This window comes from Phaethon lepturus, unplaced genomic scaffold (assembly GCF_000687285.1).
Source record: "Phaethon lepturus isolate BGI_N335 unplaced genomic scaffold, ASM68728v1 scaffold1228, whole genome shotgun sequence".
Taxonomy (NCBI): domain Eukaryota; kingdom Metazoa; phylum Chordata; class Aves; order Phaethontiformes; family Phaethontidae; genus Phaethon; species Phaethon lepturus.
In genome coordinates, this window is record NW_010558057.1 from 19,711 (window position 1) to 80,926 (window position 61,216).

Below are 61,216 nucleotides of genomic sequence, written 5' to 3' on the forward strand. Positions count from 1 at the left end.
AAAGGAGCTTTAGGTTCACCATTTGCCTTGCTGGGGACGTTATATCATGGTCAGATAGGATGGAATGGTAGACCGGTTTGAAAATCCTGAATTAAGTAACTTTAAAATGAGGCAACCAGAGGGTCGGGGCAGAAGATGGACCACGGGGTGGGGATATGAACTCAGGATGGTTGTCACTGTCTCTGACATGTCGGTGATGAACTGCTAAAATCCACAGACTAAAGGCTGCGGAGACCAGACCTGGCTTGATGCGAGGCCAGGTGAGGGGCAGGGCAGCCAGGGATGCAAAGTTTTAAAAATGCTGAAAAAAATCTTTTCTTACCCGAGCTATCAGAGCCCTTAGCACAGCTGTGCCTGCACAGATGCGTTTTCGAGCCGTTTAGCTAAACCCAGAAATCTGAGCAAAGCCAGCTCTGCTGCAGGAACACGCCGCTCGTCGGCTCCGCAGCACTGGAGCTCTGAGAGCCGACCCAGGCAGCAGCTGCTTCTAACGTGCCTTAGGAAAAGTGATGAAGAGGCTGAAAATGGCTGGGCTGCAAAATTTTTTGGCAGCTGGAATTCTGGAGGGCTGTCCTTCCAGGCAGGATTTTCACTTCTGAAACTGCTGGCAATAGGTTATGGCTGCCGGGGCATAGTCCTGGGTTGTGAAGCTGCTCTTCCCTCCTGGTTCATCCCAGCCTTGCTGTAGGGAGCTGGGACCATGGGACTGCATAGTCATCCTCAGGGGAAAGCTCTGAAACTGAGCGGTGGGTGAGGAACATCATCTCAAAAGTTAATGTTTTAGTTGAACGCGAGGAAATGGGGGAAGGCAGAGGAAAAAAAACGCAGTCCACGTATTTAGCTTGGGCAGGTACATCCACGGACAGGATCACCTGGCTCGTACCCGGTCCTTCTTTTCTCTCCCTTGAGCCTCTGATGTGGGGCACTTCTTGGACGCACAGCACTGGGTTAGAAAACGCTGTGCTGTGACTTTGGCTCCTTGCGCTGTGTCAAGTTCTCTTTGGGCCTTAAAACAGCTTTTAAGTGCTGACTGTCCTCAGCAGCAGCTACTGGCATTTTAAAAGCACCTTCTTTCCAGCGATGGGCCTGCAGAAAGCAGCAAGCACCTCCCAAAGAAGCCTCTAACCCCTTGGAGCCACCTTAAATTCCCTGCCGTCTGCCCTACCTGTCCTCCCTGAGTAACACACGTGGGAAAAGCATGATTCCTGCACACCCCCGAGCCCCCAGCCTGCAAAGCACGTTGCTCCTTACCTCGATTAACTGTGCCATGGCAGCTCTCGAGCACGACAAGAAGAAGGAGGAAGACCTCACCCAGGAGGGAGGATGCTGCAAGGGTGGATCCCACGCCATCTTCTCTTCCCAGTGTGTCTCCGACTTCTGCGCTGTAGCCCAGAGCCGGGGAGGTTATGAATATCCAGCTCTCAGCGGCGATCAGCATTTACCAGAAGCGGTCGCATGCTGTCCCGGCCCTTCTTTACTGCCTTCCTTTCTAACCCAGCGGCCACGGAGCTGATGCCGGGGAGTCATTAATTAATTAGGCTGGTGTCGCTTACAGAGTGCTCTGCTGCTCCTCAAGCCGGGCTTCGTGAAGGGGGGGACGCAGGGAGCAAAGTAGTGCTCGGAGCCCTCGCTGCTCCCCCAGAGGAAGATGAGTCACTCATTAAGACCCTGTCTTTTTTTTTTTTTAACAGCTGCCTGACTGATTCCAGCTCGCTTGTTCTTGTTTTTCTCCTGGCCTGTTGAGAGGATTCTCTTCCCCGAATGAAAAAGGGCTGTAAGCCAAGCTGATGCATCATCAGCATCACAGCTACCCTATGCTAGCAGAGTCCAGTGTTACTAGAGATGAGTATTTGACATCTCGGGATTTTAAAAGCATCTTTCGTCCCTGAAGGATGTTGTGGATGTGTTGCTACAGTCTGCAACTTCACCCGGACTTGATCTCTGAAAGGGAGCTGAAGTAACTGGGAAAAGCCTGTGCGTAGCAGGCTGTAGAAGCTAAAGCTGCAGGGCCACCATCCCCAGCTCAGCTCTGCTTGAGGGGCTCGAGAAAATTACCCGAATCAGATGGGTAAGGAAAACATGGTTTGAGGGCGCAGAGGACGCTCAGCTGGACTGTCCCTCCACCAAGGAGCAAACCAAACCTTCAGCCACAGAGTGAAAAAGAGAGTCAGGAGGAGAGTGACTGGATGAACCAGGCTGACTATATCCTCCCACGCGCATAATTTCTTGTAATATTCTTTACTGGGAGAAGCCTGGAAGTTTAGGCAAGAAAACAAGCCATGGGATCTGGGAGGATCCGGTCACTTCTGCTACTGTGTTCTAGAGCTTTTAGGCATAAGCACAATTTCAGGAAAAATAGCTCCATAGCAAATTAATATTTTACAAGCTCAAATAGGTAGGGCAGCTTTAAGGTTTGCATTACTTGATTAGACTGTGAAGATTAGAGGAGGGTGGAATGATGCCAACGTGCGCATTGCGTCGGAGGAAAAGCAGCCGTTGGGTTCTCTGCTGCGTTTGCGCTCGCTGCAGGCTTGCACGGCGACCGTTAGCCGCTGTGTTCCCACGCATGAGATGATGGGGAACTGTGTGGTCAGAAAACCCGTGTAAGAATTGGACGCGGTGGAAAGGGAACGCAGGGTGCTGCCTTTGGAGGGCTCGTCAGCAGACAACAGACGGTGGCAGCATCGAGGCAAGGAATTATGCATCTGCCTCAGAGCTGTGAGCTTGGTCCTCCTTTCCCCGATGAAAATCCAGTCTGGGGCTCTGAGATCTTAAGCAGTGGTTTCTGAGCTGGTTTTAATGTTTTTCAGCTTGATTTCTTAAGGAAATGGGGCTTTTGGACATGATACTTTTCTTGCCCCTCTCCTCCCTTTGCCCTACCTTCCCTCCTCCGCACTTCTAAAACTTTGCTGCTGTTTTAATTCAACTGAAATTGGCCAGGAGATAAAGGTCTGGGAGATATTGGATTCCTGCGCGTTTCATTTAAAAACAGTATGCTGCCGGCTAAAGAATTAAATCGGGTGTAGTCCCTACAGAAGGCAGAAGGACAGCACGTGGACAACCCTTGCTGGGCAGCGCAGGATCCACGCCGGGCAGAGCAAGTTAGACTGTGACTTTCCCGCAGCTGATGGGCAGCAATCTCCTCTGGGTGCTCATGAATGAGACCTGCCGTGGCACCAAACCACCGCTGGAAAGCCTTTGTGTCAAGAGGTATGCAAAAATAGCACAAACCTGATCTTTTTTTGTTTTTTTCCCCAACCTCCAGATTTCTTATTCTATATATGGGTCACTGAAGCAGAGTGCCTCCTTTAGCTTTCAGAGGGAAAATGAAAGTGGATTTCTGCAGACTCCAGACCTTTCAGCACTTCGTAACTTCATTTTAACTTCTTTCCTTGGAAAAATTTGAAAATACGTAGAGTAGGTCAGAGCAGAATCTCCTGCTTGGATTTTAAATTATAAGATTTCATGTTGGCCTTCTATTTCTTTGAGCTTTCAGGGCTCTTTTTTATTTGGGGGTGTTTTTTTTGGTTTTGGGTTGTGTTTTTTTTTTTTATTTTCTTTCATGACAGGGAGGACAAACAAACTTTTTATATGCAAGCATCTACTTCTAATTGGATGATCTGACCCCTCGAGCTGGATATTTTGTAGAGAGAGAAAAAAGCATTGCAAAACTCCTGAATTTAGCAACAGTGAGGAAGTGGGCTTTGCAGAGGGAGGGGAAATAGTTGTCTTTTCCCATATACAGCCCTACCAGCGATGACCCCTCCCTGGATAAGGTTAATCATAGCGCACACTGCACATGTTACGTACTCACTGAGCAGCCGATGACCACCAATCCCTTAGTGAAACCACAGGCACTGTTATACGTGTCAGCTTCCTATTTATAGCTTGTGCCTTTTGTACCCTCTTGGGAAATAAATGAAATGCGGCTCTTGCTAAACATGTCACCTCGCTAACCACTGCGGTGCTGGCCTTGCTGCTACGCGAAAGCACGACACAGCCGTTTGCGAGAACGTCGCGGTCCTGAACCGCACGCGTGTGCTCAGCGTGGCAGCAAGAGCCCCAGGGGTCAAACCACTGAAAGGGGATGTGGCTCTTGCCTGCCTCGTCTTCTCCCCCACCCTGGGGCTTCCTTGCTACCTGCCTGCGTTTGGGACGATGGGCAAGTGGATGAAGAGCTGTGGGGGACTCAAGGTCTGGCCTCCCCGCAGATGCACCGAGCAGGGAAGTCCCTGAATGAGTGGGGAATAAGGGGCTTGAGGCAAGATGGAGGGTCTCCATTCCTCCCCAAGTCTGGGATCATCTCTGTCCGACGGCCCCCATGCCCTCCAGAAACCGCTTCCAGGCTTTCTCCGCTCTCCTCGCACTTCCCCCGGAGCAGCGAGGTCCCACGCCCAGGTGCTTCCCTGCTCTCCTGGGCGTTTGGCGATTTCCAGGGAGAGCAGGCTCCCAGTTCTCCATCGCTCTTCAGCCCAACCACGAGCAAAGAGGAGGCAGCCCCAGGGCAGGGGAGGAGAGCTGGGAGCCAGGGGAGGGAAGAAGCCAGGAGAAGGGAGGAATGGATCTTCTTAAATACCTGTGGCTGCAGTTTAATCCCCAGAGCATGGTGAAACGTTTTTTCCTTCATCTTCACAGCTCGCCTTCAGGTATTTGAAGGTTGCCCTCAGTCCCTGCAGACCGTGGCTAGGAAACCTCCTTAGTAGGAACAGCGTGGCGGCTCCACCACAACTTGCCCGCCCTGTGCGCCGCAGAAACGCCACCAGCTTTCCCGCAGAGCTGCAGGCGAACTCAGGAACACCCCTTCGCCCACCCGCGGCTGCCGTTTCCCTTTAAATTCTCTAAAAGCCATTCAAGCGTTGAGTTGCTCGCTGAAATTTAATGTGGAGACTGGCCAAGCGATGGCAGCCCGCCAGGGGTTTCCATGTCTACCAAGAATGTTCTGCAGTGCACCTTGGGAGAGGAACACTACTTCCTTGATTCCCCCCCTCTTCTTTTTTTTTTTTTATTTCCCCTCCCCTTAAAGTGAGTAAATAAAGCAGCTGAAAAGTTAGGGCGGGCAGCTTTCATCACCAGCTCCTCTCTCCATTCGTATGGCTGCATACCCCGGCTGACTGCTCAACCCTCGGTAAGACGGGCTTTGCGCTCAGGTGGTGGTCAGCTGCCGGGGGATGCTGCTAACCTGCTGTTGAGGTGGTGTCGTGGGACACTGTGGTCCTGTGGCAAGAGATTCGGCTCTGTGCCGAGATGAAGATCAGAGGGTTACAGCTTTGGGAAATGGGGGGATGTCCGGTGTGTGACGCCGCCTCTCTCCAAAGTTTACTGCTTGGGTATTTTATAGGGTTAAGAAAGGATGCGTCCGTGTTTGAGACACAAGAGGGTTTGGGGTAGGCTGTGAATTCAGCAAAATCCCGCCGTCTCTGCCACCGTAGGACAGGAACGTTGCTCATCTCCCAGCTGCATCGAGGCAAACATTCAGAAAATCCCCCCCAGTGCTGACGGGGCGTGTGCCGCGGGAGCGGGATGTCACGGTGCGATTCGCCGCAACGCTGTGGGACAAGGTGCCTTTGTTTATCCGGCACCACGTCTCCGGGCGCTTGGGTTCGTTACGAAGCTGACGTGCCTCGTGGCTGCAGGTGGCTTCCAGCCCAGTGGGACGGGGCCGTGCTCTCCCCGTTCAGCTGCTGAAGGGAGAGATTGGATGTGGCCAACGCGGTGTGGTGGGGCGGTCGCTCAAAGACAGGGAGAGGGCCACCGGGCTGATGCGGCTGCAGAAGGAAAGTCACCTCCTCCTGCTTTCTTCTGTTTGCAGGGACAGCGTTGCAGTGACTCGCCATTGCTCTTACGGCAAAGGGTTGCTGATGGGCTCTCTGGTCCATGCTGCTAGCTCAGTGGGGGCTTTGGGAACCGGGAGGGATAGGAATAGGGGGAAGACGGGGCAACTTCAGAGCTGCTCATGTGCGGGCTGGCCCTTGTCATCTCCCATGCTGCATGTGTTTGAAGAGAGCCTTTCCCAGCCCTCTCAACTCAAATAGCTTTCTCAGGAGGTACCCATAAAACCCACCTGGGTGATGTGGGGGGACTCATCTTGGCCACAAGAAAAGCTTCATGCACTAAGAAAGAAAAATCTCATTGATGTCTGCTCTCCATCATTCTTTAGTGAGTCTCTTGCCTATCTGTAGCTCTGCACCCTGGCTCCTCTTTCATGTCTCCACGTGCCGGATGCCTCTGGCTATTGGGTTGCTCTGATCCACCAACTGGATGCACTGACATAGCTTGCCAAGGAGTGGGAAGAAGGCTCCAGCATTGCAACTGGGGTTGTGCCACCCTGCTTGGAGCATTTGGAAGAGCCCTGGTAAAAGTCACTGTCTTCCTGCAATCAAGCACTGTGGGCTTCTGTGCTGCTCCCCAGCTGGACTGTTCTGCAGCCCAAAAGACTCATACAATTAAGTACTTGCTTATCTCACTGGTGCCACTTCTCTGCTCCAGCTCGGACAAATTTTCATGTTATTTTCAGAGCTGGAAGGGTTGTAATCATTCTGCTCCAATGAAAGAGAAATACGATTTTTTAAATTATTATTACACACTTTTCTGGACACTTACCCATCCAACTAACCACTGAAAGTCTTATGGTTTCAGACGACTTTGCGTAGAGGAAGAAGTTGTTCTGAGCTGAAAGATGATGGCTTGGAGCTAACATAGGAAAGTGGGTTTCTTTTTGACTGTTTTCCTGTTTTCTGGCTTCCTGCAGATATAACAGCTCCTATGGAATTGGGACTGACTGCCAGAGGCAGTTTTCCTCTTTAGCAAGGCCTTTGGTTAGACAAGCTACCACAGAGCAATAAATAGCTTGGAATCGTGAGTCATGTCTCATTCTTGTAACTAAGTGGGCATCACGGTTTTATTTGAAAAAGGCTTCCTTGTTTCTGTGTTTGTTGTTACGGAAAAGTAATCCTCAAGTAGAATCCTAATGGATTTCTTGGATTGTCCAGCTGTCACTGTTGAAGGTAGCTGCTCTAAGGGCTGGTATTTCTGTCTATTTTATTCTGTGGAGTAAGAATTAGAATTGTTTTACTGAGCAGCAAGCACATTAGTCATGTAACACCATGTGGTACGGTGACCCAAGTGAGCATGTGTCTTTGGATATGACGTAGGGCTTGGTGATTGCAGAGGGGCTTGATACCTTCACAAAGTGTCTGTAAACCATCTGGGCTTTCCAAAGTTCTGAGAGCGATGTAGCACCCTGGCCTTTGGATGGCAGCTACGGCCAGATGGAAAGGCATCCTGACTGGCTTCTCTGCCCTCAGGGTAGATGCAGGTACCACAGGTCACATGGAAGGGGACACACCTTGAAATAGTGACCATCCCCACCATGACCATCTAGTTCTCTTGCCTTGGCAGACTAATATTCTATGCTGTGTGGGACAGGGGGAGGATGGGACCAGTTGGTGCAGCTCATGATGCACAGTTTCAGCACCACCTTGTTGCAGTTAGTTTGTCCAACGGGCCAAGGAACTGGTACATCTTGACTAACAGGCACAAGGAGACGTGTTACTCTTGCACACTTTTTGTCCTTGGATCAGGACCAATGTTTTTTCTCTTATGCTGATGGCCAGTGTGCTCCTGTTTGGTTTTGCCCCTTTCCAGCTCTTCCTTACTCTAAAGGGAACCAGATGGTACCCAGTGAAGGCCATCAGCCAACAGCTACTGTCTGTCCAGGGTCTTGTCAATGCCTTTTGGATGACCTTGCACTTCTACCAATTAAAAGAGTTGTAGCAAGTCCTGCAGGTGGTGGACCTTCAGCTAAGAACTGGGTCTGCCATAGACCCGGCACTGAGTGGACAAATAATTAGAGACAGTACCAGGACCAACTGTTATCTTAACAGAGGAGAGCACAGGTGGGGTGGGCTTGCTGAAGGTCATGTAAACAGCTAGGGAAATGGTATTTAGGTCACCTGGCTCCTCAGCTAAGGCTAAAATGTCTAGACTATGCACACTTCGAGGGATTAACTCTTGACACTTCAAGCTGAGAGGCTGTGTGGGATCAATACTGTGTAGTTTGCATCTGAGATCTCTGTCTAGCAGACACTGAGACTGGAGGTTGTAGGAAGAGTCAATCTCTCAACTTTGCACGGGGGTTTCCTACATAAGGAGATGAATGCGGTAAGGAAAGATGTCGAGAACATCTCTCCTTATGCTTGTTCTGTGCCTGTCCTGCTCCTGTCCAGTCTTTGTTGCAATCTGTCCCTGGTCTTGTCTGATTGTCATCTCTGCCTCTCATGGACAGGAATACAGATGCAGACACATGACAGTTTGCAGCACGTTACCCGAATTCTTCTGTGCGTTCTGATATGAGTCTGGAGAATTTATAGAAGTGTTTGATTTCTATACTGACTTACTGCTGGATGGTTGCTCAGATGTAGAAAAAGATGTCTGTACCCACTGCTGATCCCAATTTCTTGTTCCATGTTTTCTAATCGGCCCTGCCCTGCATGCCTCTCTTACCCTTTAGGGAAAAGGCTTGTGTTGCCTCAGTGAAAAGAACCGGGACAAGTCTGATTATCAAGAAGATTGTGAAACTTCTTTTGCATGAAATATGAATAATTGCACACTTAGCTCCTGTTTCCATGCATAGTTTCCCAATGGCATGCGCAAATACCGTGCTCCTGGGCTTGTAAGGTACATGAGTACGTGCTTGGATCAGACATCCACCTCTACGTTAGAGTCCCCTGGGTGAGTGAATTTGAGTACCCCAGCTTGTTGCTCCTGTCTGGGGTGGGTGCTGTGTCGGACCCTTTGCTGGCTAGAGCATAACAGATGCAAGGAGGTCCCAGCAGCTATGACTGCCCTATGCCCTGCCGAAGCCTCCGGTGGTCCTGCGGCATGCCCGTAGCAAGGCAGCAGAAACAGCACGTTGGTGTTAGCGGGGATTATGGGCCTGGTGCCATCTTAGATTTGCATTGCCTGCACCATCTACCGACTCGGTCCTCTTTTACTTGACACTGATGTGCATCTGAAACTCTTGGAATGTCCTGAGGGGTAAAAGAAGCGGCTGATTTTTTTAAATAGGTTTTTTTGGGGAAAAGAAAGCTATATGATACTGGGACATATGCTAGGAGGAACTTTCTTTTGCTGGGGGGGAAAAAAATAGTTTATTTTTCTCACATCTTCAGACAGCCTCTACCCAGGGATAAGCAGGAGCTGAGGTTTCACTGAGGGATGCTGTGGGATGGGAGGCTGCAGGCTGTTTGCTGCTGCTGCTTTGGGGCATGTTTCGGCAGCCCCGTATCAGAGCTGGTACAGTCAAGGATATTCTTGACTGAGTGAGTCATAAAGCAGCTATTTCCAGAATAGTCGGTTCTTGTAACATGGGGTGGTATTGTCCTGGTGATAAAGATGTGCTGGCCAACAGAGCTGAGTCAACATCGCTGGCCCCAGAACTCCAAAATTTTCCTGGGACCTAGTTTCAGCAGAGGAACATGGACTATAAATAGGCTTTGGTTAAAAAAACAAAACAAAACAAAAATCCCCTTGTTTCAGGGAAGCTGTATTTGGAGGAAATTATTAGGATGGTGAGACACTTTACAGTGAGGGTGATGAGACATTGGAACAAGTTGTCCAGAGAAGTTGTAGGTGCCTCATCACTGGATGTGTTCAAAGTCAGGTTGGGCGGGGCCTTGAGCAACCTGATCTAGCAAAAGATGTCCCTGCCCATGACAGGGTGATTGGACTAGATGAAATTTAAAGATCCCTTCCAACCCAAACCATTCTATGATTCTCTGAAAGGAAACATTTTTTCGCAAAGTACAAATTGGGGTGAGAGTTGTGGAGGATCCTGTTCTCACGGCTAAAAACTCTAAGCAGGGGGAGGAAGGTGAACTCTTAGAGTTTTCTTGATCAAACCTAGCTCGGTATTTCTAGAAGGGTAAATGCTTTTGATTGCCATAGGTGGTTGAATGCCAATACGCTGTGCTGCCTGTCTAGTTAAAGGCAGACCTCTTGGAGACAGTATATTTGTTGGTTCCACTGCGCTGTTACTGCGTCTCTTCTCTCCCTTGAGTGGATGTTTCTAGCAATGGTGTTAAGCCCAGCTTTAAACCACATTCTCCAGAATGACACATGCAACCATAGGAAATGAAGGGTTAAAACTAAGGTTAAGCAGGAGAGCAAAATATAAAGCCTGAACCACCTGATATTGCTTTCTGTAGACAAATGAATGCTAGTAGCATCCCCTAAGCTCCCGGCTAGAAATGGCATCACATGCTCTACGTTTTAGATCTATGGCTGCAGATAGCCAGCAACAATTTCATTAACAACGATCTGGTCACATCATGGGAGAATGACTTAGAGTTGATAGGGAAAATTTCTAAAGACTTCCATGGAACACTGCTGTGTTTGCTTAATAAAAACTATTAGTAGAAGAAGCTTAGTTCTGACAAAACTCCAGGCATAGAGCCCTTTTTTCAAAAAGAAAAGCTTGATCTGTCAATGTGTCCCTGATTTGTTGTTTTACAATTTACAAAAAGTCTCTTGGGTCTACTTTTGGTTTTTTTACTTCAAGTTTTGCAACCAACAAGTTCCCAAGATCAAAAAAGGACTTTTTGTCTTCAGGTTGATCAGGACTAAAACTTTCCAATCTGCAAAAAACGTCTTTAGTATGTGTTTTCTCCTATTTATTACCCCCAGATCAAAGCAGGATGGGGAAGCAATTGCAGTATTACACTTACAAGATCAGAAGCATGCCTCATACACAGCCTTCCATGCTCTTGAAACATCTGTGTCCTCATCACTGTCCTGTCTATTGCAGAACCATCCTGGACAGCAGAGCACTATTGACACTTACCCTGTATCAGTCTTTATCTTAAGAAATACTAGCAGCCTATACAATGTAGGTGATGGACCAAGATGTGTCTCACCCTCCACATCCAGCCCAAACCTAACCTGGTCCTAAAGGCTGGAGGTAAAGATGTCCATAGTGTGTTGAAGGCTCCCATCATGGATGCAGCAGAGTCAGAGTGGTCCTAGCTCGAGGTTGGCTTACTGGTTGCTCAAGTAGCAGCAAATCACTGTCATTTTTAGCTCAGTTTTTAAAACAAAACAACGTGAATTTGTAATGTAACCTGTGGCAATCCAGTAGCTGCTGCACAATCAGCCGAGTTGTCCATGCAATGGGGACAGGTTAGCTGATGGTGGGAAATATCCTGGTCTGGAACTCTTACCTCTGTTGAGGACAACATGTAGGAGAGAGAAATGTGAAGCTGTTCAGAGGAAGGAAAAATCCTGGCTGTCTGGCCTGCTGTAGGAGCCATCCTAAGGCACCAGGGTGATTAGGGCTGGGGAGAAATGGAAGAAGAGGAAAAAGAGCAAATGAGTAGGAGCATACTGAGAATTGGGTTGCAGTTCATGACTTGCCTTGTCCACATCCAGAAAGAACGCAGAGGTGCAGACATCAGGACGTGGGGCTTCTGCTGCTGCTCATTGGGGTTAAAGATGAGAAGTAACCTGGAGGTCTCAGACCGAACATGATGTTTGTGTAAATTCTGAGCATTTCAGGAAAACCAGCTGAGTGACTGGAGACAGAATTCTGCTGAGGAAACAGAAACAAAAGTAAGAGAGGTGTCCCAAACCTAACCATTACACCCCTCTGTATCAGCACGGTTTCAACACAGCTTTACCAGACTGGAGTTAAACAGAGTAACTAACTGGGGAAAAACATGAATGCAACGCATGTACAACAAGCCACTTGACCAAAACTGTACAGAAACAAGCCACAAAGCTGATCTTGAGGCCCAGACCCAAATGCACTCAGTGGGTTGAACCAGCAGACCTTAGATGTAAGGTGGGCTCTCCAGTGTCCATCTCCCCCAGCATGGACCAGAGCTCCTGGGCCTTTCATGCAATGCCACGGGGGAGCTCAAGATCCCCAAACCTTCATGCTCAATAGGGAAATGCTCAGCACGGAGATCTCCAGAATCCTCTCCCTTTTCTGGAGGGTAGGCAGCATCATAAGCTCTGTAGGGAGCGATCTCTATCCATGTAGGGTCTGGAGGCTGGAAAGTCCTCCTGGGCTCAAGTAACTATGCAAAGACTTTGAAAAGACTTGAGGTGCCTGCCTGCCATCTAGTCCCTCGTGGGTGAGCGCTTCCTCAGGATGTGGAAAACCTGATTTAATTCCAAATTTCCAAATTTTTTTAATTCCAAGCCAGAAGAAAACTGTCTGTAATTGTGCTGAAGTCCTGATCACCAGCTCTTTAACTTCACAGCTTGCAGAGCAGGTAGGAGGCTGGCAGTGAGCTCATTGCTCACTCATCCTTTCCGTTCCTTGGCTGCATCCTTCCCTGGAATTGTTCCTCACTGTGTACGAGGATTGCTGCACTGAGAGTTGCTGCTCTGCCTGCCTCTGTGGTGTAGACCATTGCGTTGAGGCAGACAGTGAGTTATGGGCACATCCCTCTCTGAAAAGACCCCAGAAGTCCAGGAAAGCGGGAAGGAAGTCAACACAATAGAAGAACCTCTCCAAACAAAAGGCACGTCTTGTCTCCTATTACACCCTGAGCATCCTCGCTAATAGAAATCGACTTCTGATCACTCAGCCAGCAGTAAGTTCCAGCAGTTTGTAAAAGTCCTTGAAATCCTACAGCCGGGGAGGAGGCAAGCTGCTGAGTCGTAACATGTCGGCGCGCCTGGGAAAGAACGGGGCTTTGTTAGAGCTCTTCAGCGTGCTCTGAAGCAGAAGGGGAGGGCATGGGGCTTTTGTTGGGCAACACATCTACTTTTTTCTGATGTGGAGAGCGAGTGCACGGTGATGGCTGCTGCTTTGACAAAACACTTGTGGGGATTTGCCGTAATTGTGGGTGAACTGGAAAAATGCTTTTGCGCTTTAGGAGGTGGGGTGGTGGCTGAGCTCCCATAGATGGGCTGGGGAGGACTCTGGGTTCTTCTGATAGATGGACTTGGGAGTTTTGGGTTTGTTTTTAGCTTTTTTTGGAAGGAGGGGAAATAGTTACTGCCGGCTGAGGTGTAGCAGAGGACAGACTTTGCATGCATCACGTGCAGGCTGTCACACGCTCTCAGCAGCGGGCTCTGAATAGCAGGAAACGTCCCGTTTCCCAGGGTTTCCGTCTGTGAGCTACAGCAAGCGCAGAAGTCGCACAAGGGCAGAGACTGGCAGAACAAGGAGAAAAAGCACAGGAGCTTCGTTTGGCAAACTGCTGTGGGAATGCACTGTAGGTGAAAAGGGATTAGAGCTGCGAACTGCCACGGCACAAAGAAAAGCATACCCTGCCCTTTCCCTTCCAGTTTTCTGTATTTTAAGCTCCCCCAACACACGAGCTGCAAGACCATAGCTCTCAAAATTTCTGGTCCTTTTAAAAAGGCAAATAACAAGCCATTGCTTTAGAATCCCTATTTGCACGGGTTTCGTAACTGTCTCCCTGGGCTCCCTGGGTGTCTCATCTAATGAACAGGCCCAGATCTGTGTTTCGGCAAACGAGGCGGCTGGACGTGGGAGGGAGAGGTGGGAGGGGAGAGCGACAGCTCCGGGAGCACCGAGTATTTCAGGACTCGGAAGCTCGGAGGAGCTGCTGCCGTAGCGTTTACCACAGGGGAATTTTAATTGGCCGCCTTATGCAAGGTACGTCGCTCTACGCGCTGGTTATTTTTGGGTTTCGTGACCGGTGTTCGTTGGTTGGTTGTTTTCCCATTGATCCTGAGGCTCGGTTTTATGCTTAGCCATGTACTTGTAGGAAGGGTGTAAGATTAGCCTTAGCAGGCTGAAGGGTCTGTTGAAGGTAATGTGCGATGAGTAAAAGTCCTAAGGCAGAGTAAAGTTTGAGAGTGTTTTCTACAGGTAGAAATTTTACCTGTGCAAGTGACCAAAGGTGTGGAGTACATTTTCCTGGACTGTAAAATGCACTTGCATGCACCCCTGTGCTTCACCTAGACAACACACTGGCCTTGCGTAAAGAAGGTACGTTGTCTTTAAGGTATTTAATTCCCAGTATGGTCCAGACTGCTGGCATTAAGTCTTCTGCTTGTTCTCATCTTGTGTTCTCCAGAAAGGGATGCTGGAGAAGCATCTGCACGCGCGGTCCCTCTCTTGCAGGCAGCTGCCTGATCCTGTGTGTGTTGGGGCTTGCTCTTGTTTTGAGAGAGGGATTTTCCACCCGTGCCAGGCAAGCAGGCAGCCTCACCTGGCAATACAAGCCTGATGAAGTAAGGCTGGAAATCATGCTTTGCACAGCTTGCCTGGCAGAGTAAAGAAACCAATACCCAACTAATTGGTGTGAGAGAGGCTGATAAGCTCGCCTGGGTTTCTGCAAGGAAGTGGTCAAAAGCTTGCGGGTGTCTTAGGTGTTAAGTGAAAAGTCTGGGTCAAAGGCCCAATTATAGGGGAACAGTAACACACTTAAGACTTTAAAAAAGTAACAAACAACTACGTGTTTAGAGCCAGAAGAGGAGGAGCTGCAGTTCACAGGAGGGACTGTTTTTAAACTTTAGCTTAGTTTAATTTGGACCTGAACCAAAGCTGTGTCTCTTTGTCTGTGGAAATTTCCCATGGCCTGGAAGCTTCCTAGACCTTGCAGCTGCTCCCTGAACTTGGTAGTTTCATTACTGCTACTGTAATGACTTCAATTCCCAATGAGCTGCAAGATAAGCTTTTTGAGAATCTGTAAGGAAACCAGGCAGAACTGTCTGTCAAGACCCTGCCTCCGATTCAGTAATGCATTTTGGAGGCAAACCATATCAGCAAGTTCAAGAGGGATACGATAAATTCTGGGACAACAGGTCCATAGGCAGATACTAGGAATAAGGTTGCGCCTTTTGAGATTTCTACTGCAACAGTTGGTTGTTGGGGGAATACAAGAGGAATGGACCTCAGCAAGTGGCCAAGCTTTTGTTTGTTCTCTAAATAACAGCTTTTATTCTTACTGCCAGACTAGCTAGACCACTGGCCTGACCTGGTTGGGTATTGTTTACATTCCTGTTGAATTGGTAAAGGATTCATGCAAAGTACTTTGGGCTCAGCAAACAGGAATTTTCTTGTGAAACAGTTTTGTCAGAGCTTTGACCAGCTCTTCAGGTCATCAAAAGACCTGGGTTTTGGCACTCAAAGCACCTCAGTGAACTGTGGCGTCTCCAAATGATGATCAGGGGTTAGGAAGCACTGGCGACTCTTTGCAGGTCTGTCCTGCCTTCAGTGGCTTGTAATTTGTTCTCCAAGAGCACCTGAAGGGTTTGATGAAACACTAGGAGCTTCCTACTACACTCAGTCTTTGGTAAAGGCCTTGGGCACTAGAGGAGAGAGGAAGAAAAATTTGGCAGTTCTTCAGCTGGGATTGCTGTTAATGTTCCTGGACATGAGTGAGTTTAAGGGATGGAAAGAGAAAGCAGAGAAAGGCTGGGTGCAGGGATGAAACTAATCCAGGCAATTTTTTTTTTTTCCCCCCTTTCTTTTTTTTCCTCCATTCCTGTTCTTTTGTATGGACTTCAGCCCTGCCCTATTGCTGGCAGGTATTGGGGATGCTGCGAAGTGCTTAGGCTTTGCATGGGTCACTTGGTAGGGCAGATCTGGGAGGTTTTGTAAGCGGCATTTTGTAGTGACAAGTCGTTCGCTTTTGGACATTGCCTCCAGCATAAACAAACATCTGTGAGATGGGAGGAGAGGCATGTAGTGGTATCAAAAGGCAGGTCAGCTAGAGGATGGATCCAGAGCGCCACTTGTGAATATTTGGTGGACCCAGCCATCTCAAAATTTACAATTGTCACAGTTTTATAAAGATCTTCTGTCTTTTAGCGCAAAGGAAGTGAAATCCTCTCTGGTCCTGCTCAAGTTCTGGAGCTCCTGAGTGGAGAGGATGGTTCAGGGGGGATGACATTGAACTCCATCTCATCTGCGAAGCAGTTCTGCTACCAGGTCTCCCATTGTCCTAAGGGACACTTCTCTGATATTTTTTTGTGCCTCCAGGTTGGTTTCCAGGCTGTAATTCAGACCGATACTCGGGCTCTGACTCAAAACTGCTTTGATGTAGATGGCAATACATATTCTAACTGCCAGATGTGTAGCACTCTGTCATTTTTCTTGGTTTTTGAGGCCGTGCTGAAATCCCATTTGCTTTGGAAAAGCAGAGTAGGCATATTGGGAATATGAGGCCAAGGGAGAGGAGCTCCTGCTCCCAAAGCTGCTATCAGAGCTGTGACACAAAAATTGTCCCTAGCTGTTGTCTTCTGGCTTTCCCATATTTCTATTCCAATGGAGAATTATTAAGACCCCTCTTCTCACAATCTCCTTTCCTTTGCTGCCTCCAAACAACCTGTAGTTTTTTCAGGTTTGGTTTGGAGTTTCATCCAGTAACCCTGAGTCTTTTTGTGCTGCATATGAGTTGCTTGGTCAAAATAGTTATGCTTCTACCTGCATGAGCTGCTTGCAACTGATAATGATAATGATGGTGGGAGCTACAAGGCCATGGGGGATTAAAACGCTAAGCAAACTTCATCTCGTTATTTGCAGAGGCTGAATGATATCCTTAACCGTGGGGAGAGTGATCTTCTCTAGCCTCAGTTGTCAACAAGTAAAGGGTCTTATTTGAGCTGTTTAATTCTGTAGGTAGTGGAGAGAGACCAGGTATGCCCGAAGGCCCACTCGCCACACTTACGCTGGATTAAATTAAGCTTCTCACGTGCCTCTTTGTTGGTTACAAAGGGAGCCTGGGGTGCGTAGTTCAGCCTTCAGACACTCAGAAAGGGCAGGTGGATTTTGTCCTTTTGAAGTCAGATAGAGGTTTATGGTTGGTTTTTTTGCTGGGCTCAAGAGTGAATTTCCTAAGGAAGGGACAGGAGCCTCCAGTCTGGGTTTGGGGAAGAAAGAAAAAAGCTGAGCCAGATAAGGTTTGTGTAAAGCTTTTTTTGTTCCCTGTTTTAAAAAAAAAAAAAAAAAAAAAAAAGAGCGAAAAAGACTCCCCCCCCATCACTTCCTGTTTTTCTTGTTTTTCTGTGTTAAAGATGGACAAAACAAAAGTCTGGGGCAGGGGGGAAAGGTTCATCTTGGGCTGAAAAATCAATTACGAAGCTTCAGTGCTTTCTAAAGAGAGTACTGAATGCTTGATAAGCTCCTGGCCACACACTACTATCCTAAATTTGCTGAGATTTTAATGTGGTTGATATTTTGACAACCTTGCATTGTCTCTTTTTTCAGTGCTTGAGGTCCTGTCATGCAGATGACGAACAAATAATTTTATGACTGATCCATAAAATCAGCAGTATCAAGACAGGCTACCTCAGCTCTCATAATGCAGAAGAATGTTTGTGGAGAACAACACAAAAACTGGAAAGGGTTGTACTTATACTTCCTCTGTTTGTGCTTCTTGCCTCCTCAGGGACTTCCTGAGCTGGAGAGTTGATGTCTTTGTTTTTATTAGCTTTTAATTTATTTTTCCTCCACGGACTTGTCCAGCTGCTTTTGAATGCACATATAGTATTCTCATAGCAATGACAGACTCTTGTGGCAGCGAGTTCCGTGGCTTAATTAGACGTGGTGAGGTTGGATGTCCTGCTGTTTGTCCCAAGCTGGCCCCATCACATGATGGTAGAAGTGGTTGTGCTGTGCTCCAGACATTTGCTGTGTGGCCTCATCTGCGTATGAACCTGGACCGACCTAAAGCCTGAGGGTTTTGTGTTCAGGGTGGGAGTCTTGATGGGTTTGTTTATTTTCTCGTGTTTTTAAACTATGTGGTGCACTGTGCCTACCTGCTTTCATTGCTGTGCTGCTCAGCGATTTCCCCTGGTAAAGAAAATGCTGAATGAGATCTTGCCTACTTCCCTCACGTGGCTGGCATCGGCAAGCTCCCTGTATCCCATGCTAAAGCCTAATCCAAGTAACTGCTACCTCTGTTGTTCTCTTTCTCCTTTTCATGCTGCTAAGGGCTGTCTCGGGATTCAGGGTTTCATTGTCTTTCTGCCCTGTTTATTCCCAATTACCCCTTAACTCGCACATTGTGTGTTTCTGTCTGCTTCTGAGGTGGCTCCAGTAAGTTAAATGTTAATTCATCCCGAGTCATGACCATCCGAGGCTTGACACGGGCAGGGTTTGAATGGGAGAATTTGCTCCAGCGTGCTGGTGTTGCTTAAACAAAGCCTGGAATTGTTTTTCCACATGACAGAATGGTCTTTGTGCCAGCCCGAATGCAGACTCAGCTGGAGCGTGACATGCGAGGAATGTCATTTGGAAACACAATTAGGATGCATGAGAATACTTGACCTCTAGAGAAAAGCAGCAAAGGTTGGACAGAAAAAGGAGAGCAATATCTTGACGTTGGCCACCAGAGATTGCCCCTGTGGCTGAAGGGGCTCCTGAGTTTACGGACTCTAAGCTGGTTCTTCTAATTGAACGAGGAGATCCCACCCTGCTCGACATCTATGTGATGATATGTTAAACTGTACTGGGGAACAGACCCAGGTTAAAAACTAACCTGGCAAAGAAGGCTAGAGGCCATGGTCCAAGCTCAAGCAAAACTTTCCTCTCCCCTCACACCCCTTACAACCAACTCTTAATGCTAATCCATTTTTCCCTGCCTAAAAAAACCTATTTTTGATCACATTCATCATGATTATACAGACCTTGAGCTGACCAAGGGGAGGAAACAAATAGTTAGGTCTCTCTTCATTCTGGTTTAAGATCCTGAGATTTGTCTGATATGACACAGACTGTGATGTGATGTGAAGTGCTCACCTGTATTGACTCAGTCTAACATTAAACTTTTAATAAGTTTATCTGCTAATTTCTGAGGGAGAAACTCCCTACTGGCAGGTTTTGTGCAGAGTTGTACATTATTCTGCCCTGTAATGTGCATCCTTTAGAGCTGTGCACTGCTCGGGGAAAGACATAATGCTCCTGCAAAGGGTGAGTGAGTGGTTAGCAGCAAGGGAGGAACTCTGGGCATCCAGAAGACAGCCTGGCAAGAAGAGAGTTTTGAATTTCAAGCGATTTAGGCTGTATCCTGCTGCAAAGTGGAGGGGCATTTACCAGTCCAAGTGTAAGTGCCCATGCTCTATGTTGTATTCTTAGACGGTTTTAGATGCTTTACTTAGAAGCAATGCCATTGCTGGCATGCAGTGGCATTGGCCTAGAGAGTGGAAAGCAGTATCTGAGGAAGATTTTCAAGTTCACCCTGACAGAGAAGTACCTTCAGTACCTCTTGGCTTCAGTTTGGAATGTTTTTATTTACTACTGAACCAGAGCTTGAATGAAAGCAGCTTTATCCCTGCCTTTGCAAAGATGGTGTACTCACTTGACATGGGCTGTAGTAGGATGGTGCTTCTTCAGGTACTTAACTGCCTCCAAAAGGGCAGGGAAGGAAGAACTTGGCCTGGTTGAAGATTGTATGTGGCAGAGTGATGGACTGGCCTCATTTCTGATGCAGTTGATAGCAGAAGATCATGAGCTGCAGGGATGGATGAGATTCGAAGGGCTGTAAATGCACAACACCCTTTAGGATGGCTGATGCAGGGAGACAGAAGAGTTTAAGGAGAGCGGGGGACTACAGCAAACATGGATGTGGCATTTACATCCCAGGTGGTTTAGTACTAAAATGCCCTAAGAACTTCCTAAATCTGGTATTGTTCACAACCGGTTTCTCCCATCTGAGAAGCGTTTTTCTTGACTGATAGTCTTAACTTTGGCACAGAGGGGAATTCACAAGAGGGAGATGGAAAATGAATAGTCCTTCTACGGATGCCCAGTTTGCTCCTTACTGTACGGGAGCTGATAAGATTGTTTGACTAGATGTGTGTTTCCATGAGAAACTTTGTGTCACATCTGAAATCTATGGGGCTTTCCAGACATTTTCCTGGTGGAAGAGCTGCCTCAGAGCTACAGAGTCCAAAGCAGAAAGGGGTTCAATGCAAAGCTGACAATGAGGCTCAGCATTTCACCAAAATGTCTTTGTTTGGTTTCCTATCTGTTCCACCTACACTTCTGGCAATTTCCTGAAAATGGGTACAACAACCTGTTGTGGCTCCTCGAGATGTGCATTTTTGTACAGGAATGTGCATTTAGCAGCTTTGGACAGACCCTGTTGAGGATGAATGCTCCTCCAGATGACACAGGCTGCTCCCACCTATTGGATGCTCAGCAGCTGCTTAGGTTGGTATTAGCTGCTGCAATACCCTTTTTCTTTTCTGCTCCCATTGTCATGCCCTGCAGACAGGCAGGGACCGTGATGAGCCACAGAGATCTGGTGACTCCTACAGAAGTTGTTTCTCAAGGTCTTTTTCCTATTTCTACATGAATACTAGTATGTGTCCCTCTAATTACAGACCTGTGTTGTACAGCTGTCTTGCAGCTTCATTTAGGAAGAAGAAACAAATGTGTCTCATTCTTTGGAAAATGTTCTCCTAGGGAGATATCATCATTCCTCATGGGAGCCTGAAGCAGGCTGGTGGCTGCTTTGTTTTGCCAGTGGAAGTCTCCATCTTCGAAGGCCATAGACTTTCTGATTTTGTGCATACACCCAGGTGCTGCCATCAATGTGCAGCTAGCGGACCTGTCCTTGGAGGTGCGCTTCCCTCGACTCTGGCCATCGGGAGTGCACCATCTTCAAAAGCTTCACTCCCTGGTAGCAGAGCCATCCATGAAGAGCAGAGTAAAACCTCGTGAGCAGGCTTCAGAGTGGCTCTGCACAAGCTTGCCTTGCCCTCCACGGAGCTAACACGGAATTACAAAACCCCTGCGTCCCATGAAAGCTGTGTCCGAGCCGGGGGAAGACAGCGTGTGACAGCCCCGGGTTTCTGCGCACCCAGCAGTTTTTCACACGCGTGCATGCACAAGGTGACCTCCGCGTGCCCTTGGGCAGTCCCGATTGTTTCCTTTGCCCTCCGTGGCTGAGCCAGCGCTGGTTTTGTTCACTAGGTGACCAACTTCGTGTCTTCTTTGCCTGACTGGGCTAGAAAAAGTGTGCTAATGCTGTTCTCACGGAACTGATGGGGAAAGCCTGGAAATGGTGGCTGAAACTCATGCTTGCCTTATTGGGTGATGTGATGTGGCAACATAGGTCTTCTTGTGGTGCCGGAAGGGCTGTTTTGAAAGCTGACTGGTGCTGCTCGCCCGTTCAGCAAATCCCCGACTGTCATGTTCAGGCTGGAAGTAGCCCACAAATTTTCTCAGGAAGGGTGAGAATATGGTTGCTAAAAAGTAAAAAAACCAACACCAAACCCAAGCCAAAACACTGTATTAACTCTGTATCGGGTTATAATGGAAAAGAGTATCCAGATTTTTTTTTTTTTTTTGCAGAGCTAGCCTGGGTGTCTGTGCAGTGTTGCTGTTGCAGGCATTTCTCAACGCACGTACTGCGCCATGGCAATGCTTTGGGGTCACCCCCGTAAGGTCTTAGCTCAGGCCTTCGTGGCTCATAGACCCTCAACAAACCAGGATTGTGGATGGGCAGGTGGCAGAGGGTGGGACCAGCTCGTGGTTGGAAGGGGCAATGCCACATCCAGATCAGTAGGTCCACCTTAGACGTACATAGTTTTTTTTCCAGGTGGCCATTACAGAAGCAACCAAATAACACTTAGGCTGGGGCAGCGATGTTCCTGGGGTGTTGCGCACACACTCTTCAGCCCTGAGGAGGCTCCTCGGCCTCCTGCCTCTGCTCGTGAACTGTCGTGGTCCTGTGGAGCAAAGCTGTGGGTATCTGCACCCTTGGTTTGAGTCGTTCAGTTTACATTAAGCCATCTGTACGTAACGAATGGGTGGCTTCTCTGGCTGTTTTGATAAGAGCTTGGGGAAGACTTTCTGAGTTTGACATCCAGCACCCATTCTTTTTGTTTTGCACAGAATAAAACCTTTTCTTGCAGAATTAAGTAAGGATCAGGTGGAGAACAAGCCTCTCTCATAACAGAGTGACCTGAAATGATGGAATTGTCTTCCCCCTTTCTCCAAAAATAGACAAAATAGTCAGGCTTAAAAAATATAAATAAAACCCATCAGACTGTTACTCGGTGAGCCTAATACGACCTCATTGACTACCTGTTGTTCTTTTGAAATTGAAATGCTGTCACATATCCAGCCTGATTTTACTCACTGATTAAACAAGCTACTTATGCTTAGAAATTTCTAACAAGTTTGAGTGCTCTCCAGGACCTGTGAAAAAAACCTTTATCTTTGTGTCTACAAGCCAGGGGATGAAGTGGTGGCAAAAAGTAAACTTTTAGATCTGTCCTGTCCTCTTGGTGCACTGGAGTGAGAGATGGCTGGCTGCTGTCTTGTTTTGCTTTTTTCCTGGCTCAGTTGCCTTCCCTGGGAGGGGCCAGGAGGGGTTTGGATTCCGGATTTTTGACCTGTTTGCATGCCTAGAGCTTTCCTCTGGGACGAATCGCCAGTGTTCCTGCAAAAAATAGCCTTATGGTCATGCAGACCTTGATGTATGAAAATTTTCAAGCTAATGAGATTATGGAATTTTTTAATGCTTCCCATTTTTCAGACAAATGAAATCTAAGAGGCAGTGGTTACTAAGGAGAAAACATCGTCATCCATCTGTGCAGTCAGTTGTGTCTGGATCCAAACACCCAGGCCAACTAACCATTCAAACTGCAAAGCATCCCCTGTTCTATGACACCATTTCAGCCCAAGCTCCAGGATGACCTGGAAAGGGAGTTCCTAAGCAGAGTTTGGTGACTTTAGCAAGCTCAAACTCTTATTTAGCAAGGAATCCACCCACGTGTGAAGCTTAAAAATGAGACATTCCCACCTAATTTAGTCACCCCACCCAGGTGACCTTTAGTCTATGCTGAGATGCTCGAGATATTTCTTCCCACAAAGTACAAAGTAGGGTTAGGCTTCTGTGTCTGATTTCCCAACATCTCAACACAGGGAGAGTGAATCTCACCTACAGTTTGTAGCAATCTGAGTAGAGGTTCAGGATGTCCTATGCCACCAGCAGATCGCCTGAGTTCAGCTCTTCCTGGAAACAGTGCAAAGACTCTAGTTTACATCTCCACTAGTAAATAAAGTAGGTCTAGCCCCATAGCCAAGTGGGTTTTGCATAGCCTTTGCATAACCTAATTTCTTCGTACCTCCCAAAACAGCATGACTATGTGCAAGCTACCTGTTTCAAATGGACCCTGGACCATGCCGGAGGATTGTCTGGGAGAGGTACTAGTTGTCACACATCAAAACTGTGCCAAAGTCCCTGCCACTGATTTAGCAATGTAAATCTTTGCAGCATAATGCCATATCCTTGTTTGCTTACTATCGCGAACGTAGCCTTCGAGCTTGGATAAACATGGACAGACCACATTCTGTCCCTTGAGTTTGCTGTTTTGCTTCACAAAAGAATCTGAGAGGTTTGTATTTTTATCCCCATTAGTAATATCAGCTGATTCTGCCCATAGTTTCTTCACCACCTGGCCTTTTTCCAGAGCAGTCTCTTATGACGCGCTATTAGCTGGCTGTGTCCGCCGCCTCTGACACATGTCTTTCGGGAGGTAAGGCTGGGGAGGAGGAAGCTGTTGGAGTTCGCTCACATGGGTTTGCTGCCTTTTTTTTTCTAAAAAAAAAAAAAAAGTACTGCTCACTTCCACTTTAGGCAAGCTTTCCTTGTTGACGCAGCAGTTGTGACATATAACCAGCAGTGCAGTGTCCTACTCGGAAAGGAGTAACAGCAGCCCTCTCTTCCTCCGGAGGGCTGGATGTTTGGGCATGGCTGGTGCAGCTCTGCAGCTCCGCACAATAGCTTTTCATGCCAAGAAGTGCAGACTGAGGCACCCGGGCAGAAAACTGGTGAGAGAGACGGGAAGAGATGCTCTGCTTCATCCTTTGCTGCCTTGTACTTCAGAGATTTTCTTCGGGGAGAATGAATCTGGCACTAAGCAGGATTAACTTAAATTCTCAAGAAATTTAGGGCCTTTCCAGTCATGTAGAAGAGGTATTGTGGCCCACCTGACGTGATCTTCAGTTGGGGCATCAGGAAAATGGGCTTGTGGCCTCAGTAGTCTTCTGTTGAGCTACTGGGTTTCCATTTCCTCTTCTAAAATTTTCAAATGCTTGTTGGGGACAGCAATTTGGGGACTGTCAAGAGCAGGAAAGGCTGATAGTTTGAATGAGCACTGAAGCCTTGGTAGATGGGTACTCTTGCAAGGGAGTTTATGTGTGCCTTCTGTGTTGCGTCCAGGACATGTGCACGGCTGAAGCAACTGCATCTCTGCTCCAAGCGGAGGAAACCTTCTCAGCATGCCTGGCACGGATAGATGCCCTTATCCTCAAACCTCTGCTCCAGGCAGGTAGGTCAAAGACGACTACCTTTTTGTCTGTAGCTCTAGCCTTGAGTCACTGACACACCTATGAAGGGATTTACAATTGAAACTCCATGGCTGAGGACTTGCTGGAGGCTGGTTTCTTGGAGTAAGTGGTATGTGAGATGTTTCATTTAAGACAGTGAGCTCTTAAGGATGCCTATGGCCTTTCATTCAAGCCTAGGACTGTGGTTCCTGTTGTTTTTAGAGGTTAATCCAGATTCTAACCAGTATAAGCCTGTACACCCGCTCTGAGGCTTGTTTCCAGCATGGTGCATGGAAATCCAAAATGCATCTTACACATGTGCGACCCCTAAACTGTGCCCATTCTGCCTCCCCGCTCTCGGTCTATGGTCATGCCCATCTTTGAAGGTAAAACTTGTGGGTGCAGGTTCCGAGCTGGCAGTAAATCAGAGCAGCTCCACTGAAACAACAAATCCATATAAATATTCACAAGCCTGTCTGGCCAAAAGTGGTGTGACTGGATTAGGCCTGTAGGGTGGTTCCCTCTCATGTCACCGCCGTTTTGGTCTGGCCTCCAAGGAGACCAGGAACAGCCATTCGAGCCAGGGGCAGAAAATTTTCCTCCAGTGCTCACGTCTGAGCTGGGGCTGAGCCTCACAGGCTGCCCTGACCACATCCCCACAGGAATGGGAAGGACAAAGCCTCAGCATGGAAAGCCCGTGCCATGACTCACAGGGACACAACTCTAAATAATCATCTCCTTCCTCTCTGGCATTGTTTCCCTATAAGAATATATGTGCTGAAATATATGAATATATGAATACTGAAAAATTACACTGGGTATTAAATATAGGCAATGTTTTCCACAAGATTTCTTGGAGTCAGGGCTTTCTGATAGCCTTTTTTCCGCCCCATCTTTTCCTCAAAGAGCCTAGTGACCAGAAAGGAAAGGAGAACTTTAAGCTCTTCCTCCTCCTGAATGATCGATTTCAAGCTCTCTGGAACCTCACAGAAGAAAATTACCGGATACTGAAGCAAAAATGCAGCACCTCTCAGCCATTCTGCACCCAGGACATTTACACTGTCTGGAAAGGAGACCTGTTTCTAAGCCTCTACATCCAGTAAGTACAGAAGTATTTTGGAGTAGTGCAAAGGGCTAAATTTATCAGCTGACTGGTAGGTGGGTGCAATTAATTTGTGCATTTAATTTGATCAGTCCTGTCCACGAGTGTTCAGTCATTAGGCCAGGGAAGTGATTGCATTCAGTGCTGAGGATAAATGCTACAGAATACAGCATATGTGCAGATATTTTTTCTTGCAAATATAGCGGGGTTTTTTAATGCATCTAAAAAATGGGAAGAGGACAGGGGGGTAGAATTTGTGCCTGGGTAATTTATGAGAGCGAAGCATGAGCTGTCATGAGGAACAGAAAAGCGTGCACAAGCAGGGTTAAAGGACTCATAGGGATGAGGAGAAGAAGATGTCGCCAGACACTGTTCATATTACGTGTTTCTCCCACATTTTTATGCTTTTGGCAAGGGATATGATAGCAAGTGATGGATGTAGCATGATGTGAAAAACATACTGCCCTATTGGTTTTTCTATAATTAATTATATCTGCTCCCCATCTGTTTGCAATGCAAAGTAAAATGTTTACCAAAATCACTGTAGCATGTATAACCTTGTGTTGATGTCCTAGAATGAAAAATGGTTTATGGACACCTGAGATGACATAAAGATCAGACGGTGTTCAATCCTTCATTTGTCACATTGGCCACAAGCGTGGCCAAGCCCTTGCCAGATGGGCTTGTACTCTGTGCAGGTTGGCACCCACACAAGAATGGGAGGTGGGTGCACTGGCTCCTGGACATTGGTCTTCATCTAGTCTTGGCTTTGGTGGATTTTATGCACGTAGAGGGAGGAGAAAGGAAGGACTGCTTTTTGTTTTGTTTTTACTTGGACAGCAACATGTTAGAAAGTGACACACTTTGCCTTTATGTGAATGGAGTTTCGAGCAGTGTGCATTGTTCATTTGGGAACCGATTCAAGGAATTAATATGCCTTAAAAAGGCATATAAAGGATGAAAACTTGTGCTGAGGTTTCAGATGACACAAAGCAGAAGTTTATCTTAAGATCTGATTTCCCCTCATTTTGAAATTAAAACCTGTTTTTGTTGGGCGTCATGCAAAAAAAGCTGGTTCCTTCCCACCTCTGCTGACTCACTCTGTGCAGTCCTGATCCTACGACGCCTCATGCTTATTGGAGTGACATAGGAGAAAGCAAAGCCCCTGTTCAGGGGCCAGAAAAGCAACAGTAAACACATGTCCCTGAAAGATGTAATAAATGATAATCAGTCTGGATATTACACATGACTTGTCTGAAAACACTACTGGAAGAAAGCGTGGTATTTGCGGACAAAACATGGCTCGATCTCCCTCTAGTGTGAGATGAGATACATTGGCGTGGGACACCTTGACTCGAATTTACCATCAGTAATACAGACCAGTAATACTACAACCAGGAGAAATTCATACATCTGAAGCTGATATCTTAAGCTCAGCCTTTGCAGATTTTCTTTCCAGGACAGTTGCGCAAGATTACTTCTGCTTACGCCAAATGCCAGGATGATTTAAACTTCCTGTAACGATACTAGTGCAAAAGTCAACCAGGCTTTTAGACCAAGGAGCTGGCAAAGGGGAGAAAAGAGGAGTGAGCCAAGGTGAGAAGTACAGTAACTGCATCGCTCTCTGCCACCCTTGGGAAGGTGGACCTGACATGACATCTTCAAATGAGCTTCTTCCCTCTGTTGCTCAAACCTCGTGGCTAATGTGCATCTCTAACTTGGCTCGTGCTTGTGGTTTTTTTTCTTGCCAACAGGTATTTCGTCACCTTTGCAAACTACGTTGTAGTCCACGGCTTCGAACATGCCACAAAGAGCAAAAGGTCAGTGGGTTGAAAAATGTTTATTGAAGGGGCTGATAGGACCCCGGTGATATTGTGTGGGTTAAAACACTTAATGGGAGCGAGCAGCGCTGAGCTCTGCACCTTGCAGTGATCTCCATTTCACCGTCCAGCTGCCTCTCTGTTCCATCTTCTGAGACTATGGCAGCAGCTGTTGAAAGGTTTCCTCTACAGACCTCTCTCCAGCTTTTTTCTAGCCATGCACAGCTCCTTCTGTAGAAAAGGCAGCCTGTAAATTTGGGGGTTCAGGTAAGGGGTGGGACTTGAAAAAGGATTCTGTGGCAATCTGGCAGGAAATTTCCACTGCTTGTCCCAGATGTCGTCAGAGTCTCATGGAAAAGCGAAAGAAAGCATGAGCACTAGGCCTGAGCAGATTCACCGTCACTTTACCGGTCACCCCTTTGGTGTGCAAACCATCATGAAAGTCATGCTGTATTCTCTATATCTGTCAGTGTGGTTCCTAATTGCCAAGACCAGTGGCCCAGGGGCAGGATGGATGGAGCTCTTATTTGCCTCGTTGCCTTAGTTTTGTGTGTTTGGTGTACAAATATATTTGCACTACCTTATCTCCTGCTCTTTCACATCTTCCTACACCCTTTCTGGGAGTGAGGTAACATATAAAGTTTGGAAGACAGAAGAGTGGCAATTTGCAGAAAAACTAATTAATAAACATTTGTCTTAATTCACCATCTTGTAGTGAAGCCTGGAAGCACCATAAGACAGTGCTGAAACAATTCCTCACAGACTTCACCTCTGAGACCTCCATGTCACTGGCCTTATACACTGTCCTTCACAAACCCATCCGGGATCACGTCGAGCAATATATACTGCTCCTCACCAAGCTGAGTGAAGCTCTCAAAGAGGTAGGAAGCTTTATGTGATGTTACTTGACTGGTTTATGCTAATTTCTTATGCAGAACTTGGTAGCTTTGGGTGGTAGTAACCAGAACCAGTGGAGTGCAGCCCACCTGAAGGTCTCAGTGGCCACTCCAGCGTAGTACAAGCTACTCTTCATATAGAGAAGCTGCAAATGATCCAGTAACTGGCCCAAGGTTGCACACTTCTGCTGGTGGCAGAGATAATGCTAGATTTGGGAGGCTTTCCTTACAAAGGGGTCAGAGGGTTAACTCTCATTAACCCTTTGGATTCAGAGCCGCTGGGGTTTTTCTGCAACTGTATCCCAGAGAGTAGATGTCCTGCACAGCCATGCCTGAAGTGTTGCTCAAGCTCTGCCTTCTTTTATCAGGGCTCTGAAAAGGACACGGTTACCAGTGCCATCAAGGAATACGTGAAGCTGGAGTCTTTCATCAGCCAAGTCCTGGATGAAGCCTGTTTTACCAAGTCCTTGTGGAAATCACTGGGCTACAAATTCACGGTGAGTTATGGATAGAGAAAGTGTCCAGATGGGGAGCTCTTTTGGAGACCTTACACTTCTGCTTACACATGGAGGAAATTTAATATGGATCAAGCATCTGAGGCTTGGTTTGGAAGTCAACAGAGCAGTTGAGCCCTGTCTCCAGTTCTGCTGTCATTGTCAGCTTGTGCCACAAGTCAGACAGTGTCCGGAATTGTTGGCTTGAGTTGTATGTCCTCTCATAAATCCTGATGTTTCCTGATGCTTTTGGTCCACCGTCTTGACCTCTGTGGTTCCCTCTGCAGGACATGCTCTGCGTACCTGAAAGGAGGCTGCTGGAAGATAGCAAAAATCTTCCCATCTCTGCCAGCACAAATAGATCAGACCGGATCTTGCTCTTTGATGATGTCCTTGTGCTAATTCAGGTGAGTCTGTGAACTTGCAGAGGGATTGGAAGGGCAGCGGAGATAAATGACAGTAAAATTCGGGTTTCTTTGATGCTGAAAACACAGCAGGGCTTGGCTGTTGGCAAACATTGCCTCAGATCCATGCATCAGTGGTTTGCGCTGGAGAATAAAAGAAAGCCTTATGAAGAAGGAATAGAGGAGCATCTATATAACTTTTTCCCCAGTAAATGTGTACTATCCAACCACCACAGGCACGCTTCTAGTAACCCAAGCCCATGCCTGCGTATGATTCTGTTGATTTCTGTCCTTCCTTATTCAAATGGGGTCTGATGAGACAAAGATTTTGTAAGCACTTATGCGCAGGACTAAATATGATCTTTCATGGTTGACTCTCCTCGTGGCATGGGAGCAGAAGCTGCAGGTGTTCTTGGGGCTATTTCAGGGATTTGGGGCCTGGGTGTGGGGCAGACAGGGAGTGTCTACAGTCATGGGTAGCTAGATGAATAATATGTGTTCAAAGCTGTTCTGCAGGATGTTAACTAGGTCCAGCTTGGCTTGCTCTGACTGACAGCACCTGTAATCTAGCACGGCTCTCTTCATGTGCACCTCTCTTTGCTTGCTCTTTAGTCATGTGCCAGCCCCTCAGGTGTCCAAACACGACTGCCTTGTGAGCTGATAGATCTTACGGGCTCTTCCAAACATGAGCCTGTATGATAACACTGGGCAGTCCTACGCAGCTTGCAGGGTCTAGGCCTGAGGAAATAGGGTGGTGATTATCTCATCCAACTTTACATTGTAGATTTCTTAGCGCTGTAGTGATCTCGCTGTGAGCAAGTGCCCTCAGGCTCCCTTTATAGTCAGGGGAGAGAAGCATGCACTCTCTGGGTGTGGTTCATCTGACCTATTTCAGATGCCAAAATTAGGATGAGTTGAATCATGTCCTTGACTCAATTGACTAGGACAAGAGAAGAGGGTAACTAGCTCACACGGACATATCTACATTGTAGACATCTCTATTCAGTCAACGGTTCGCACCCACTATGTCTCATCTGCTGCTGTGACTTATGCAGGTTTGTGGAGATATAACTGTGCTGGGACTGAACTGGGCAGCTTGGGCTGTTAGAAGGCAACTGCCGCTGATGGTTCTGGTGCTGGGAAACTGAAACCCCTCCCTTCCCTGTTCTCCTAAATCTGCTAGATACATCAGTGATTTTTTGCCAAATGCCAAAAAATGCATTTCTTGGCAACATGTGAACTGTTCACTAAATCAAGAAGCAGACTGACTTAGAAGTTTTATAATTCTCAAGTTTTACAGTTTGTTTACAGTTGAAGCAAAAAGGATGTAGAGACTTGGCTTGAAAGAGCCTTAAAATAATGAGAACATTCAAAATCAAAAGCTTAATCCTTGATCTTCTGCAGAAGAGACTGTGCCTTCCCTCAGAATAGCCTTAAATAGGTGTTTGAACTCATGGTGGACTCCATAGCACTAGTACCTATCCTTGGTCAACTACATCCTTACAGACAGCACCTCTGTCGCATAGGCGCCTGGACTTTGGACAGGGATGCAAGATGTAATATTAAATGCAGTCTTTACCTAATATTACAACTATTGAAGTTTTTTCTGTTTGGTGTGCTATTGATTAAAGTAGTGACCCCTTCAATGTTGTACTTGTGGGCCGCTATGTGGCTGTGCCATCTGGAGTCCAGATCCTAGATAGATCATAAGCAAAACTAGGGAGTGCTGCATGCCAGGGATGATTTGGGAGTGTTGCCCTGTGAAGAAAATTCTTGTAGAGGTAAGTGCTGTCCAAGAAGGTCTGTTACTGTTAGTTGTAGCCAGGCATTACAGACCACCACTTAAGTGATAAACTAAGAACTTTCTTCCTTCTACAGTTCTTCAGTCTCTGAGGTCTGTCATCACAGCGTGGGGTAGATGTGTGCCCCACAAAAGAGGGGATTTACAGTGCTGCCAATCTTGCTCTGCTGTTCAATGGATTGACAGAGCAGGGGAAAAGTGTGATGTTTACATCAATAACAGGAACATCTTCTCTCTTTTGTTCCAGGGAAACAGCTTTCAGAGTTTTGATCTGAAGCTTGTGTGGGTAGATGAAAGTTGCAGGGAGAAATCAGCTCCAGGACTGTAAGTGAAAAATTTCCACTTGGGGGTAAAAAAAAAACAAACAAATGTTCAGGTTGATTGTGAAACTGAGAAAATGACTTAAAACTTTGTCGCCTCTCTTTTCTGACCAGTGGGGTTGGTTCTGGGGGTTGGTAATTGCAGCACCTCTTAGATGCAATCGCAGCAGCTTGGACTTGCGTTGCTTGCCTTTGCTGACATACTGAAATCAATCAATAATAAAATGGTTTTGGCTGCAGACCTAGAGAACAAAGATGAGCTGACATGTTGAGTAACTGTTGAAAAGGAAAAACTGACTGCAAAAGCACCATTAGCTTCTGAAGAGAAACGGGAAGACCAGGAATGGCTGTTTGACTGAGAAATGTGTTTTTCATAGTGTCTGTAATGCCTTTTGCTTCACAGGTACGGACTCAGCATTATAACCCCAGAAGAAACGTTCTTTCTCTCTGCCAAAGACCCACAGATGAAGGTTAGCAGTGGGCAGGGTGTTTCTGTTCCACCCGCGATACCATGTACCAAGCCTTGAAATAGGGGAACGGCATAGAGGGGGTGGCAGCTCTGCAGTGGGGACAAAACATTGACTCCTGTGTGGAAGCTGAAATCTCATTAAGCATCAGGTTTTTAGCTTCCTGATCAGAAGACAGATGGATGGGCTCTGCACCCACTTCAAATGCGGCTGAGGCTTTTCCTCTGTGTTTTTTGCCATTTTTTAATTAATTAAAGCAAAGTAACAGGCAGTGTGTTCTGTTGTTGGGTTCCCCCCCCCCGCCCCGCTTCTGTGAAAACAATACCTCGTTAGATGGCCAGAGGTATCTTAGACTGTTGATGGTAGGTGAAAAATATCTGGGTCCTACAATTGGTCTTCCCCGGGCAGTAGTGTATGCTGCAGAGCTAGGGACAGTACAGTCCCATCAGCATGGTCCCGTGCCAAGGCCAATTAGTGGTGGTGAGAGTCAGGCTTAAATGTCACGGAAGTGTTGTGCACTGGTGCAGTGTACAACTTGCAGGACCCAAGATAACACCTCCTGTAGATGGGCCATTACTCACCAGCCCAGCCAGCTGAATGGCACAAAACTGATGGGAACCCAATGGCTTGTTGCTGCTTCTCCTGAAGTATCTCCTGTTGGGAGCTATTCTGCTTTCTTCACTCCTCTCCCTCTGCCCCCAGGCTGTTTGGCAGTGGAAGTTGAACCAGGCTATCCGCCAGGCACTGAACGGGAAGCGAGATTTCCCACTGTGGGGCAAGACCGGTGAAGGCACCAAGCCCCCGTCCTGCCGCTTCTTCACCTACATCTTCAGGCTGGAGGGCAAGTTCAAGAGTGCATCCTACGAGGGCGAGTGGCATTGGGGAAAGCCGCATGGCAAGTAAGGAGATTTTGTTGCCCCTTTCCTAAGCAAGAACATGCAAGGATGGCCCTGGGGTCTTTGTGTAGCACTGCCTGGATCCAGTGGACGCACATGTGCCATGGAGTGGCTGTGGACATGGGGTGATCCATCCCACGCTGAGGGCCTGGACCACAGGCTGTGGGATGGTAACCTCCCAGGGTGTGCCAGCCTCTCTGGTTCCTGCCTCGCTTGTTTCCAGAGAGAAATCTGCTATTGAGGACAGATTCAGGGGGAAGTTGCGACACATTTGTTGGCTTTCAGGGCTTGGTCAAAGCCTGAGTCCTGACGTGTGATCTACTGTATTGTAGATGTCTTGCTAGTGACACTGGTTTATGCAGTAAATTGTAGAAGCTGCCCCTAATAATGTGGTAATGATCACATTGAAGGCGTTGCATTGGCTTATGCCTGTAATTAGGGCTGAGACTGAACCTAACATTTATTTTCAAGATCTCAGCCTGAGGCACAAAATCTTACCATCACAATGACAAAAAAAACACCCAATAAAAAACCTTTGCTTGCAAGTGAGGGAAAAGTTTTATCCTGTGCTATCAAAGTACATTTTAATATCCAAACAACTATCAAAGGAATTAAAAAAATGAAAAAAGGTAAGTCAATAAATACAAAAGATGCTCAAATGCATTTCTTGGCAACATGTGAACTGTTCACTAAATCAAACTGAAGTTACAAGTGAGCTCTGCCTAAAGGGCATGGTCTGTAAATTAAAGGTTAAATGGTCCCAACCAAAATCTCTTTGACATAGGATAGAGCACAGTCTCTGTTTTTGTGCAGAAACGTTAAATACGTTTTTTCTCAGACACCGAAGCAGACTGACTTAGAAGTTTTATAATTCTCAAGTTTTACAGTTTGTTTACAGTTGAAGCAAAAAGGATGTAGAGACTTGGCTTGAAAGAGCCTTAAAATAATGAGAACATTCAAAATCAAAAGCTTAATCCTTGATCTTCTGCAGAAGAGATTGTGCCTTCCCTCAGAATAGCCTTAAATAGGTGTTTGAAGTAGAGCTGTGCCTGAAACAGTCTTCTACATCATCTCACCTTCCCCACCACCTGTACTCCTAACAGAGATTGGAAAACCACTGTCTGTAGACACAGAGGAGCAAGCCCCTCTCCTTGCTCTTTGTCTCCTCTTGTCTTAGGGCTGGAGAAATGAGATTAATAAATACCTCTGCTGCTTCAGATTAAGTGACTTGACTAGAGGCATCCCAGTAAATTTGTGGCAGAACTAAGTGACTTCAGGAGCTTTTAATACCTGGGCTTTTAATTGCTTAATTACTAGGCTTTCCTTCCCACTCCTGAAATTACTCTTCTGTGTGACTTGCTACTAATACAAGGTTACAGAGCAGCAAAGCTGGCCTTAATGGCTTGTCCTTCTCTGATGGAGAGGCTGGCATGGCAAAGCACATGAGCAGAAAGCTGCAGCAGTGTGAATCAGGGCTCTTCATCAAACACATCTGCATTCTTCACTGTCCTGTCCCAGCACTCCTGATGACTTGGTGTGGTGGAAGGAGATGTTCCCACCGAGAAGTAGCTTAAGTCACCCTCATGGCTGGAGCAGGCGTTCTCTGCGGTTCGCTCTCCTTTGCTAGCAAAGCAAAAGGACATGTCTTTTAAATCCACTTAAAATTAATCTGACCACTTCCCTGTAAATATCAGAAAAAAAGCCTGTCTCATGTAGGCGATTAAAGCAACAACCTCAGTGAAAGTCAAACAAATGCGTCATGGCTTTGGTACTGCACCATCTTCTGTTGTCTCTGGTTGGGGAATGTGTAGGGAGCCGGCTGTGTCTGGGATGATGCAAGGATTAAAACGGTGAGTGGGTGTGGGTGGAGTGAGAGACTGGGAGGGAAATGCATTCACAACCGGGCATGGCTGTGCAGTAATTTGACAATCGCATTGACCGTTCCAGTCTCATTCTGCATTGTTAACTCGTGTAATCATTTCTACAACCCCCACACAAAACAGATGGAAAGATATGATCCCTTTAGGCCACTGCTTGTCTCTTTTGTTTTCATAGTGCCCGGCACAATGAAGTTCTGGACCATGTTGTCATTACGTTGTCTGCAGGGATGTGCCATGCTGGAACTTCAGCTGGCTTAATCACATGCTGCACCGCAATTACAAAAGGATCATGTGCATGGTCCTAAATGGATGACCCAGCAACTCTACAAAATGCTTGTGAGATTAGGGAACTTGGAAGAGGATTCTTCCCACTCATTCCGGGGCATGAAAACATTATGGTATTAAATCCTTACAGTGCAAACAGAAGTCCCAGAGGTGCCTGGAGTACTTCTATGTCTCTGTCCCCTCAGGAAATGTTTTGATGTTAGCCATTTCTAGGTTGTGCCTTGATACCTTCTGTTGCAACTGTGAATGTTGCTGGTGATCTCCCCTGGGTAATGCTTGCTTTGAATTGCAGAGGGACACTGAAGTGGCGCGATGGACGCAACCATGTTGGAGATTTCAAAGAGGGCTTGGAGCATGGGTAGGTCTTAAAAACCAGGGCATTTCTTGCTTTCAAAATAAACTAAGAAATGGTTCCTCCCAGAGGTACGGGGACACTGGCTTCTTGTAGAGGGACTCTATTCACCGTTACAGCCCAATTCCTCTGGCCTATTTTAAACACCCGGATTAAGCTTGAGTAGGTTGTAACCTAGAGTGAGTGGGTAGAGAGTGTGGGCAGATGAACTGGTTCATAGAATCATAGAATGGTTTGGGTTGGAAGGGACCTTTAAAGGTCATCTAGTCCAACCCCCCTGCAATAAGCAGGGACATCTTCAACCAGAGCAGGTTGCTCAGGTGCAAACATCTCTTCATCTGAATTAATCTGACCCCAGATCTCTAGATTTAGGTGAATTTATTCATGTGAAATGTCTTGAAAAAGTTATTTTTAGATATCTTTAAAAACCTCTCTTAAATGAGGAGTTTTCAGGGGAAAGAAACCACATTACGAAATTCAAACATTATTTTTCTAAAATTTTTTGAAAATAAAACTTTTAGATTTCTCATTTCTACATGGGTTCCAGAATATGTTAAGTTTTTAAAGGGAAAATAAGTCTCAAATACTTTGTGTCAGCCTTAAGAAAATATTTTCTTTGGACCAAAGCAATTATTTTGTTAGTCTTACCCAGCCCCTAAACTGGAGAAGGGGTAGAGAGGGTAAAAAACCAGCACCACTGAAAGTAGCTCTGTAGAAACAATGAGAAATTGTGACTACAGCTTACAAGATGAGCTCTCTTCCTTGGATCAAGTCCATTGATGCCTAGAAGCAGTGTCAGAGGTAGAGCTTACCCCCAACCATGTAAATCAGTTTGGGAGCCTGGAAGGTCCTTAATTTTTGAACTTCATCCAGTACAACTGAGTTGCCTTTTGCCACACTGACCTCTGCCATATGCACCTTGTAGGTTTGGAATATGCCTTGTCCCACGCCGATCTGAAGACCGGTATGATTGCTATAAGTGCCACTGGTATGAGGGCAAGATGAGAGGCTATGGAATCTGTGAGTAAGTAAAACCCAAAGACGGACTCTGGGGAAAAGGAGAACTCCACGTGTTTAAAGGGTGAAATGTTCCCACCTCAGTGGAAGCCTCAGTCATAGTATAAGAACTGGGGTAATTCAGGCACCAGAAGCTTTTGCTTTGGAGACGAACAGTATGGCTTCTTCACAAGCCCTGAGCCTCCTGAGCATTAGAATAGTAGGACTTTCTCTGCAAGCTATGACCGTTGTAACGACCTGACATAGCATCCTCTGTGCCCTACAGGTGAGGGTATAATTCTGCATTCACGCTTCTGGTTGCAGAGCAGAGCACGCGTGGTGTGCCACCAGCCCTGGACAGACTTGGGGGAGCCTACAGCTCTCTGCTTCTCCCCTGGCCGTGCTCTCTGAACTAAATCTTGTATGGAGTAGGTTCCTTAATGACGGACAGTATTGCTGGTCTGGGAGTCATAACTGTTATCCCGAACTGCTAAAGGGGGCTGGTTCCCCCGGTTGGCTTTTCTTGCTTACTGATATTCTGAGTTTAAACCCAGAGCTTAACTTAAGAAATGGAGTCCAAGTTTGTTTTTTTTTTATTCATCAAAATGCTTCTGGAAGCAGTCATTTGCACATCTGCGACTCAGCGCTTCTGGGAATTTGGATGGAGCCCAGCCTGTCAAGCACTGTACTGTGGGCACATAGTGGTGTCCCAGCCTTACCCACCATCTACCTTCTGTTTAGAAGGCCAGAACGGGCAGCGGAGGTCTGCTCCACAGGCTGTAGGTACAAACCAGTTTCATTCGCAGCCTATGGGGTTAAGTGAACAGGGCCAGCTGCTTTGTTTATGTAGCAGTGAGCGCAGCAGCATCCTGCTCTTTGCTTGGGTCACATGTGGCTTGTAGCCAAATGGGTTGGCCAATGTGAAGACTGGTCTGCCCGTTGTTACTGCACATTCTTCCCCCTGCTTTCACTGGGCCAGCCGTGGCAGAACAAAGTACACAGCCCAGCTTTCCAGCTGCTTCCTATGGGATAGGCCATCTTCCTTCCTACAATCTGCTTGTTGTGCTCCTTATTTATGAATCGGAGTACAGGACATGCAGAAGTCTTTAGGGAACTTGGAGCCAGCTGAGCAGTGCTGAGCTAGTGTCTCTGGTGTCAAATGTGAGAACATGTCGATAATTATAGATGGTGGGTCTGCTTAGCATAAGTGCATTCTCTGTTGTAGCAGTGAAGATCTGCTGGCCAGCATGGACAGACCTAAAGGGAACTCTTCTCAGGGGAATGAGCTCAGGAGAAAGGGTGGTGGTGAGTGTAGAAAGGTGAAGGCAGATCTGGCTTCCTGCTTGACCTTATCTGCTCCCACTTTGGATTAACCAGTGGTCACTGCAACCTGGCTGGTGAGAGGTCAAGGGCTGACCAGCCTCTCCCAGGACAATTGCAAGCCTCAGTGTGGTGTCCTTAGATAACATCGAAAGCTAACTGTGGAGTGACTAGCCTGGGTGATGCATACTCCTAATAGTGAACAACTACAGGCTCTAGACCTATTAGTCTAATGTTTGGAATATGTAGCAGGTAGATGAGCCTTGTCTACTCCCTTTCCTGGCTTCCTACTCCAGTAGTAGCTGCCAAACAGACACAGTCTTAAATTCTGTCTGTCTCTCTCCCTGCAGGTATGGGAATGATATGGTATACAAAGGTTACTTTAAAGACAACGTGCGTCAAGGTTTTGGGATACTGGAGAACCTCTCAGCTGAGCATCCATTTAAATACACAGGACAGTGGGAAAATGACAAGAAGAATGGATACGGAGTCTGGGAAGACAAAGATAGGTAAAGGTGGTATAGATCAGACCCAGCTTTAAGTATCTGACAGTTTTGTCCCTGTATTGGCAGGGGTAAAGCTTCATGTTTTGATGGGGGCACTTGGGGATGAAGGGAGGATGTGTTCAACGTCTGCTATAAGGCTTGAACTCCTTGGGAAGCATTATATGAATTGAGTTTGTACAGTACATCTGGCACTTGTGCTGCATAGAGCATTATATCAGGTAAAACTAGCCTGAGTGATACATCAAATTGAGTAAGATTTAATATAATGGGGAATAAACATAATTTGTTTTCTGTTGCATTTCAGAGGGGAGAGGTACATAGGGACATGGCTCGATGACCACAAACACGGACAAGGCATTGTAGTAACCCAGTCGGGTATCTGTTATCAAAGAACATTTCATGCGGATAAAATGGTGGTGAGTATCCATTTTGAGTGGACTCTCTAGATTTGGTGGGATGTGGAATTCTCCATCAAGGGCAAGATTAAGCTTTCACCTCATAATTAATCTTTGAGGGAAAATTAAAAGCAAGATAACTTAAGGATTGATATTTTACCACAATAAAGTTTTTGAAGAACAAGGCCTCGATGAAATCTTGTTTCTTATCACCTTCCTGAGGTGCAGGTAGGAACTTGTGGTGAGACTGTCACTTCTCCTTGCTCATGTGAAGACATGTTATAGGTCTGGGTGTTCAACTGACTATCAGGTCGGAATTATAGACCAGAACTCATATGTGAAGTGCTGTGCAGTTATATATAATACTACATCTATCTTCGAGATCTGTAAGTCTTTACCTTTCCAGTGTTAGCTTACCTATGACAAGCTGGCTGTCCAGTTCATTGGAAGCTTAGATGTTGGTGGGGAAAGCAAAAGGGATTGGCATTGCTAGGACTGGCTTGGAAATAAAAGCATTTCTTCTCATGAAAAATACGCACTTAAAAAAACAAACAACCCCTTCCCCACTCACCAAATTAGGACAAAATGTTTAGCATGGAAACTTTGTTGGAAGGGCTTTCCATAAAAACTCCACCTGCGGGGAACAAAAATAAAGCTGTCTTTTGGTCTGCCAGCTGCCAAAGGCTCCTTTAACTTCACAAGGCTTCCGGGTGGGGAGCAGTCACTCCAGTTTTCCTAGTGGAAAATTGGTATGGCCAAGAAGCTTCCCTTGGAAACCTTTTATTTTTGCCAGAAAAGGCGCTTTCCATCAAGAAAACCATTCCAGTGGAAAATGTGTTACAGCTCTAAAAGTTACCACATTTTCGGGCTGGTATGTGTACTATAAACCTTCGGTCCCAAACCATGGGCTAAGGCCCCAAAAGAAGAATCTTCCCCCATTTGTGTAAATTATTCTGTGTCTTTTCTGCATCTTGGTGCTCCTCCCTAAAATGTGTGCTACTGTAGGCAGCTGTGGGAGTGGGAGGTCATTTTTTGAATGACTAGGAGCAGCTCATTAAAGCCCTGTTGAGTGCACAGCAAGGGACAAAGGTAGTTCTACATAGCAGCTGCCTTCCTCTTTCCTCTTAATCATCTTGCAATGAATGACACAATCGGCTACAGTCACCTAAAGGTCATAGGATTGGGAGGAGCACGAGTTTGACTTGTATGGCAATTCTTGGTGACCGTTCTTAGAACAGGAACCTGCCTTTTGTTCCTTGTTCTAGGAAAATGAATGTAACCACTGTTGTTTAAAGCCTCCTGACTACCCAGAACTTCTCTTCTGTGCAGTGATGCCTAATGGGTTCTCTCCAGAGCACCTCCTTGCTTTTCTCTTGAGCATTGCGATGACCTGTTGGGCTTTCAGAAAGGTTGTCAGAATCTGCAGTCCATAAGTAGTCCAAGCCAGTGGCTGTGTCTAGATGAAGTCGAGTAGGTAGAAAGTTAATGTCATGAATTCACTAATTCTGCTTTCATATGAAGGGTTCTGGGATTCTGCTCTTGGAAGATGACTCTGTCTATGAAGGGAACTTCACAGAAGATCTAACGTTTGTTGGAAAGGTGAGCACTTCCTTCATCTCAGCCTTTGTGTACAGTTGCTTGCTTTCCATAAGGCCCAATGGATTAATCTTCAAAGTTCATAATCTCCTGCTCCACTTCCCCCAGTCTCCTGGAAAATAACATTTTCCTGTTTGGTTTTGTTTTTGGTTTTTTGGGGTTTTTTTTTTTTTGTTTTCCTGTTATCAGTCTCATCCGCAGAAGGAAAGCTGCAGCTGAGAGACTTCAAGTAGCTGGGGGTTTTAAGCATTGTTTTGGTTTTTACTGTTTGGGTTTTGAATTTTTTTGTTTGTGGGACATTTTTGGCTGTGCTTCACAGTTGGGATGCTTTTGTATTCTTAGAACAAATGTTTTAGCCTTTGTAGTGGTTGGGAGCACAGGAAAAGATGTGTAAACCAAACGGAGCTGCAGTACCAGCACTACGTGCCCATAACCGAGATGTCAGCATAGCTGAGGGATCTTGGAAGCTTAATTTTGCTGGACACTGCACTGACCTGTTCAACATTTTGCAGTTGATCATTTGACAGAAATATCTGGTCAAAATGTTCATAAAGTGTCCTGTTGCAGGGAAAACTAGTCCTCCAGCTTGTTACAGAAACCTATAACGAGTCTGACGGGAAGCGGGTGGTTGTATCAGACAGAGCGGATGTCAAAATAGGCACTTGGTAACGATTGCAAACAAGCCCTGTCATTTACTGACTTGTCATGGCAGGAAGAGTTTGTCATAATCTTTTTCAGCCAGAAGACTGGCGGTAGATTCGGCAGAGACTGACTGCAGTCCTTAGATACAGCTTCCTCCAAAATTAATGTCTAATTTGAGTGGTTAGTCTAGAAAAATCTCTTCTTTATGTAAAGATGGAGTGCGTCCTGCTATTAGCAATGACGATTTCAGGCTTGTATTCAAAGCCAGATTAGTTACGATATTGTTTGGCTTTGGATTTGATTTAATTAAAACTTCTAAGTTTGAGTCAAGCTACTGCATGTCTTCTGTATTTGCCTCAGAGAATTTAAGGTTTTTCTTGGTAGCAGCATACACTTTGAAAGTGTTTATGGTGAATATCATATGATTCCTCCTACCTGTGAGGCCAAATTGGCTTGTGTTTTTAGCAAGCAGAGGAAAAACAGAGGAGAGATTGAAGTTTCGTGCGTTCACTCTAGGTTAGAAAGAACTATTGTCAAATTTCAGCCAGAAAATTTTATAACTCAAAAAAGATATTGGGTATTTGCAAAGCATAATGTAAATGCTTTACTCTGCAATTGTGGCAGTCTTTCCCCTCCAGAATACTACGTGTGTCATCCAACAGCAAGGGCATGTTTTCTCCAGTGACTGCCACCTTAGTGACACCATTGCTTTGGATGCTGGAAATGTGCACCTCCGTGCTGGAAGGTGTTCTTAGTCACCACCTCAGGAGCTGGCTCTGTTGAAAAGAGAATGTGAGATCTCGGTCCAGCTTGTTTCCTCTCACTAATGAGATCTTGGCAGAATAACCCTTTATTTCTCTGTTGCAGGGAAAGCTGTCCTTTGCCAATGGCTTCATTCTGGAGGGAACCTTTACTAACAAATCGGGCCAAGGCCTTCAGACGCACGGCATCCTGAACACGTCAAACGAGCAGCTGGATGACAGGATAACCAAAGCGTGAGCAACAACAGTTGACTTCTTGGGTTGTGGCTCTGTGTTTTTACTCTACCTGGAGGAGTACTGGATCAATCCCTATAGGGATCAAGGCAGTCCTTGCCTGAAAGAGTTGATCTAAAAACTGGTTTACGTGCAAGGAGATAAGAAGGAAAGGAGAGCACGGTTTGTCATTTAATCTAACGTCACATAGGAAACAGAAAACAGATGTTCTACTCCCATCCTGCCAGCATCCACCCCGAGATACTTCCATCCTCGGACTGGAGACGAGTTTTGGAGACTTAATATTTTCTGTGATTTTTGCCTTTGTGTGTGGACACACGCATTTCTGTGTGTACACACAGAGGCACATACACAGTCAGGTCTGAAGCTGTACAGGCAAAGCTAGAATGCATCACTTGCTCCTTTCCTGTCCCTCTGTGCTACTACGTCAATATTTCCAGCTGATATTGTAGAGATAGGAAAGCTACCGAAACCCAAGGAATGAAGCACAGCACATGAAGCTCTGAAGAGCTTGGATCGGGTAGTGATCTATGAGGAGGAAGGCTGTGGAGCCTGGGTCAAAGCTTTGCAGGGTGCTGATGCTGCTTCGGCAGGCGGTGATGTGAACGCAGGGCAGGAGTAACTGAGCTGAAGCTGTCCGGCCCCATCCTTTGGCACAGACTCTTATCCTCAGGGCTGAACCTGCGAAGAGATGCTCTGGTTGCCAGGCTGCAGGCGCTGGGTTCAGCCAGTTTAACCCAAATGAGGGAGTCCCAGCGGGAAAGACAGCTGCCTGTCCTCTGAGGGGAACTCCTCTTGCAAAATCCTGTTCGATCTCCTCCTCTTTCCTCTTGAAAACACTTCCAGTCCATCAGAGTATCTATGACGCAGGAACAGCTCCTGTTTCCTGTGTTTTTCAGGCAGCCATAGTTACTGGTGGTGGTCGCTCAGCTGTCTTCTTGCTATCGGTGTTTTCTACAGGCTTTCAGTTGAAATAAATTATCTATATTTAGAAATATCCACAAGTGGAGCAGAAAGCCTGTGATCAATTCACCAGCAATGATTCAGATTATTTATGTTCCACGCACCAGGAATTTTTCTTCACCCAAAGTACCTCATTGTCAGGACAATAGACTTAAGTTGCTTTTTGCTGAATTACTGGTTAGGCACTGCCATCTTTCTCTGCTCCCACAGTTCTTGTGTTAATATCTGATTCTGGAGAACCTTTCACATTTGAAGGTGAAGTCAGAAATAATTGAGGCAGGATGCAAAACAGCCTAATGCCTTGCTTTATTTTGCAGTCAGCTGGGCCTCGAGGAGTTCCCAGTGGAGAAGAGATGGAAGGGAATCTATGACCAGTTCCTGGAGTTCATCCATTCCGGCTGCAAAGAAGAAACAGAAGAGTCTTTCACAGGGTTCCACATACAAACGAGCAAGGAGCTGCGGAAATCTCAGGAGTACCTCTTCTGCCAAAGGTATGCGTATTGCCTGCCCTCATTGCAACAGAGGCGCCCATTTGTGTAGAGGGGATAGTGGTTTACCATGTGTTGAAGTTACGAACCCAAACATTATCCAGTAGTTCAGGCTCGTGAGACAGGAGGATGAATTTTAAGCTTGAATTTAAGGTTGTGATATTGAGACTGATTTTTGTAAGTAAAAATTTGGATGGGATACATTTGATTAAATGTAAGCATCTGCATGTGACCCAGTCATCACCCCTCTTGTATTTGAGGGAGACCTAGTTGACATCATCACTGGATGCAGAGCAAACTCATCTCTCCTCAAGAGAACATCTAAAGCAGATCAGACAAGCCTGTGCAGGATGCAACCCGGACTGGTTGTAAGGGGAGCTGGAAGCAGTGAATTTAGATAATTGTAGGTGTTGTAAGCCAGTGGAGCAATTCCATTGAAAAGGGTAGAGAAAATTTCATTTGTTCTAATAGTCTCATTGCCCCGTTGGTATCTGCCTGCAATACCAGTTGGGATTCATCCCAGGGCTTCACTGTGTAGTTTTCCTTCCTCACCTCTTATTTTTCAGGGGGACTGAGGATATATCCTGGAAGATAGAAGATATTCTTGAAGAGCTTGTCCAGCACCAGGAGCTGGAGTCACTACAGAGTTATTTAGAGAAGGTAAAGTTTAAAACCGTAACGATCCACATCTGTCCACCAGACACAGACACAGGTTGCAGCAACTTTCTGGTGCTTCCTGTTAGCACATATGACATTGCTAGTGACTTCAAGAGTCTTCTCTAAATGATGTGTAAATACTTATGCTTGTGAAGAAGAGGGTTATCTTCATGCTTTTTGGACAGCCATTCTGTGTACAGCTATACAGGCCAGGAAGTGACAATAAAGATTCACTCTTGGTTCTCAAACTGTGTCTGGGAATAACCAGCTGCTGGAAACGATTAATTAACTCCCATGCACTCTCAGTCATTGTTTTTCACTCACCCAGCCCTTCCCTGAAGCACCCTTTGCCCTCTCTTGACTATCACAGCAAATCTCATCAGAACAGCAATCCTACTCAGCGTATTTCTGCCCGATAATGGGAGGCAAATGGGCTTGTGGCAGCAAAAATAGACCAAAATTACAGTTGATTACCTCCAGGCTTGTTCTCCTTTGCTGACAAGAGAAGACTGAGTGGCCTTTCAGTATTATCCTCTACTGATGGCAAGGGTTGACATGTAAAATTTAATTTTCGTCTATCATGCAGGCATTGAAGTCTTCCCTGCACCCACTGGGAAAGCTGCTGAAAGCCTTGACGATAGCTTTTCAGGCAACATATTCTGGGATTGGGGCCAACCGACACTTGCTGACTATGGCACAAGAGGAAGTCAAGCACTATGCAAAGAAAATATGGGAGTTTTACCAGTAAGTCAAGCATGCTGAGTCCTTCCAATGGGTATGATCATAGAGCAGTTGTGGAGTAGACCTTTGGGATCATTTTTTCAGGTGACAGGGCTGCTTTATTTCACAGCATATTTCTTGGGAGAGTTGCTTCAGAATGGTGCTAGATAAAGAGTTATTTACAATACCTAAGGTCATATGGATCTAGGAAATGTTTATTATGCTCATGGCTTGGTACATGACCCAGGGGCTTTAACATGACTAAATCTCACTGACTTATGGCAGCTCAATGAGCTGTTGCCCATCAGAGACTTCATTTAGACAAGCACAAATATGAGCAAGAAACCCCACTAAGTAACAAGGACAGCAAAGTATATCTGAGCCACAACAGTGGTGTTTGTTTGACATCTGTGTTTGAATGAAAAATAGCTTAATGTGCCTCAACTCAACAGGAGTTGAGGTGTACATGTGGTGTAAGTGTGTTGTTGAGGCTTGGCTGATGTGGGCAGTGACTATAAAATGAGGTTGTTCAGTTGTGTGGTTGTGCCCATGGGTAACTAAGGACTGGATCAAAGGCATGATTGAGGTCCTGTTGCTGTTTGAATATCTTTTAGGAGAAGACACAAGAAATACCACAGTAGGCAGAGGCGGGGAGCTCTGCCTCTAGCTGCCCTCAGGGTGGTATTGCCTTTAAACTAAGAGGTTGGTTAAAAGCTCTGTTGTTACCAGTGTAGCCTTGTGTGCTTGAGGAAGGCTGCCAGCTCTGTGATGAGGGGTTGTCTGTCCCGCAGCAGTCTGAGAACAGCAGCACAGCTGATGGGAACAATTCAGATTTGAGTCAGTTCATCTGAGCTGTGTTCACGAACAGTACAACAGGGCTGACAACCTGAGCATTGGTTCATTGGTTCACCTTCATGTGAAGGTGCTTCTGAGCTCAGTGCATACCTTGGAAAGCTTGCTTCATGTCTCAAGACCTTTCAGATGCAGTATGATGAGGGAGACCCACCTTGCTTTCCTGTGCCCCTGGCTCAGTTTCTTAGGCTGATACTTCTACACCAAAAAAAGGCAACCTCTCCCTAATCCCCATTTTAAGATTATGAAGTTTTTGGCTTGGAAATATCAAGACAAACCCAAGCTACTTTTCCAGAGTATGAACATCCTCTAATGTTCATAGATGGATTAGAGAAATAGTTGGTATGACAGGTCCTGAAACCCCATGTCCCTTGAATGGGAATACCAGGAGATGGTGCTCAATGCAGACCACAGGATCTCCAGGGTGACCACCTTACTCTTCAGAAGCTATGGAGATTTTTGAAACACTTGTCCATTGTTGGTGATGAAGAAAGCGCTCAAATAGTGAAACAACACTGCAAGGATTACAGAGAGCTTTACTGATACCCCACTTGATGCTGGGACAGCTGAGCTCCTCACTTGTGAATAACAAATTGCCCTTAAAAAAAGGAGGGAGGGAACTGAAGCTTGTTTCTGCTCCTCTTCTAGGGGTTTGCTCCATCTGGCACTGGAACAGAAAGGCCAACTGCCTGCAAAGTGTGTGGATGAAGATACAAGGTATGTGTCACCACTGGCTGTTTAATTTCAAGCTGCTTGGATGTATGGGGTGTCTTCTAAAATACATTAAGTGCTGAACTGATTGTATTTGTCTGTTTGAGTCAGGTTTAGTGCCCACACTTCTCTCGGAGTGCAAAGCTTTCAGCAGTTCTGCTTGGAGCATGACAGCAACTTCTAATCTTGTTCTGTAGCAGAATAGAGCCGTGAGTTGGAGGTGTGTGTGGTACACAGCCTTGCAAGATTACCCACACCAGCTGTTGTGCATGGTTGTGTGTGAGATAGCAATCCCAGCACCACCATGTGCTTTGCATAAGTCACAAGAACTTGTTCATCGAGGGGATGGTGACTTCCATAGCAGCACTGAGAGAAAGGCAGGCCTGGAAATAGGGAGTACCATGTGGGAATTGTGGCAGAGGAGGTAGAAGACATGATGTTCCTAGAGTAAGAAGTAGGAATAATTATGGGAGACCCAGGTTTAGGGGTGTTGGGGGTGGGAAGAAGCATCACAGAATCACACAATCATTAAGGTTGGAAAAGACCTTTAAGATCATTCAGTCCAACCATCAACCCAACACCACCAAGTCCACTAAACCACCTTTGTTGAGCTGTCCCCATTTGGTCTGGCTTTCTCTTTGCTATAATCTGCAGCCACCCCCACGTGGGCTGAATGAAGCCAAGAGGTGGGTGGAGTGCTAAGGAGCGGGAAAGGGGCTTTATCTGAATTTATTTGGTCTTTGTTCCTTAAGAAATAACAGGTGCTCTATTGAAACAGCTCAGAAAGAATGGCTGCAGATAGGTCTCTGGTGCTCCAGGTTTCTCTCAGTGAATAAGGACATCTTGTGGAGAAACAGTACCCTGTCCTGTCCTACAGCAAAAGATGCACTTGCATCTTCAGCTTGTGGACACACACATGAGGGTGTTATATAGGTCACTGCTGTCCAACTGTGACATTGAACTCAAAGGTGGAGGAAGGAAGGGAGAACAAGGAGAACACCATGCAGTCTCAAAGCCGCCTCTTCCATTGTGTGCTGTGTGGCTTTTGGTAATGTCAAGGTTAGAGGTCTCACCGTAGGACTCTGCTTTTCTCTGCCATAGTGACCAGAAGGCATGCAGTATGGTTCTGCCATTGATCTTGCCCTGCTTCTACCCTGAGCTTTTCATGCTCTACATGCTCTATCATGAAAGAGAAGATGACCTCTACTGCCAAGGGATCGTGGACCTAAGTCTATTTCCTGACATCAAGCTGCTAGAGTTTCTGGATGTGCAGAAGTAAGTGAAATCTTTTCATCCCAGGACACAACCCCATGATACCAGCTGGGACGGTAGCAGCCAGGGAAAGCTCTGATGGTGCAGGAGGAAAGGACATATAGCCTGTTCCTGGGGCCATCATTGGCTGTAGCACTGAAGTTTTTCCTAGGCTGCCAGAGGAAGTCCGGTCGTGGAGTGCCTCCAATACTGTTTGGAAGAACAACATTGACTAGTGGAACACTACACTACACTAATTTCATTTTTGTGTAGCAAAAATCTTCTTTTCTAGCTCACCAAACCAATGGTTTTCTCCAACTCGGGACCAACCAGCCAGTTTATAAATGTGTCTTAGAAAGGGCTACAGTCCATCCACTGGTATCTGCTGTAACAATGCAGGCATACAGTCTCAAGACAGGGGAAATTCTGCAAAGCCAGATGTCTCCTTCAACCATTCCTGCAGCTAGATCCATCTTTGGAAGTGATATGTGAGGACCAGTGACTCGGACTCAAGAGATATGCAAGCCTTTCTAACAGAGCATCATCTGCAGCTCAAGGACTTAAGAAGGGTAGCAGGAGATCCAGAGTCTCAATTTAGCAATTTAATTCAGTCTACACTCAGTGAGAGGAAATTAATTTGAAAGCACCAAACTTCTCCACTTATTATTACAGAAGCATCAGTGAGTAAAATGAACCCTACACTCATGTTAATAAGTCTAAGTTATTAATTATTCCTGTAGCAGTGTAACGAGAGGAGCAAACTCAGCCTCATGCACCTACAAGACTTTAGCATCACCCTGAACGAGGAGATAAAAAGTCAAAACTGTCTTAGGGTGGAGTTAAGACATGGACATCTGCCTTCTAAATCTCTCTGTAATCTCCTTTCAGACACCTCTGGCCTCTGAAAGATCTCACCCTGACAACCAACCAGGTAAGAAATAAGGCTGGGAGCTAGTTTTGGTGTGTTAGGGAGGTGGCACTGGGGCCTTATGCTGGTGCTGGCTCATGATGGAGCTTCACCTAAGTGACCGCAGGGCAGCCTGCGCTCGGGAATCAGAGCTACGCGACATGTGTTGGTTAGTTATGATCTGTAGCTACCGCACAGGAATTCCCATGGCTGGGAACGTGAGCTCTGCATAGGATGGCTTTGTAGTGCTCTGCTCGGTGGCCTTTCAAAGACATCTGGCTTCAGAGCGGCACCGTTAGACGTCTAAACATGTTCAGTTGCGCTGTCCGCACCAGCTTTATTTTGCCCTCCTTTCTGGGCAGCAAACATGCTTATTTTGGGTCCAGCGCTGAGGAGCCATGTGGTGGCTCTCGGAGGGAAGCTCTTACAGAGGCACGACTCTTTGTCTCCCTTGCAGAGGCGGTCCCTCATCAAAGACAAGTGCTTCCTGTCCGCCACGGAGTGTCTGCAGAAGCTGATGTAAGTCACTGTCCACAACTTCCGACTGACAGCCAGGGATTTTCTGTTTTCTGGGAAATGTCATAAATTTACACCTGTTTACAAAAGCATTTCTGGGTCAGCCTGCAAGATTATTTAAATAAAAGTAGTTTGTGATATTATTTCTGCTTAAAAGAAAAAGTAACTTCTATGGAGTTATTTCCCACCCCCCAAAATATCAATATTAATCCTGTTTAAATGCAAACCTCTCCTGGCTAATATCTCCCCTTAATTTTGCAGAGATATTCCTACACAAAATCTGACTTTGCTATGCACACTGACATGGGTGAACTCCATTTCATCAATCCGGGCCTGGCTGTGACTGCCTGGTCATGACAGAGCCCATTGCTCTGGAGACATGGAGCTCATGAGGGTTACCCATCCAGTGTGGCACCCCAAGATGTTAAGGTAGCAAAGCAGAGCTCAATTTAAGAAGCTCAGCTTGATTTATTGAGTTGAAGTCCAGCCTAGGGTGGTGCAGTAACGAGTGGAAAGGAAGTTAAAGGGGAGAAAAGAAGTGTTGAGAGATCCATCAGACAGGAACACTCAAATCCCTAAATACGCTAGCCCTGGGGAGAGCCTCCCTATGAAAGCCAACATGACTTCTCTTCTGGGGAAGGCAGCACAGGCTTTGTGTAGCTTTGCAGGACGTTATGGGCAGAGAAAACAACATTATAGATGTGATAACTGTATTAGTCCCTTGATAGAACTGCCCAAAGTGTTTCGTCCCATGCTCTTCTGCTTTTATTTGAGGGACTGTGACTCAGGTTAGTCCTGTCTATAATGAAAGACTGACACTAGGGTGAGCAGGTCATACTGAGGACTTGGGAAGACTCAAGGTCCACCTGGATGATGTTACACACTGGCGTCCTCCTGGCACAACCTTGTTGACTTCTTTTTGGTGCAGCCATTTGAGATGATTGATGGACTTTTTTTTTTTTTTTTTTTTTTGGTAGCATGAGAGCCTGCTCTGATTTTTTTTTTTAGTTTTGCTGCTTTATCTCTTTAGCTGTGTAGTGGAAGCACCTTTGACATGGCTGTTTTCATACTGACAGCACCACGGTGGATCCCCGTGAAAAGCTGGTGATCCTCCAGAAGACATACGAGGAGATAGAGCGCACAGTGTCCCGGGTGGTAGAGAAGGACTACAAGCTCCCCATGGATGACCTTTTGCCCCTACTGATGTATGTTGTATCCCGAGCAAAGTAAGTGGAATGTTTTCATTTCCCAGTCCTGTTGTTGTGTGAGGCCTCAATCAGAGAATGGACAGCCATGTTTCCAGGCCAAATAATTTAAATGAAAACCTGGGGTTTGTGTTTTAACGTGCTTTTTCCTGAGCTGTATTGGGGTTGTGTGTGCTGTCTGCCAGCTGTGGTGTGATGGTGTTGGCCATTATATAAAGTGGCTAAGGACTTCCTGAGTGTCCATCTCTTATCCAAGAGGGTAATTCAGGGTTGTCATGGGAAACGCGGTCTTATCTGCATCTCGGATTACAGCAGAAAATAGGAACATGAAGCCTTTGAAGGCCAGTTGCTGACGCCTTCAAGGTATCATCTATATATCGTACGTCTTCTATTTTCCGTTCTCAGTGGGGCACTCTGATTCCGTTTGGAGACTCGGAAAGTCTTGAACACTAACCGCTTAGCAGTCAGACCTTTCCTGTGTAGGAATGACGTAAATGTAACACATTTCTGCCAAAGAGGCTCTGTCTGTGCTGCTTTCACTGTAACTGCAGGAACCTGCTTGCATCCAGTAGAATAAAACTCTACTTTTTTTTCCCTTTTGAGTCAAAATCCTTGACTGACTTCCTGGATATGCTTGGTCTCCGAAAAAGGGTGAAATGTTTAAACTTGGGACCATGAAATCCAGAAGCTTTTTTTTTTTTCCCTGCAGCCATGTTGGACGATACGGGTTGGTTTGCTAGGCAGCTTTCTTGACTGTAGATGAGAGATGAGTGGAGTAAGAGAGACTGTGAAAAACAGAGGAGCTGAAATTTTCTTATAACTGAGCATCTTTGCTGAGATCCAGTCATGCCAGATACCCCAAGGACTCAGCCTCCAGAAGATCAAGTTGATGCACAAGGAATCAGCAGTGGACTTCCACATCTGTACCTCCTTCTCTCCATAATCTGATTTCAAACATACGCCCACAAACACCGGTGCCTAGAGATTTGTTCTAGTTGTGACTTTTTTTTTTTCCCCCCTTAGGATACAGCACCTGGGAGCTGAAATCCATCTGATCAGAGACTTGATGGACCCCACCAACCAAGGAGGACTGTACGACTTTCTGTTAACAGCACTGGAGGTGAGGAAATGTTTTTAACAGTGGCAGTTGCAAGGTGCCTTTCTTGAACAGTAGAGATACTGATGTGCTCATTTAATTTTAGAGGGCTATTTACAGGCTTAGCACAGGAGGTTATTTTCCTTCTAGTCCAGAGAATATGCTTATTGTTCATTTATAATGTGCAGATTTAATCCTGCCTTTGGGGGTAGTATAGCTTCACCTTTTGTGCAAGAGACCAGATTTTGGCCTGAAGTTCCAAAACTTCTTCTTAATGGGTTGCTCTGTTCCTTGCCCAGTCATGCTACGAACACATACAGAGGATGAGACTCCACCAAAGAGAGAACTGCCACGCGACTCACAGCCCCTGAGCCCGAGGACCCGAAGGGAGCCTCCTCCTCCACGCACTTTCTTGACCAAACACTGTTGGATGAAGAAGCGATCATGTCACTGCTGTTCTGGCTGCCTTTAAAAGGGGAAGAAGAGTTATTTATCAGATGAAGGTTTCTTGCTGGGTTTTCTGTTAGACTGGCTATGATAGTGAAGCACAGACATACAGATGCTGCGGGCTAAAAGCCTTCAATACACAACCTCAGCTTGTGTTTGGGAATGCCTTTGCGGAAAGGGGCTAAGGTTTCTTTTGCCCTGTAGTTTTATTTCACTTCCCTGCAAGTAGCAACAATCTGCCTTGAAACCTCGTTTAACTGTTCTTTCAGATGCTGTGTTTGGTTTGCACTGGTGAACTGACATAAAGGAGAAGAGGTTATTTGATAGAAAGCGGTCAAATGAAACCGTAAGAACTATTTTAGTGGGACTATTTTTGGTTGGCAGAAATGTGGCATGGACAGGAGAAGCCATCTCCATGCTCCTAAACCACCTGCTCCTGGAGTGAGGTGGCTTTTACTGTATCCATAAGAGGAAGGTTTTTCTATTCCTCTTCCTATCTATGCCAAACTCAGTACCTCTCCGTTGCATTGTAAAGCTGCTATTAACTAACTTCCTTGTTTTATGATACTTATAAATGTATATTTATACTCTGCAGATGACTCTTAAATCTCAGGGATATCACACTTGCACCTTGAAGATGCTAGTGCTGCTTTGTAATTCTGCAGGGGTTCGTGTGTGCCTAACAGAAAGGACATATATTGTCCAGGGGTGAAAAATTTCAAATCCTGGTGAGACAAAACATAAAACCACCTGGCTTTCTGCACTGACAGAGCTGCAAAAACACTGGTTTTCCTAGGTGCACAGCTTTGTGCTGACAGACCACCCACTGATGCCAGTGGGGTACAAATCAGATTAGAATCGGGCTGGGTTTTATGCTGCCTTTTTAAAAGGCAAATGGGTATTTGGTATCCTGTTCCTATCAGACAGAAATAGTAATGTCTGAATTGCATATTTAGAGCAAAAGCTCTTTTGAACTAGATTTTAACCTGTTGTTTTTTTTTTTTACAGTTTGACTTTAAATTGTCCAGGTCTGTGACTCAGGAAAACAAAACAAAACTCTACAGGCTGTTTCCTCCTGTTTATCACAAGTATTATGCTTTAATAAATAGTACACTGATTACAATAGTTAATATATTGGTATGAGAGTATCCTAATGTATGTTTTACAGTAACTTTGTATTTAAATAAAGCTGTTTAATTTTTAAGAGAGATTCCAGGTTTGCATACTTCTTATTCCAATCTTGTTGCTGTCTTCAGGCATTTGAGGATTTGCTTTCCGCTCCTTAACGTTAGAAAATACGTGGCTCTCTTACTGTCTTGATCATTCATGTGAATGGAGAATTTGAATGATAAATTAGTTTCCTACTGTCATCAAAAGAGAGACTGAATCAATAAAACATCCTTGTGGTTCTGTTCCCTGCCGAATCAGTTAAGAACATGGCTTAAACTTGAAAATCATTTCCTGCAAATAAACTATTTTTTTTTTACCCCATTCTTCTTGCACTGATCACACGAAGCCTTAGCAGGCCTTACGAAGGAGGGCTGTTACACATCTTCAGAGCTGAAGATGCTGTGGTGCAGAGACAGCTCAAGTGAAGAGAAAGTGAGAGTGAGTTGCTGAGAGTCACTTCCTTTACTTGAACACCTCTTTAGCCACCCTACCATGCTGGCCAACCTTCCTCCTTCCTTAACTATATTCCACAGGGAAGAGGAACTAACTGCAGAAATGATGTCCCTTCCCTGAGAACTGCTGCCTGGATTTTTGCATCCCAGCAAACCCATGCCAGCGGCCAAATGAGGATGTCGCTGCTGGACAGAACAGTGTCTAAACTGATCCTGGGTATATTGAGATACTGGGTTCTCTGCGTAAGAGCTAGACTTCTTCTTTTGGATTTCACACAGCAAAGCCAAGCAGTTTCAGCTTCATGGGACATGAAATGTAATGTTCATCTAAGCAAACCCTTTATAAAATTGCAATGTTTAAAGTGGTTGGTGACAATACCAGTTACACAGCATGCAGTGAGACTGGGGACTACAAGACCAAAACCATCCTTTCCTACCAATACACTGATTGTCAGCTTTAACCCACTGTTCCTCACCTCTATGAAATCTCACCTTATTCATATAAGGAAGAAAGCTCCAGCTGCCTGTCTTTGAGCATGTAAACAGCCATAAGTAACAGCTGTGAAATTTTAATTTCAGAGTTGCTTAAAACTGGCAGTTTTCCAGTCTAAAGAAACACCCTGCCAGAAGGTTGAATCACTGAGATGTAGTCACAGCTGTTTAAAAAAAAAAAAAAAAAAAAAAGGTCTGTTTTCTCTGAACTGCATTCTTCCATGCTCTGGGTACTGATTCTAATTTCAGATACCACTTTTTACTTAAAATGCAGAAATTCTACTAGAAAATAGGACATGCAAAATGCATGCACATACCAACTCCACAGAATTATCTAGAAAACAATGTGATTTTTCAGCCTATTGAAGATTTCTACTATTGCACTTTCTAAACATATGTTTATTAGTTGCTCTTACTGGTCATCTGGCTGAAAACTGAGGAAGTTCTTGAGTAAGAATTCAAGTTAGCCCTGAAGGGGCAACTAAGGTAACAGTGTGCAGCCATTTGTGCTTGTAGGTTTTCTCACAAACCAGTAAAAGCAAAAGGGATACTTCACTGGAAATACTCCTTTAGTCCAAGGGTAGCATTCAGGTTGCAAACTGTGCTATGTAACCATGCAGTAGTGCTATTTGGTGAGTTAACAGCTGGCTTTTTTAGGAGATGATATGAGGCTACTTGCTAGCTTCCCTGATTAATCAAATCTCTGCTTGATAAAATACTGTGCCTTGAAATAGCGTGTAGAAATGTGAGAGTACATTCAAGTTCTTCCTTTTCAGCTTGGGTGGATCACATGCTTAAATGATTAGTGGCAGATTTGCTACCAGGACTCCAGCTTCCTGATATGTTAAATTTAATCCTGCAGGCCCTGCAGCCATATGAAGGCTGACCCTAACAGAGACTTTCAGCTTTACAGAAATGCCATCGTATAGGAAAATAGTACAATCAGCATTCCATGTCCAGGCTACAACTACTGAGCCATCTCAGGGGAAGCTTCAAGGGAAGCTAACTAAGTAGGGTCCTCTCATATTTAAAAAAAAAAAAAAGGAGAAAGTCTGAGCTGTACCTGGAAGCAGGGCATGTCGTAAAGTAATTTAGGTGTGACCAAACAAAGCGAGATTAGCTGCCGGAGCCTGCAGTACAGGTTAGCATAAAAATCTAACAGTGTGTACAGTGCTCTCAAAAGCAGAGGGAATATGGTACAGACCACTGCAATCTCAGCGTTTAGCCCTGACAGACCTAAGCTTGATCCACACGGAATTTCTGTTCCCTTTGCCTGAATGCATACTCACCAGCTTGTAATACAATACTAACATGATTTGGGTTCTTCCTTTATCTGAGATTTTTTTCCTGTCTAATTACTCTAGCTACTCAAATGCTGCCAACTTAAAAAGTATTCAGACTTCTTATGAATGTACTCTCTCCCCACTCTATATTAAGGCTCTCTCTTTGTACTTAAACTGCAACAGCTATTAGAAAGGGAGGAGTCAGTCTTCTACAAACACCCATTTTGCAAAAGGTTCATTTTACAAAGAACTGAATAAATAGGAAGTTAGAGTAGCGCTGTATCTATTGCTGCTTTCAAGTGGTGGAGCAACGCCTCCGGAGGTGGAGAAAGTGATGTCAGGTCTAGTTTCTTGAAATCTTCATTAGCACTCAATGATGTTAACACCTTCGCCGTCCTCTTTAAATCAAACACTGCATGGAGCATGCCCAAGGTGGAAATGGCAGCTTTTGGAGTGTTCTTTGCTGAAGCTTCATCATCAAGGCCCTTTTCCAAGACAGAAATCCTGTTCTCTGCAATAATTTTGAGGAAGTTGTAGAACTCCTTGTAGTCTATGCCTGTGCAAGACTTCATGATCAACTAGGGGGAAAAAAAAGCATTGAAATGGAAACAACTCACTTTTATTTACAGTAAGAATTACAAAAACATGTTTTATCAAGCTAGTAACTACACGGAATCATAAATAACCGTGTTTAATCATATTTTTTGTAATTCCCTGCTGGCACTAAACTTCTCTACCTAACTTGCCATGCCACTAGTCCTAAAAGCAGCAGTCTGTTTCTTCTAAGTATGAAATGGCTGTGTTTTTGGAAACTATTTTTGAAGGATATGAACCTAGCAGCAGTAACAGTCTCCAGAAATAAACTCTGTATTTGTTTACATGCTTAATATTTTGGAAGCATACAAGATAGAACACTGCTCAGCATAGTGACGTGTTCTGAAAGCATCACTTTGCAGACACAGACACTTGCTGCCATCTTTACCTTAACTGTGCTTGTTTCAGATTCACTGTTTCATCATGAATGGTCTTCAAACCAGTTCTGTGTGGGGCCTGCCTTATCAGTTCTTCTGTTTACATGAAAAAACACATTTTATAAAGGTAAACGTAAATACTACATAAAGGATTGATTTTTATGCTAACACTACCCTTGACAGTTGAAGAGGAGAAGTCGAAGAATTAGTTTTTCAGACAACATCCTAACCTCCTTGACATAGCAAATATGCACTGGCACAAGCCTTTCCTGAGCTTACTAAAGTAATATCTGATTTCCTGAAAAATGAAGTTGTCACCAGTTCCTATTTCCTTATGAAACATGTACAAATTCCAGGTATGAGGTGAGGGTCTTTTGTGTCTTAGAGCTCTAACAAATTGGTGCAATGCACCCTGAAATATTCGATCCTCTAACAGAGAGTCAGGCAGCCAGCATCATGATGTTATACCTGGCATTGTAGGTGCAAATCATCTATAGGGTCCTTCCATTCATTGATTTCCCGTTGGACAGCTGCTAATTCATCCTGCAGGAAGCACCACATTATAGCCACATTGCAGCCATTCACCCAGTTGTGGTTAATGGAAATGGTATCCTCCTGAAGGAATAATTTAAATAGTTATTAGGCTCTACATAGGAAAGTGCGAGAAAACAGCTGTAACACCACCAAAGCTGCAAAATGTAAAATTGTATTCCTCAGCAAGGAGAATGCTTCTTTGGCACCAATACTACCACTGTGCTGAAAGGCTGTCCCTTTCTAAAAATCAAATCTTGTTTCATTCTGTAAACTAGCAAATGCCTCTACTACCTCTATCTGAGCATGCCTTTTAAAGGCACAAAGGTGGGAGAAGGTGGTGGGGAGAAAGGAACAAGGTTGTTAATTTTGGTTTGTAATCATGAAGAGAAGTTTGTTAGCATTTTCCATTATTAAATTACAATTTACAGTTAGAAACCAAGATTAACAGCCTCACCGTAAGTCCATCTCACCTAGCATCCTATTTTTCAGGGACTAGCAGTATGTAATGAGGAAAAGTGTAAGAAAAGCAGACAGCTTCTTCAATTGTACACTCTCACAGCTTCTAGTGGTCAATGACCCAAGAAGCTTATGAGTTCAGGCTTGCTTTTAGCCATGATCTTGAGCAGATACTAATAGACCTTTCCTCCATGAATCTCTCTGAACGTTTTTGCAGACCATTTAGAGTTTTGGCATCCACAACATGCTGTGGCAATAAAAGTTTGATCTGATTCAAGCCTGCTGCCTGATTATCTCTGTTATGAAAAGGCTGGTATCAGTTACCTTACCAGATTGTAAACTTGATGATGCCATCCACTGGGGATGAAGACTATCTCCCCTGCTTCCTGCACAATTTCAACAGGGGGTTGACTTTGGTTGTAGCGAGGGTAAACACTCCCGTCCTGAAGAATAGGTGCAGTCACATCAAAGGGCAAGTTGCCATGGTGGTCTTTCAGATATTCTTCCTGACCTGCAGGGTACAACAGCCATTTCTTTCTCCCACATATATTGGCTGACCAGCTATAGGAACGGAAGACATCTGCATGGAATGGAGTCCTGTGGGGCAAATCAGAGGTTTAAGTAGAGACAATGCCTAAAAGCTGTAAGATGAATTAAAGTCTCCAAGCATCAAACATACACACACAAATCAACCTTGACTAGACAAACCTGATCCCAGACTGTCATCCTCTTCATTTAGTTTTGACTGCTTTACATATTAGAGGGCCACTATATCTACATAGTATTGCAGTGCTTCTCCATCAGTTAGTTTTGAATCTGTCCCACAAACACCTTAATGTCAGGGGATTCTGTGACGTGAACTGATGAGAATACTGTAAATGCAACTTTATCACCAATGCTGGACTTAATTTTTCACCTGCAAAATATCTCACCAACTCATCAGCGCCCCTCCAAGGCTCCTGTTGACTCTGCAAACCACAAGTGGCTGATGATCCCCAGGGAGTTTCTGCTCTAAAATCTTATGTAAGCTAGCTGACAACTTTTGCAAATTTTCTGTGCACAATTCAGGTCTTTTTGAAGTGGAAAAGCACTTTTGCTGACTGCATATGGACAGCTCACATCCAGAACCAAATGAGCTGCTTGAGAAACAAGACTGGCTGGGTTCAGATACAATACTATACAGCACAGCCACACTGCCTCTGCAGCATGATGCTATCCTGAAGGACAATGTGGTAATCTCCTGTAATATTCATTTTTTTTAAAAAAGAGTATGTAAGAATGACAGAAACCACACTGCCTTACCATGAACCTTTAGGTCCCATGTAGACAAACCGGTAATCATCCACAGCTAGAGCATCCCAGTATTCATTCAACCAGTCAGATGAGAAATACACAGGGGTTGTATAAACATCTTGCACAGGGAAAGCTCTTAAAAAGATAATGTAGTGGAAATCAGTCTCAGAAAAATGCAGCATTGCTCCTTCTACTTCAGTTCCCAAAACCCAGATACAGAGACCGACTGGGTCTCTAGCAGGCCATTAATACTTTGCTGTCATCTCCTTAATAGCACTGGCAACTCCAAGTTGCATGCAAAATGCACACAATAATGCTCTTCTGTCTTCCAGGAAAGCTGTGGAGGTTAATTACTATTTGGGAGACTCCTTTTAATTATGGCAGAGACAGTTACTAATAAACACATTCTCTTTAGATGAGATGCCTGCAAGACTGGTTGTCCAACTGGATGACAAGCTGGGGGTGTGAGGGTTAGGAGGGAAGCCAGGCTGTGGGATTTTGACAATCCACAGGATATGCTGCCCCTTTCCCATCATAGGCTGCATGAGCAGACTTTCTGTAGCAAGACACAGCACCAGTGTCTGGGAAAGCAGACAAATAGGGGAGGCAGAGACTGATAGAGAAGGGCCACAAAGATGATCAGAGGGATGAAACACCTCTCCTATGAAGAAAGGTTGAGAGGGTTGGGGTTGTTCAGCCTGGAGAAGAGAAGGTTCTGGGGAGACCTTATTGCAGCTTTCCACTACTTCAAGGGGGCTGATAAGAAAGATGAGGACAGACTTTAGTTTTAAACTAAAAGAGGGCAGATTTAGACTAGATAGAAGGAAGAAATTTTTGACAATGAGGGTGGTGAAACCCTGGCCCAGGTTGCCCAGAGAGGTGGTGAATGCCCCATCCCTGGGAACATTCCAGGTCAGGTTGGACGGGGCTCTGAGCAACCTGCTCTGGTTGAAGATGTCCCTGGTCATTGCAGGGGGGTTGGACTAGATGGCCTTTACAGATCCCTTCCAACCCAAACCATTCTATGATTCTATGATTCCATGATAAATTTTCCCTATTTTAAGTCACTGGCATGCTCAAAAATGAAACAAAAGCTGATCACAAAAAAGTTGGATTAAAAGCAGGATACATTTAAGGAAGAAGAGATTTGAGTGAAAAGACGTAAAAGTCCTACACAGACATGGGGAATGGACAATGAATCCAGCTTGCAAGCAGCTGGCTGGAGAAGGAAAGCCAGCAGAGTGAAGAGAACTTTAGTGACTGGGAAGGTTAACAGTAAGGAGAATGGATAATAAGGATAATAAAGGATTGTAACTCACACACACTCACTGAATTAAATATAATTAGAAATGTCCCCCTTCTTTTTAAGGGGTAAGGTTTGCACTGTAGTAGTCAAACATAAGCCAAATGTTACAGCCACACAGTTTCCACAGGGATCACATACAGTCTCATTTAAAAGGTAGATGAATGCACTCAACAATGCCAGCCTCCCGAGGAAACAATGACTTAAGGATCTTGCCATGTGAAGTACGCCAAGAACTGTGCAGTATAAGACTGATATTTTGGTGGGCAGGTGCTAACAAACAGCACTGCCGGCATTTAAACGCTTAGGCATTAGAAGATGAGCATTAAGGTGCCGCGGCAGCTCTCTGCTGTGCACGGTATGCAGGGGTTTCCACAGTGCTCTCTTACCTGCTCAGGTGCCAGTCCTTTAGATAAAGGCACCCTCGGGATGAACGGTAGTCATTTTTAATGTACTCTTTCCAGTAATTTATATACTCCTTGAAGGGGAGCTGCTCCTTCGGGTTAGAATTGTACTCCTTGACATCACAGTTGGCAACAGGTACTACAGCCTCTCCTGAAATATAAACTCTTTGAGCCCACGTGGGGACAGAATAACTGATGCTGAAACTGAACTGCCTTAACCTTATCCACTGCAGCAGTCTCTAATATCTCGGCCCTATAATGCTAAGTACAAACACATAAAGCAACAATCCCTAGCCCAGCTCTCACTCCCAACACCAGCATTCTAGGCAAATATGATCCAGAACAGAAGTTATTTATCTAATGGGACCTGATGTTTTCTCTTAAACTATGTTAGGAGTGGTGTATTGATTTCTATTAAATATACAAATATTTTACAGCCTGAAGAGATATTTCACTGTAACTACAGAATACCTTCCCTTGCCTGAGGAAAGTGTCAGGCTGCTCCTCTGGTTAACGTTAAGCAGGTATATAAATTGATATGGATAAATTATACAACACTTTTTATTTTATTTCACTGTGGGAATAAATTTGAGATTGGAATCTGTGAAACATAAAGTACGCGTAAGTACAGAAAATGAACGTATCAACTTAGAAAAAAATCTGGAGAATTGTTTGGTTTTGTCTAGCAGGTCTATTCGTAAAATTGAAAAAAAGCTGTGTCATTTAGCATACACGTTTTAATAAGGTATTAAAAATGCCATCACTTACCAAACTTCTGCAGCAGATGATCAAAGTTAGGTTTTCCATCCCAAGTAACCCAACTTCTCCTGCTGCCCCAGTCTTCAGTGAATTTAGCTGAGAAAATACAGGGATGGTTGGGAATCAAATAATCCCGGAAAAAGTCTGAGTAAGTGAATGATTCTACTTTTTCAATAAAGTCAACGTGTCCTCCGGGAAGAGAGAATGCACCCTGAGATGAACTGTTGTAGTCACGAAAAAAGGCAGTGGAACAGGCAAATGTTGCCCTGTCCATGCAGGCTGGATACCCTTCCTGGCTTAGCCAAGACAGCGTTGACCAGATACTATTCCGTTATGCTGTGGCAAAAAAACCTCCTTTAAAAAACTTGAGTCTCTAAATCCATGAAAACTCACAGGAAAAAATAAGTGGTCAGAGGTAAAACAAGAAGTTGTGCAGGAGCATCCCACCACGCTGGGCTAATTAGGATCTTCCATGGTTTATAACCGTTAATGGTGGTGGGATATCTGACAACAAAGTCACCCTGCGGATGGCAAAGATGTTGCTCTTCCCTCATCACCTTTTTGCCAGGTCAACCATGCTCTCTGGGGATGACCAGCAAAGGCTGGTTCCTTCCTAAAACAGCAGAAACATTAATTTCAGTTAGATAATCCTGATAAACTAATTAATTGCAGCGATGGAAGGAAGGAAACCCCTTAAGTATCTGAGGCCCTGGGAAACGGCTGCTGCCCAGCAACTGTATTGGGGCTCAACCCTTTGTCAGGAGAAGATATAAGCTCAGGCACCCCCTGCCCTCCCCAGACCTTTCTCTATGGGCCAGGCTGCAATTATAGATAACAAAGAAAATCGGGGG

General features: G+C 45.5%; 2 protein-coding genes across 2 annotated transcripts; one reads left to right on the plus strand and one right to left on the minus strand.

Annotated features, from left to right (window-relative positions):
- The first annotated feature begins 24,164 nt into the window (after positions 1 to 24,164).
- ALS2CL (ALS2 C-terminal like) lies at positions 24,165 to 51,405 on the plus strand. The gene is made up of 25 exons (XM_010292923.1): positions 24,165 to 24,270; positions 25,175 to 25,367; positions 27,125 to 27,190; positions 27,906 to 28,071; positions 28,455 to 28,583; positions 28,868 to 28,987; positions 31,033 to 31,109; positions 31,509 to 31,575; positions 32,275 to 32,471; positions 34,926 to 34,991; positions 35,911 to 36,009; positions 37,652 to 37,810; positions 38,112 to 38,223; positions 39,724 to 39,801; positions 41,308 to 41,435; positions 42,716 to 42,889; positions 43,453 to 43,546; positions 44,130 to 44,287; positions 45,764 to 45,832; positions 46,928 to 47,101; positions 47,966 to 48,008; positions 48,442 to 48,503; positions 49,577 to 49,726; positions 50,729 to 50,825; positions 51,101 to 51,405. Exons 1-25 carry the CDS (start codon positions 24,165 to 24,167, stop codon positions 51,170 to 51,172), a joined length of 2,856 nt encoding a protein of 951 aa, XP_010291225.1. The 3' UTR covers positions 51,173 to 51,405.
- Positions 51,406 to 54,817: 3,412 nt separating this feature from the next.
- On the minus strand, positions 54,818 to 60,652 carry JMJD4 (jumonji domain containing 4). Its single transcript, XM_010292924.1, has 6 exons — positions 60,375 to 60,652; positions 59,592 to 59,757; positions 57,909 to 58,034; positions 56,936 to 57,203; positions 56,085 to 56,231; positions 54,818 to 55,223 (listed from the first exon to the last, which is right to left on the minus strand). The coding sequence occupies exons 1-6, from the start codon at positions 60,637 to 60,639 to the stop codon at positions 54,912 to 54,914; spliced, it is 1,284 nt and encodes a 427-aa protein (XP_010291226.1). The 5' UTR covers positions 60,640 to 60,652; the 3' UTR covers positions 54,818 to 54,911.
- Positions 60,653 to 61,216: the final 564 nt, after the last annotated feature.

Coding starts and splice junctions, on each gene's coding strand:
- ALS2CL (XM_010292923.1), top strand. CDS start 24,165: ATGTGCACGGCTGAAGCAACTGCATCTCTGCTCCAAGCGGAGGAAACC. Junction 43,547..44,129: donor TACAGAGTTATTTAGAGAAG/GTAAAGTTTAAA, acceptor TCTATCATGCAG/GCATTGAAGTCTTCCCTGCA. Junction 48,504..49,576: donor GAGTGTCTGCAGAAGCTGAT/GTAAGTCACTGT, acceptor TCATACTGACAG/CACCACGGTGGATCCCCGTG.
- JMJD4 (XM_010292924.1), bottom strand. CDS start 60,639: ATGGACAGGGCAACATTTGCCTGTTCCACTGCCTTTTTTCGTGACTAC. Junction 57,204..57,908: donor ATGGGACCTAAAGGTTCATG/GTAAGGCAGTGT, acceptor TTTGCCCCACAG/GACTCCATTCCATGCAGATG. Junction 55,224..56,084: donor ATTTGCACCTACAATGCCAG/GTATAACATCAT, acceptor TTTTCCCCCTAG/TTGATCATGAAGTCTTGCAC.